At 32.6% G+C, this 51,614-nt stretch overlaps 5 protein-coding genes across 5 annotated transcripts; 1 reads left to right on the plus strand and 4 right to left on the minus strand.

The window, feature by feature from the left end:
* Positions 1-8,960: 8,960 nt before the first annotated feature.
* On the plus strand, positions 8,961-10,101 carry LOC126555137 (uncharacterized). Its single transcript, XM_050210099.1, has 2 exons — positions 8,961-9,858; positions 9,922-10,101. The coding sequence occupies exons 1-2, from the start codon at positions 9,097-9,099 to the stop codon at positions 9,976-9,978; spliced, it is 819 nt and encodes a 272-aa protein (XP_050066056.1). The 5' UTR covers positions 8,961-9,096; the 3' UTR covers positions 9,979-10,101.
* A 3,069-nt stretch (positions 10,102-13,170) lies between these two features.
* On the minus strand, positions 13,171-14,000 carry LOC126555138 (uncharacterized). Its single transcript, XM_050210100.1, has one exon. The coding sequence runs from the start codon at positions 13,984-13,986 to the stop codon at positions 13,171-13,173; it is 816 nt and encodes a 271-aa protein (XP_050066057.1). The 5' UTR covers positions 13,987-14,000.
* Positions 14,001-20,302: 6,302 nt separating this feature from the next.
* On the minus strand, positions 20,303-21,328 carry LOC126555136 (uncharacterized). Its single transcript, XM_050210098.1, has 2 exons — positions 21,127-21,328; positions 20,303-21,062 (listed from the first exon to the last, which is right to left on the minus strand). The coding sequence occupies exons 1-2, from the start codon at positions 21,272-21,274 to the stop codon at positions 20,371-20,373; spliced, it is 840 nt and encodes a 279-aa protein (XP_050066055.1). The 5' UTR covers positions 21,275-21,328; the 3' UTR covers positions 20,303-20,370.
* A 780-nt stretch (positions 21,329-22,108) lies between these two features.
* On the minus strand, positions 22,109-25,254 carry LOC126555139 (uncharacterized). The gene is given in 3 exon segments (XM_050210101.1): positions 22,109-23,523; positions 23,526-24,659; positions 24,755-25,254. Coding segments are annotated over 3 exon segments (2,553 nt in total). The 5' UTR covers positions 24,759-25,254.
* Positions 25,255-35,836: 10,582 nt separating this feature from the next.
* LOC126555140 (uncharacterized) lies at positions 35,837-36,460 on the minus strand (the record flags this gene model as incomplete). The annotated part of the gene is made up of 2 exons (XM_050210102.1): positions 35,837-35,993; positions 36,246-36,460. Coding segments are annotated over 2 exons (372 nt in total), but the record flags the coding sequence as incomplete, so codon positions are not given.
* Positions 36,461-51,614: the final 15,154 nt, after the last annotated feature.

Consider the following 51,614-nt stretch of genomic DNA (forward strand, 5'->3'; position numbering starts at 1 on the left):
TGGTGGTGGATCCAATGGTATCAATTTCACTTTACCATTTGCGCAACACAAACCATTGGCCTCGTTTTTGTATTTTAATGCCTTACAGTGTGAGCAAACCGAGTTCATAGAACCAATAACACACACTGGTAGTCACTGTAGTCAATTGACACATCGTAACTGAAAGCAGCTCGATTCAAACTTGCGCGATTATTAGTTGAATTTCGCGTTCGCGCTTCACGCGTTTGTGATATCCGAATTCTTTCACGTTCATTTCGGTCTTCACGTTCTTGAGGACTTTGGTTAGATCGGTAATTAGCTTGGTTGGTAGCATTTCGGGTTATTCTACCTAGATTGCTCCGTCGTATAGGAGGCATATCAAATATAAATTATTATGTTTTTAAGGTCTTCCCAGGAATTTTTAATTATATTTTATTCAAACAATTAAATTGAATAAATATTGTCTATAATATTTCCATGGCAACACAAAAATATTATAGTTTTAATTTATTTTTTATATTTTGACGGTATCGGGTTCAAATCAAAACCTTGCTATAACATTTTAAATAAATTATTTATTTTATTTAAATGGTTGCCATTGACTACCAAAAATAATTTAGTTTACTATTTGCTGGACAGATGGCGCCTCTGTAATTTCATCACCATCTCGTCATATTTCTCAACCTGATAACTTTTTCAAATTGTTCGTCCGTAAGAACCTTCTCCTGGCAATTCCGAACAGTTGAAGAAAAAAATCAGCCAAATCGGTCCAGGGGTTGTTTAGTTATGCGAATACCAACACATTTTGCGATTCATTTTTATATATAAGATGTTGTTTAAAACTTTCAATTTTGCTAGTACGACATAATACACTAGTGCATTGCAAATAATACTATTTTTACGATAAGAAAACATGTATAAGTGTATTACTCAAAATCGTCATTTTTTGAGTTACTACACTAATGTACTTACAGTGCAATATGTTCCAGCAAATTTTGGAAAAAATATTACTTGATATTTAAAAAATGAAACTTTTTAACAATGATTCTATGCATTTTATTATTTTAGCTAATCCTATTGAAGATGATTCTGATAAAAGTGTTAGTGAAAGTATTGGTAATTTAGTGACAGAATTAATTTTGGATAGTACCGTAGAAAATCCAAACTGTTTCTCAAAATGTTCTTCAGGTAATTGAAATTTATGAACTTTTCACTTAGACATTACACAATGTAACATTTTAACAATTATTTAATACATTTTATTATTTTAGCTAATTCTATTGAATGATGATTCTGATAAAACTGTTAGTGAAATATTGGTAATTTAGTGACAGAATCAATTTTGGATGGTACTGTAGAAAATCCTATTGTTTCTCAAAATGTTCTTCAGGTATTGAAATTATTAACGGTTTTTTTAAATTTACTATTGACAGGTTTTTGATAAATATTTTATAAGATAATACAATCCAGTGAATAAGGTATGAAGTACCATTAAAACTTAATTTAAAAATTATAGTTAATACAAACATTTTGTATTATCAATTTATTTCATAATTATTTATTATGATTATATTTCATAACCATATTTATGTATATATTTTTTTTATATATTTTATCAGAATTTGATTTAACTAAACTATATCCTACCGACCGAGGCCATTTTGAAGAAACCATTACAATGTAGTAATTTGAAACGCGTATCTTACAATATGGTCCATGCAGACCTAAAATTGATTTTCCATACACTGAAGATGGTAATGGTGTTCTTAGAAAATTTTCAAATCAATATTATAACAAGACAACCAAATCAGGACTCAGTATTCCACGCTTATGGTTATGTTTATTCTGTTGTCTTAGATTGTGTTTATTGTGAAACATGTTGGTTGTTTGCAGATAGGTGCCATGGGCATTTTAAAAACAATTGGATTTCAGGAATTAGTGATTGGCATCATATAAATTATAAAATTAACATTCATGAATATCTCAACAGCACATAACCGCAACAATCCTTAGATCACATTGGTGCAAAAATGAAACATTGATAAACATATCGAAGAACAGCTTCTGAACGAAACTAAGTTTTGGAGAAATGTTCTATCTAGAATTATTAAAATAGTATTATTTTTGACAGCAGGAAATACAGGACTCAGAGGGAATGAAGGATGTAAAAAAAAGAGCGGACATATTACTGAAGGAAATTTTATAAGAACTGTGAAATAAATGGCAGATTTTGATCCAGTGTTGAGCAGATTATTAAATGATGTAAATTTGAAAACTAAATATTTAAGCTGGAAAATTCAAAATGAAATTATAGACCTATTAGCATCAGAACTCCGAAGTATACTTAGTACTGAAGTAAGGAGCTCAATTTTTTTTTCTATTATAGCAGATTCTACTCAAGACATCACAAAATTGGATCAACTTAGTTTAATTATTAGGTACATTGTAATAGATTATGAAACGAAAAGTTTTGAAATAAAAGAAACATTTTTTGGATTTTTCGAACTAAAAAAACATGGAGCTGCAGATTATGAAAATTCAATTTATAAATCCTGCATCTCTTAATCTCGATATTCAAAATGTCGTGGTCAGGGGTATGACGGTGCATCTATTATGAGCGGTATTTATAGTGGTGTACATCAGAGAATTTCCTCAACAGTATCTAATGCGCCATATGTACACTGCTGTGCACATAATTTGAATTTAGTGTTATGTGATGCTGCAAAGAGTTCTAATGAAGCTGCCAATTTTTTTGAAAATATACAAGCAATTTATAACTTTTTTAGTTCTAGTGCCCCTAGATGGGCTACTTTGGCTTTCAAAGAACATTATGCAAACAAAATTCGAACAAAAGTGTTAAAGAAAGTTTGTCCAACCCGCTGGGAGGCAAGGCATGAATCATTATCGGCATTAAAACAACGGTTTATTGATGTTTTAAAAACCCTCACAATGATAAGTTTAACAAGTACAAAATCAGAAGAAAAAACCATGAGTCTGTCTTTAATGAAAAGAATTGAATCATTTGATTTTGTTTTAGTTTTATGTGTATGGGAGAAAATACTGCGTCCATTACATGGTGTATCAAAAAATTTGCAGTACCAAGACACAGATTTACAAAAAGCTCGCGATCAACTGGAAAACGCATACCAATCAATTCAAAAATTAAAGAGAATTATGATAGTGTTGTTTGAAGATGCCAAAGTTTTGTGCTTTAAATGGGGAATATCAACCAAACCGAAGTCAACTCGACTACGATTTGCAAAAAAATATTTTGATGATGTTGATGGAGACCGAAGATTGCAATAACTGAAGACAATTTTGGAATAAAAGTGTTCCTTCCTGTTGTTGACACTGTATTAAGCCAATTGAAAACCCGTTTTTTTAGGCCTGCAGAATGTATGTAGTACATTCGATTTTCTCAGGCTCAATCAATTATTGAATCTGAAGAAAAATTGATTATTAAAGAATCTTATGATTTTGTACTTAAATATCAATCAGATATAAGTTCTGAATTCACCAGTCAACTTATTTCTCTTAGGGAAATGATCATGGACAAAAAATTTAAAAACAATTGGTGAACTCGCAATATTTATCCTTCAAAATGATTTTTCTATAAGTTACTCAGAAGTATTAGGGGCCTGCATTTATTTTTAGTATTACCAGTTACAGTTGCCACTGCAGAGAGATCGTTTTCCAAGTTGAAACTTATTAAGAATTTCCTAAGAAATTCAATAGCACAAAATCGTTTAACCGACATAGCTATACTTAATGTTGAACAACACCCTACATCTGAATTAAATTTAGAAAAGATTATAAATGACTTTGCTAATTTAAAAGCGAGAAAAATGAATTTTCGTTCTTAATTTATATAATTATATTTTTATGGCATATATTATTATGAGTACCTATTATGACACGTTGACAATGACTTGAAATAAATTATACAATTGTATTTCATATTTTTTTTTCATATATAATAAGTAATAACCTATATATGTACCTACCATAAATTATATGATTTCTTGAGTGTTTGTCTATTGTTAAGTAATAAGGATTATAAATTGATATTTATTGATTTTTTATTATTAATAAATATGTTTGTGATACATTTTTATCATTTTAAATATAGTAAAGATTTTGTCTATATAATTATGAACAATTATGTTTTTAATATCTAGGGTACACACAATCTTTATGCTATGCAATATTTTTTTTTAGAATCATATATTTTTATAAAAGTTTTAATTAATATTTATAATAAAAATAATAACACTAGAAGTGTAGTTATATTTTAATAACAATACACTGGCCACTGGGTGGTGGGGGCCTTCACATTATATTTTTAGGGTTTTTTAAAAAAAATCACCATCATTATTTATTTTGTATAGATAACCTATAAAAAAATATATACATAGACCTCAGGGCCCCGTACATTGACTGTGCCCGGGGCCCCAAGAATCCCAGTTGCGGCACTGTATGTATGTATGTATGTATATAGTATGTATGTATGTATGTATGTATGTATGTATGTATGTATGTATGTAGTATGTATGTATGTATGTAGTATGTATGTATGTATATAGTATGTATGACGTAACGGGGCTGACGCGGCTTGCCGCGGTAGCGGGGCGGGGTGGAGATAGGGTCATGATACGCGTGGGGCGGGGTGGGATAGGGTCGTGATACGCGCGGGGCGGGGTGGGGACAGGGTCACGATACGCGCGGGGTGGGGATAGGGGCGGGGCGGGGTATATAGCATTGATACGCGCGGGGGGTAGTGATCGTGACGTAGAACCTGCCGCACAGCCTGCCGCGTTTATGGCGGGGGTTGGTGAAGCGGGGGGGATCCAGAACCGGCTATTTTACACTACTCACGTTATTTGATTTGATTTCGCATGCACTTCAATTTTTTTAATATAATCAGTTTAGTATATAACTATACATGCACGATGCACATTGTCAAGTAATATACTTTATAAATATGCGTTGAAACGATCATATCTGTGTAAATAGCATCTGTGTTTCACGTTTATTTAAGTTATTACATTTATTTCTATTCGTGATTAATTTAAAACATTTAGTTTGTTACTAACGGTTGAACAATTAAGTCGTGTTATATATTTTTTTTATTATTTCTCTGGTAAATTAGCTTATTAATTTGTTTTTTTAAAGTATTTATCTTGAGCTTTATTGAAACCATGAATTTACAGAAATTTTCCAACGATTTTCCATCTTTAGTTTAGTATGAAATAATTCATATCCAGTACATTCAGATTATACCACATTTATGTCAATATAAAAACATATAACTCATATCCATCCATCTACTTCATGCCAAAATAAATATTTGTTATCTGAATCTGGTTTAAAATATACCGTATAGGTGATATATTTGAATGTTTTTTCTGTGGACTTGTCTTACAAAAATGGTCAAACGATAATATACCATGGGTCGAACACGCAAATGGAATCCTAAATGTATATTTGTATTACTATGTAAAGGAAATGATTTATAGAAAATGTAAAAAACGAATATGTAAAAGCTAGCCATGTTTGTGATTGTAAGTCTAAATCAAATGATATTACTTGCTATTTACTTTGATGTTTCTTATTACTTGTATAATTTATTTGTATTTCAAAATAAATATTGAATTAATCAACTTAAATGTGTTAATATTTGATTTTATACCTCGTGAACTTGTTGTAAAGTTAGATAACCTCGTTTAATTATAATTAAATATATTAGATTAAAAAAAATTCCAGTTTCGGGTTCGATAGATCAGGTAAGTAATTCCCCTTCCACACGTTATTTGATTTGATTTCACGTTCACTTCAATTTTTTTAATGTAATCAGTTTAGTATATAACCACACATGTACAAGTAATACAATTAGTTTATAATTAATATGTGTTGTAACGATCATATATGTGTAAATAACATCTGTGTTTTACGTTTATTTCAGTTTTTACATTTATTTCTATTCGTTTTTAAAAATTATCATCAGAAATCGTTTATATCAAAAAGATCACGTCGTCATACAATATGATCAAAACAAAAACCCTCCGTCGTCTAACTCCGTGTAAAAATTAGCTAAGTAAAAAAAGAGAAAAAAAATCATTGTATAACCAAAACATTTTTCGATTCATATATAATTTATAAAACCAGTAATTTCAAAGCACTATAAAGATGTGATATCATAAATAAATGCTAAGTAACTGAATTTAAGTATATTTAGTCTGTTTCGATAATTTATTTACTTGGCGAGGAAATTTTTTTACTTCATACGATACAATAAAAGAACCGTGGCGCTGGAGAATAATTAGACAATAATACATTATAAATTAAAAATATTACAGTGAACATTTGTATACTAATCAAAATAATACTCTACAACCAATAATAACACTGTATACTCTATATTAATACTAAAATTTCCTCGCCAAGTAAATAAATTATCGAAACAGACTAAATATACTTAAATTCAGTTTACTTAGCATTTATTTATGATATCACATCTTTATAGTGCTTTGAAATTACTGGTTTTATAAATTATATATGAATCGAAAAATGTTTTGGTTATACAATGATTTTTTTTCTTCTTTTTTTTACTTAGCTAATTTTTACACGGAGTTAGACGACGGAGGGTTTTTGTTTTGATATCACCAATTTTTATCATTTATACCTCAATACATTTTTATTAATTTTGCTTCTCGAGGATTAGCATATAAATGTCTTTGCCACCTCTAGGCCATCTTTCTTTATTAGAAGTGAGATCATTACATCTGAACAAAGATTTGATTTTTTTATTAAACTTGTATAATGACCATGATGTAATGATTCCCCGTGATGACAAATCGCAGAACATATTCTATACATTTTTTCATCAACTTTTAAAGATGTTGTTGACAAAGATATTAATGATACATTATGCATTTTTTCTTGTAACTCATTCCATAATTGTAATTGTATACACAAATATTGTCTTGTACTAGATACGTTCATTACTTTCGAATGGTTTCCTGTGATCCTACAATTACTACAATTTATTTCAAGTATTATTTCTTTGCTAAATTCATTAAATAATGAATTTAATGTACTTTATTCTCAGTAACTGCTAGAGGTAATATATAATTTGGCGTTTTATTGGTTCTAACATCATAGCAATTTAAACATGTTAATATCGATATTAATTCATGTTTTAGACAATTTTTAAGTGAATCACTATAACAAAGAAGGGCATTGATAAATTCAGCTGCATCTTGTTGCTGAACATGATTAAAATGTTGTTCCTAAAGATCGTCTTAAAGGAATACTGTTAAGTGGGTTCTGTTGTGATAAATATGATTTAGCTAATTTAGTCAAAGCAGAATGTTCTCTTCATTTTGTACTAATTGGTTTATTATGTAATGGCAGTTAAAAATCATTTGTAGTGATGCGTTTGCATAACATGATACTCCATCATAATTTGTAAAACCTGGTAATAGTAAAAGTTTATTTGGTAATTGATTTATGAATTGTTTTTGTTGAACATCTTTTATAACATTTTTTAGTTGGATTCACCCAAGGTAAATCCTTAATTTTGTTGTGCTTTTTTAATTAATGTCATTAGTAGTATGAAATAGCCGATTCTGGATCCCCCCCGCTTCATCCCCCCCCCCTCCTCTCTGTGAACCCCCTAAACCCTCCCCCTCCCCCACCTTCCCCATCCTATGTACGCACGTGAATCGGTCGAACCCTCCCCCTCCCCCACCTTCCCATCCTATGTACGTCACGTGAATCGGTCGAACCCTCCCCCTCCCCCACCTTCCCATCCTATGTACGTCACGTGAATCGGTCGAACCCTCCCCCTCCCCCACCTTCCCATCCTATGTACGTCACGTGAATCGGTCGAACCCTCTCCCCCTCCCCCACCTTCCCATCCTATGTACGTCACGTGAATCGGTCGAACCCTCCCCCTCCCCCACCTTCCCATCCTATGTACGTCACGTGAATCGGTCGAACCCTCTCCCCCCCCCCACCTTCCCAGCCTATGTACGTCACAGAACCCAGGCCCCTCCCCCAAGTCCCAGCCTGTGTACGTCACGCGGCCGGCCAACGCGGCCCACTGTACGCCGCCGAACCCCCTAAACCCTCCCCCTCACCCAAATTCCCGGTCTACGTACGTCACGCGGATGGCCCCGGCCGCGGACCGCCGTGGCCGCCGCCGCCGCCGCCCTAACCCGGCCACGCGCGTCACGGGGTCCCGCCGTCCCCCGCATGCGGCTCCCCGCCATGGTATATACTTTTCGTATACTGTGTATATACTCTATACAGTATAGTATATACTTTATATATATTAGTATATACTTTTCATATACTATGTATATACTCTATATAGAGTATATAGTATATACTTTATATATATATAAAGTATATATATTGTATATATATATACATATTATTATATCACATTTGTTTATTTGTATACGCCTACTCATAATATATCTTTATTATCATTGATATGGAATGTGTTTATCAGGCGACGGAACATCCTATATTCCTATACGTATACATATAATATATACTATACAATATATGTATTATATATGTATATATAATAATGTTAACTGGGGGACGGGGGACGAGTGGGTTAAGGCGTCGGTTATAACGCGTGACTTATCATATACTATACTGTATCATGCTATATGATAAGTCACTCGTTATAACCGACGCCTTAACCCACTCGTCCACCCCGTCCCCCAGTTAACATTATTATATATATTATATACGTTTACACATTATAATTATATTTTTATTAATTATATCATCGGAAAGTGTTTTATTATCAGGCTGGGCAACCTATACTCTAGAATATGCTTAATATACAGATTTTATCGGTAGGTAATATTAAATAATATTTATGTTTTAGTAAATACTTTCGCTACATATTAGCGCGTACCGCGGATGATCTATTAACTAAGATAATTATTTAATCGCATCATGACACGCTTACTAAAATATATGCAATCACAGATCATTGCAAGTGTAGCTGTTTAAGATACAGCAAGTGTGTGTGTGTGTGTTTTGTTTCATTTCGTTTTAAAAGTTAAATCCCATTTTATTATTAATTTTATACAAATGACTCAACTCGGCGTGCAACTAGCAGATGTAAATATGCCACGTCCGCACGATACTCAGTCACCGCCCGATTTAATCGATACCGCTAATTTCACCATAGACTTTGCCGGTCGCAAGTCTATCATCATCGGACTCGATCCATCTAATGATTTCAACATATCCGTACAAATAATTACACCATCACGGTTCGTATGCTTGTCAACTGATTTTTTACGACGTATTTACTCGTTGATGGGGAATATTCTATCGATTATATGCGAGCCACCGGTTAAGAGCCGTGAAAGGCTTTTCAAAGATGAAACAATTACACTGTCCAAGACGAGTTATCGCGGTGAAAATATGCTGGTAGTCGAATCTTATCTCCAGCAAGGATGTCGCGTATTATTGAGTAGACAAAATCTACTGAAGCTTCAAGACATGCAATGGATAATCAACGAAACGATCGCATTGAAATCTAACATTTTACGTGACACGGTGGTTAATCAAATCGATCTTGTCGCGACATATTTAAACGCTAATGTACACGTGGAAAAAACCTTGACCGTTGAAGAAATTATAGCGATCGTACAAAATATTCATAACGATTTAGCGATAATGAACATTGTCCCAAAAAATGAATGCAATTTTACAAACCAGATAAAATTGTTTGCATACAAACAACTCGCTCAACGTTGGTTTAAGAAAATGCATGAAAATGGTGAAGACCGTATGACTACTAACGATGTCGGCGTCAGCGGTACCGGTGTTGATGACAGCAATTGGGTAATATATTATTACATTATATATATATTATAAATTATAATACAACATGCATTATTTTTACAGCCGATTACACTCGAGACGATCAATGGATCGACGATGCTCTCTTATACCAACTATTGATGTACAGCTGTTTCCTGAACATTCTATTCACCCATTCACCCATCGATCGAGAATAAGAAAAAAAATAGCTGATTAAACGCATTACAATATATATATATATGTAAACATTAATTATATTGTTACATGACGTAACGTTCGTGTTGTATGTTATATTATCATAAAATACGATTTTTATACATACACATAGTTAATATTACTATATTGTATATATTATTATGTATAATAACATCTATGATATTATATTATATTATAGAAAACAAAACGCATTTTATTTATTATTAGTATTAGTTTATCCATTCAAAAAGTATAATTATAAATATTGTATATCGTATGTATTACATATTCTATATTACATATTATTATTATTATTATAAAATAATAGTATACATTTTAAAGAAAAAACATAAATGCAAACATATTATATATATATATACATGTATTATAGTCTTCTCACTTCCCCCGTAAACGGATTGTATTGAACGATGCGATCGTGTATGATTAAGCAGTAGGCGGCTGTATTGGCTGGGAAATTATTAGCTGCCTCTATTTCAACGCGTAAATCGATGCTTGAAGTTTTAGCGTCATCATTTTGACGCGAACAATCTATGCAGATAAATGGACCCAACTCTTTATATTTTTCTCTCGTCAGGCACGGTTGAGCGTTAAATCGTTCGTAATAATGTTTTTGAAAATCTGCATAATTTTGATAGAACATAGTGAACAGATTTTTATCGAAACTTTCGTTGAAATCTTCGTACGGGTATTCGACCGAATTAATATATGCTTTAACGTTCGTCAACGAGCACGTATCGTAATCAACGTTATAGCCGTCTGATACGGTGCCGGGTGAATTCGTGAGAAAAGCGATTATTATACACCTAGGTCTTTCTACTTGCGAACATGTTTTCACCATCCAAGAGTGTTTGTTCGTCTGCGGCAGATTTGGATACTCGCAAAGCTCCCAATTTCTAAAAGCGCAATTTATATTTTTTTTGCTATCGACGATTTTCAATAATTTTAATCTTTCCCGATCATCGACTTTAATAACAGGTATTTTCCACAGCACTCGCGTTAGTTGTACTTTGACTTTTTTCACCAAGGCCTTAACCGTCTCGGTGTTCATGTCTCCTCCCACGACGCTAGTGAAATGTAACGAACTCAAATCCGACATCGATCTATTCAATATCAACTGTTGGCTACAATTCACAAGTATTCGTTTGTAGTCCTCGCAAAAACCGAAAACATGCTTTAACGGTATACATCCACTGAACGAACCGTCTTTAATGAAATTAGCATTGTGTCCAGTGATATCCCAGGCAGCGTTTTGTAAATATTCGCGTCGGCAGGCGAATACGAACAATATCCTTTCATCGCACTAGTTATCCCAGGTTTTTTAACCCGTTGTACTTCGGTAGAGTTAATCTCGTATTTCATTTCGTTAAACAAATTCGTTAGACCGTTGTGTGCTAAACTTATTTCTGTCTTAAGTTCATCGGGTTTCGTTATTTTACCCTCAATATAGATAAAACTATCGCTCGGTAACGTATGTGCATCTCGGTTTTGAATTGCTATACGGATTTCATCGCCATTATTCAACGCACTCGTCGAAAACGGTAAAAAAGAATGCACAAACATTTCTCGAATAGGCGATTCATTTACATATGCACCACCCACGTCTAAGAACGATTTATCCATAGTAGTGTTTATATTGCAAAATAAAAATTAACAGATAAAAAAATAACTACTTTTCGGCGATTAAGCGTAAAAATTTCCGATTATCGAGTGTTAACGATTTATTTTTATTATTATTATTATTTTTTTTTTTTTTAATATTATTACTATTAACTTTTTTATGAACAGCGGCGGTGATGTATTGTAGTGTGTGTCTGTCGGCAGTCACGGCTTTAATGAGTGCATTACCATTGTCCGTATTATATTTATCGAAATTAAATTTCAAACCCATTTTTTATAAGAAGTCTGATATTCACGGCTTCACCACGGAAATTAATTAACTTCCCGTTTTGATCTGTCAACGAAACTCGAATGAAATCAATCGTATTTGTTTTCAGTTTATATAACACGCTATATTTCGGTATTTCAACTATTTTATAGCCCGGCGGTACGGTCGGATAAAATTCGTGTATCGCATGCGATTGAAGTCCGTTGTCGAATGAGCCTGTAACCAAGTTACATTCGACTTTTATCGTGTTGACGTTCATAATTTTCACCACGCGATCGGACTCATGTCTATGATTTCGGAGTAAAATACGTTTATCGAAACCCAATAACGGCGCAATGCTATCTTCGACGTTCAAATCGATATCATATCACTATTACAATGCATGGTGCATTTCAATGTACTGCTATTAGTTCACAAATTAAAAAAATTCACCCCGATGTCCTTCAAAAGTTCACGTATTTTAGTTTCCAAAACAATTATTTCATAACACCCAGTAGGTATTTTAATTTTAGTGGGCAGCGGATGATTGCTGTGAATAACATGTAGAGTATCACATCCAGTTTCGACGTTAGGAATGGAATTGTATGTCTGCATACTTAGAAGTCCGATTTCCGATTTATCTCCAACTTCTATGGGCGGAAAAAAATGACATTCTAACTCGGAGCTGTTTCCACTCAGCGATAGTGTTTGAGACTGCATGATGTTGATGATGACGATGACAATAATATTATTTTATATTTTAACAATTGTTAAAATAATAATAATAATAATGCAATAATGTAATTATTGTTTTTCGGTTAAAAATTTCAAACATAAATGTCCACAGTTGAAAGTATTGTATGCTTGTTGTCGTTCATAGTTAAAATTCGATAACACAGCCTTTAAAATATTTCACTAATTGCGTCGGCGGGCAGAGATTACCGTAACTATCGTAATAAAAAACTGATTTTCCGATTTTTTTATAACATACCCAATGCGTGCCTTTATTTTTTTCAAAGTCAAGGTTAACGATTGCACATTCTATGCGTATAGGTCCAGCAGCGGGCAACCTGTCTATGCAATATACACCTCTGAAATGACGTATTTTCTTAAATTTAGCGTATTTTACAATTTCAAAATCATAAAGAGCGCGGTTGGGTAAAATTAGTTTTTTGATATCGACGATTTTATATTGGTTTTCGATTTCGTCGATTTACGCGTTCTTGACGGTGGATTTTTATTTTTTATTTTTTTCAATGATATTTTTTTTTCCTTCTTGTCACAGTCTTTTTCATTCCACTACCAGTGCGTTTAGCACCAGATTTCCGAATAATAGTATACGAGCCCCCGCTTTTATGCGGATTTAGATACACGCCTTTACCTAATTGTATAGGCGATCCGCTGTTCGATCTAATACTGCGTATCGTCTTAACTATGTTAGACACCCCGCCGGCCAGCGTACCCAAAGCCGAAAGTCCCGCTAATATAGGGATTAGCGCTAATGAACCACCAGTTTTAGGGACTTTGATCACACGAGGCAGTTTATTTTTATTTTTTTTTTTCGATCGAGCGCCCCTGCTTACTTTCACGTGTTTTCGCGCCACGCATACCATCGATTTAATTAATTTACCCATATTCTGTGTCACCGGACTTGTTTCGATCGATTTTTTTAACGCTTTCTTACATACGCCAACAATATTACCGAACCCGCATCCGCTACCGATTTTACGTTTAGCCTTCATACCAGTAGTTACAAGCCACGCGGCGGCCTTTTCTTTGTAGTCAGCGTCTTTCGCGTGCACTCTGTTCCAAGCACGTTCTTCCAATATACTATCGGCCGCACTGCGTACAGTTAAAGAATTACTTTTATCGTACGCAATATCGTGGTCTCTGCACGCCGAATCTAGACCGTTTATTCCGGTCTGTCCGAGAGCAAGTCTTTTCTCTAAGTTAGTTCCCGGTCCGCAGTACTGATAACCCGGCAGATGTAATTCAACTGGTAAACTATTTATTATAGTGTTCAACAGCCCCGTACCGCTATTGGACTTGACCTTTTGACGTGGTAACATTATATGAGCGCTTCGTACGGTCGACGCACGTATTTATATGCATAAAATGCGATTCATCAAGCAAGACGTAAAACTCGAAGTGGATAATATCGACCCGTTATCGTTATGTAATAGTGATGTCGAGAAGCTGCCGCCTAAGCACGGACCGTTGTTTCCAAATTCTATTAGGGCGTTGATTGTAGGACCATCGGGATGCGGGAAAACAAATCTTATTTTCACGTTATTGGTTCACGAGAATGGAATTAAATTTGAAAATGTATACATTTATTCGAAAACACTACATCAGGCTAAATATATCATGTTAGACAAGATTTTATGCGATGTGCCGGGTATTAATTTATTTAAATTCAATGACAACGACACGGTGATACCACCCGAAAAAGCTCTACCAAGCTCAGTCTTTCTATTCGACGATATCGCAACAGAGAATCATGGAATTATTCGCTCATATTTTACGAGATGTAGGCATAATCTAATAGACGTGTGTTATTTGGCTCAATCGTATTCGCGCGTACCGAAACAATTGATTCGTGACAATGCCAATTTTATAGTGTTGTTTAAACAAGACGAAATTAATTTAAAACACGTTTACGATGAACATTGCTCGGGTGATATAAAATACAGCGAGTTTAAAGATTTTTGTATGACGTGTTGGCGTGGAGGCAGATTTGAATTCGTCGTTATAAGCAGTGAACACGAACGTGATAACGGCCGATATAGACACGGATTTGATACATATGTTATTATATAATAAGCCGGTATGTCGAAATTTATTGCATTACCCGGAAATCATGGGAAAGGTAAACAACTTGCCATCGGCGACACCATCACCGACATTATTGGCAGATATTATTCAAGCAAGAATAAATATTAAAAAAAAATATGACGCGTTGAAAACTGGACGATTTGAAACGGAATCACTAATAAATAATACATTCAGTTCTATTATCGATCCACTTAATAAAATACGCAGTAATATCGATACCCCCCGCACACATTCATCACAACACCAGTTCAAACCACCGCCACCACCGCCTTCTACTCAACCACCATCAAGGTCGACATCGTCGCCCTGCACGACGTCGCTGCTGCCGTCTTCGCCGCCATCGCTATCGGATGTTGACAAAAGACATTCTATCGCCCTGACGTATCCGCCCACGTCGTATAATTTGGATGAACTGTACCGCGATTGGACTAACCGTGAATTAGATAAAATATACGGACCTCGAAAATTAACCGATGGCACATTTGTTCTGGGTAACAAAGAAATTCAGTTTATCGATAACAGAATTCATATCAAAGATGATGACTACACATATTCTATAACATCGGGACTTATTGACTTATTATTTTCCAAGTCCCCAGCGTCGGATAAATACACGAATACAGATTTAAAAACATATAAACATATTTTAAATCAAACATCTGCGCACAAAACGATAGACGGTACCCGTATTCGCAGCTCTATAGGAGTAAAATATATGAATATAATCTCAAGACTGTTTAAGACCGGCGACGGCGGCGATAAGTCTGGAAGTGGTATAAATATGCGATTGCAGAAACATAATATTGTTTATTGGAACGATCCCAACGAGCTGGTCGACAGATTGCGTCTATTGTATTCGTCTCTCGCGGCGGGTAATACAGGGGTACGCAACGAGATAATTTCGATTTGCGAAGAGTTGGTCGAGACTAAAATATTGAAAAATATTCCCAATGTCTAAGCACGCGATCGCAGCTGAACTTCATGGGGCAGCCAGGAGAACATACCCACGACGTCGTGTCATTGTTTACGGAAAAAACGATTTATTTCAAGCAGATCTCGTGGACATGCAACAATATTCTAACGTGAATAAAGGGTATAAATATATACTATGTGTTATCGATTGTTTTACTAAATACGCGTGGGCAGTCGCGTTAAAGTCTAAAAAAGGCGAAGAAGTCTCGACGGCTGCTAATAAGATTTTCGCACAAAATAGCCCCAATCTATTGCACGTCGATCGTGGACGCGAGTTTTACAATAAACATTTCGAAACTTTAGTGAAAAAATACAATATAAAAATGTACAGTACGTTCAGCGTGCTCAAGGCGTCTATTGTAGAACGATTCAACCGCACGCTTAAAGAACGAATGTATAAACAATTTACCGGTAGAGGTTCACGCGTTTGGACGACTATTTTACCGTCATTAATCGACGACTATAATAAGTCGGTTCATCGTACGATCGGGATGACACCGGTACAGGCTGACACGGATCCGACTCGGGTAAAATTGATTCGAGTTATGGAAAATAATAAAAAAATAAAATTTAGCGTAGGCGATAAAGTTCGCATTAGCGTGTACAAAGGAGTTTTCACCAAAGGATATTTACCCAATTGGTCTACGGAAATATTTACAATTATCAAAGTGAATAGAACAACGCCGAGCACATTTATCCTACAAGACTATACGGGTTGTCCGATAGCCGGCGGATTTTATGCCGAAGAAATACGTAAAACAAAACTACCCGACGATTATCTGGTGGAAAAAGTAATCCGCACCAAGGGACGGCGTGCATTTGTTCGTTGGCTTGGTTTTACAGACGAACACAATAGTTGGATAAATAAGGACGATCTTAAAATATAAATATAGTTAACGCGATACCATGGATGTGTTCGGTGGTTCGCCGACTAGCCGGTTGGATAAAAGAATCGCTGACATTAGCGAAAAGTTTACTGAAGAAATCGATTCACATGTTATTTTAATCGAGATTAATAATACAAAAATCACCGCACTCGACGAGAAATGTACGAAAGAACTGAGTTTACATGTTAATTTAATAGAGACAAATTATAAAAAAATCGCCGATTCTATAAACTCCGTAGAGATTATAAACAAAAATATTGTAGAATTAAAAGCCGCTTTAGTCCAGACAAATGCCAGAATACTTATTCTCGAAAAAAGAATCACAGATGTATTGATCGCTAATTGATCAGTTATAATTTAGCGTTCTCCCTAGTAAGACGTTAATAATAATAATATATATATTATATAAACGTGCGCAGTAACTTGAACGATGGCGTCAGCTATTCTAGACATTCAATGCATAATGGGCGCGAATTTTAAATATTTGATAAAAGAAATGTCTATAGTGGACGTACACAGTCGCGCTAGCCAACATTGGATTTTCAAGCACACCCAAACACCGCATACGGCTAAAAGCAAAGCCGTAAACATATGGCTGTTTCGTAACTACCATCAACTGTCTATGGATTGTGGAGACGTACAGTATTCTGAAATCGATAGGATTTTAAAATCACTACATTTTGAATGCATTTACGTGAAAGGCGAAGAAAAAGGCAAATAATTCAAGATTTCATTCCTCAAGTCGATGTAATCGATATGGGTGCAGATTTAGACTGCCCGCGACTCAACCAACTTCATCAGCAATTGGACTATGTTAATATTAATAATAATATAATTATAATAAAAATAATGTTAATCGTGTGAAAAATTGTAAACTATCATTTCCGTGCTGTATATACCATATGGACTTAGATCACTCACAATGTACATACAACAGAATTTTCGCATTACAGAGGTGGTTTATAAATAATGTATAAAATAATATTATATCGTGTTTAATTATTATGTACATATTATAATATTGTATGTATAAAATATTTGTATCATGCTTAATTTTTTCATATAATAATATTATATTTTCAAAATAAAATACTTACATATTATATTATTTTCTTGCGACGTTTTTATTTAAAATATATGAATGTTTATGTTTACTATATATATATATACATATAATGATCGGATATTTGGAAGTCACGTATACCATATTATTATTCTCACGCCATGAGTGATGAATGCATTTAGCATTAGAGACTGCGTATATACATAAGGAATGTAAAATCGATAAACGAATCTCACAGACATAATCAATAATACACAATGATTTTTTCGATATAAACAGCATTTTCTTGCAACGTTTTTATTTAAATTATAGGAATGTTTATCATGTTTACTATATAATATATAAACAGCAATAATAATAATAAAAAAATTTTCGTGAAATATTTACACACAGGGGTCGTTGCGGGTGACTATAGTATTATATGGTGCTATACCAAATAGTGGGAGATATTGATTTTGTTAATAATGAGTTAATTGTATATCACTCCAGTGGATCAGTATTCAGTTGCTTCCAACAATCTTCTAAGGCAGTCCATCTGAATATTTTAATTATAACCAGTGATAAATTAATATATATTAAATTATATTCGCTCCAGTTATACTTATAAAAAGTAAGTTTTATTTTATTTATGTTCTCTATAATAATTATTAATAAAACCAAACAAAGTTTAGCCTACTTATTAGTTTTCAACATACAATTATTTTCGAATGAAATAATAATATTATATAGTTATAATCAATTAAAATAAAATTTCAAAAACTAAATTTTAATATTAAAGTTTATAACACTTATTTATTATCTAGATCCGAATTGTCATCGTAGCATCAGCGACAACAATAACAACAACAACAACAACGACGACGACGACGACGACGACGACGACGACAACGACGATAACAAGAACAATATTCAATTCAATTATTCAATTTATACAAAACGTAAGTTTTCTTAAATCTTATTTTAGTATTATATTTTGTACATAAAAATTGCATGTGTTGTGTGCGAAACGTGAGTGTGTGTGTGTGTGTGTGTGTGTGTGTGTGTGTGTGTGTGTGTGTGTGTGTGTGTGTGTGTGTGTGTGTGTGTGTGTGTGTGTGTGTGTGTGTGTGTGTGTGGTGTGTGTGTGTGTGTGTGTGTGTGTTGTCTTCTTAATAATAATAATAAACGGTTATTATATAATGGGTTATAAGTGATTTGATGATTAATTAATTAATTAATTTTTATTTTACAGTTATTCAAAAAATGAATTTACTCAAGTCCCTGAAGGAACAGTCGGAAGTCCGTAACCTTTCAATCGACGATTTGGTCGTCGATGTTTCATACCCAATAAAGGCAATGAAGAAATTGGAAACTGCATTTGGGATGGCAGTATCCTGCGCACTAGAAGATTCAGTAATGGGGGGTACTATAAATGTATTCTTACCTAAATCTGTGAACGTCACCTCTGAAGAGGTGACGAGTTATAATTTGGGGGAAGTGCCACCAATTAATTTAATTTTTAAAGGAAAAAATAAGAACAAATTCGTTATCAAATTCGAATAATGGATTTATTCTTATTTATTTTTTTATATTCAATATAATAACAGTTTTTTGTTTTTTAAATATTATATTCATAACAATTTTTTTTTTTTTTTTTTTTTAATATTGTATTCATAATAATATAATAATGCTATTTTAAATATTTTTGTCATTTTTTTTTTTATGTTCAATATGCTTATAGGTTTAATTATAATTATAATTTAATACTGTTTGGAATAATAAAAAAAACATTTTATTTAGTATCTATAAAGAGTATGATTTATTATTATTATTATAATATTGAATATTTTTAAAAAAGAGTACAATATTGTTATAGAAATCTCTGTAACATTTTTTTCTTCCAATGCACTTTGTCATCACGATATGGATCATACGACCAATGGAACGACTGTGCATCATCTAGAAAATACAAAAAATAATAATAATTTTCAAATTTAAAAACCGTAGTATTTTTAATTTTATAATATAGGTATCAAGTGACTTACTCAAATAAGGACTTTGTATCTCATTATCCGGGACATATGTTCTATCTGCAGAAAGAGGTGATCGCCACGGAAAAGGTTGATTTGGATCGAAATCTAATGCCCTGTCTCCATCATCGGTAACATTAAGTGTATAGTGTTCGAAATCATATGTATTGGGGAATAATGGTGGTGAAATCTAATATAAAATTAAGCTTAATTATAATAAGGAAAAAATATATTAAAATAGTATAGACTTACTGATGGCGAGTGTAATCTCGTAGGACTACTAAAAAATGAACACTCCGATGAATCTGACATATTTATAGGTACGTTAAATGTCTGTGAATACAAGTACTGGATAGTGGATACGGGTGACTATAGAGACTGCAGTGAAAGGGATGACTACGTTCGCTCACGAGTCGATTTTTAATAAATATTTTTTAGAGCATTATGAAGAGTGGGAGATTTTTAGTAAATATTATCGTTTAACGTATCAACACTATATAAAAGATATAGAATAATGATAGCATTTTAAAATCTATAACAAATCTTATCAATTATAAAAAAGTATAAAAATATGATACTATCATACGATTATTAAATATTATATTTTAATAAACCATGTACATGCACATCAATAATAATTATAATAATAATAACAATAACAATAACAATAACAATAACAATAACAATTTATACAATTTTATAATGACCGTGTGCAAGTGTGTGCACACGATCGGGTAGAACGTGTCGTTTGTCATCCGATCTGTTCAATGTTAATTTCATTGTTTTAATTGTTTTCATTTGATGTTTAAACGATCGGATCGACACGTTCTCTCTATACGGGGTATACAATTCGTAAGACTGTTGTGTTAGTGGTTGAGGTGGTGGTGGTGGGAGCGGATAAGATGTTGACGGCGTTGTCGATGCTGCTGCTGCTGCTGCTGCTGCTGCATGTAAGCACGCGATGACTTGTCGCGCGCAAGACGATGCTATCAGCTTACCCATATGTGCGTCGAACTCGTCATCGCGTTCATCGGATTCGACGTCATCGTCGTCATCGTCGTTGTCGGCGGCAAACAGACACCGCTTGTGATCGTCGAACGTTAGGTGATTTCGGATCACATGACCTCTAATCCCCTTTGCTCGTATGGTGGTCGAGTGCTCAATATCATACGCGTAAGATTTAGCACGTAACGCCACAAACTCATACATGGTGCGCCCCCCGGTTTCGTCTTTGAACAACCCGGGGATTCTCTTACGCGCCGACGTGTAACACGCATGATCCGGCGGCAGATTAGAGGTATCCGTACGGTTCATTAAGTTCGGGTTGCCCTCCAAGTCGCTGTAAAAGTCGTCCGTCAACACTCGATACAGGAGGGAATCTATGAAGTGTAATAAAAATTATAATAACAATAAAACATTTTTTATATTAAGTGGTATACGTACCGGTGTCGGTGTACAGCAGAGTTATCTTATCACCATAATGACGTTTCATGACGTTATAGTGATAATCATACATGAGTGTCTTGCTCCGCTCAAGGACTGCAAACCCGATGTAAATTGGTTTACAGAAATCGATCTCTTTTTTATGCATAGACACTGCTGCAAGATTTTCACTATAAGTGGTACACTGTTTAAACGTTGGGCGGTTAATGAGCTTTCGCATTTTCTGAGGGCATGAAACGAGCTTCATATCAAAACGATTTCGGACATTCTCCATCGTTTTACCTTTGTAATAGTATTAATCTTTAAATCATATCACGCAATTAATAATAATAATAAAAGTTACCGAAAACGCTGTTATTTTGTGCTTTAAAAAATTTTCTTCAAACTCATTCGTCGCCCGTTTACGCATCTCGGTGTTTAACGCGATGTATGGTGCCAACCAAGGAGATTTTTAAACTCCAATACTCTGTGCACCTGAAACGTATGAATAATTTGTTTGTAAAAATAAAGAGTAATGTATAGTATATATATATTTCTGTGTGTTTATATTTTATATATAGTATAATAATATTACCTTATCGACAACCACACCGTTGGCGATGGCCTGTTTTAAATTCGAGTAATGCACGACGTAGTGCACCTTCCGCTCGAACGTAGCCATCAACTTTCGGACTGCAGACCCACGCGGAATGCTGGCGTGCGGTAGGAACGGCATATCGTTGTGTTTGTCGTGCAGATGACGCGGATACGAAATGTCGACTTCGTAGACTCGTCCCACGTCATCCGTATCCGACATCCACTCCAGCTGAGCCAACGCGACGTCTGGATTTCCCGCGTACCACGAGAAACCACCGTATGGCATATATTCGCTCATGGCCCATCCGTAAAGATTGTTGCCTTTGGAAAAAATTAATACACGTACATAATATATTATTATGTATTGTTATTATTATTATTATTATTATTATTATTATTATATATATCAATCTTGATATACGAGCCACGTATTCGGCTCTTCGGCTTTGTATCCGGGCGTCTTCGGGTTATTGGCCTTGGCGTGACGTCCGCTCGCCTGTACCAGGCCCCCTCGAATTCCAAGCTCGAAAAAAATTACCTGTTCGTAATCAGTGAGGAGTTCTAATTTGACCGACGTGAATTTCAGCATACAGTCGAAACTGAACCCGGGTGCCGTGTAATAATACGCCGGGTCCAGCTGGTACGTCGATATACATATGTCACGGAAATTTTCAAACACGTCGGCGCTGAGCAGTACGTCGATTTTGAGGTATAAATCGCTATAATCGCCAAGAGTCTGACACTCAAAACGATTCCATACCAGGGTCGCATGTTTATAATCGGCGTCGCTCACGTGCGTCTCGGTCAACGCACTATAGAACTCCCTCCTTGCTGGCAGCTCCGTCTCGCGTAATTTCGAGTAGGAATCCGTGTATTCATACGGAAAAACGCCTTTGCGCGTCACCAGTGGCATCTGCGTCGGAGTGAACACTTTTGCGACTTCGCGAAACTTGCAAAAGTCCGCGGTCGTAAGGTTCCGCGCCAAGTCAGCCAAACTCGACGCCATGAACCGACACGTATCGATAAATCTAACAGAGAACTCGTTGTTGATATATTTCGAAAACGAAATATACTTTTCCTCGCTGTTAGGTATCACCGATATCGTATCGGTATCATACCCCAACTCAGTGACGATAAAATGAGCGTCATAATTCGACAGATTATGTAAATAGCACGGAACGAACTTCGGCGTTTGTAATTTAAGATTGCACGTATTACACAACGTTTTAAGAAAACGACCGGACAGGTGATCGTGATGTGCGACCTTGTGGTTACTCGCGATAAACGTTTTCGCGCACAAGTCGCACGCAGCCTTAACTCCGTGAGCGCGAGCATCCTCAACAGACATCGCAATCGGTACGTTGGTCGTCTTGAGCAATTTACATATTCTGTCTACCACATCGGTGACGGCCAGGACAAATCGTTTGGCTACATCGTCGACGGACTCGGAGCCACGAAAAACGGTGGGGGTTCGCGGGATATCGAATTGCTCGAGCAGCTCCGCTGGTACACCGTCCGCAGCTACTACCAAAAACCCGTAACTCATCGGGTGATGCGAGTGCAACGCGGAGGTATTTACCCCGTAGCGCTGCGTCGTTTTCGGGAGAAGAGCTTCGAAGTCGGCGTACAAAACGAACGGTAATCGTTGCGTTTTGCACAGCGCGTTGAATTCGAGCGTTTTGCCCTCCGCCGGCATTAAGGGTAAGATTGGTTTGTGCGTACCGCATACCAGACGATGTCGCGCGAGCGCCTCCTCACCGTGTAATTTATACCTCAAAGGTTGGTCGTCGAAACTGGTGAAACACTTTTTACAAAAAATAAACGGTGACCGTGATTATTTTTTTGTAAACTAACTAGACGCGAAAAATTCGAAATATACGTGTAATGGTTATTTTTCTCCGAACCGGCGATCAACAACAAGTCGAAATGATTCGGCTGCTCGTTGTCGACCACCCGCAGCGGGTACGCCGCCGATTGTGTCGAAGATTTGTTTTTTTTATTTTTTTTACAATTTTTCACGCCGTATACGTTAACCGACGTACCGGGATTAGCTCGCTCGAATAATTTTATCTCCGACACGGGCGTTGGGACTGATAGCGCGGAAAAGTCATAACGGTACTCCTCGTTCGAATAATTCACGCCTACATGTACACGATTGTCGTGTGATACGTGTTTTGCCAGAATCGCCCACTTGAAACACTGACGATCAATGTTTTGTGGGTTTACGACGGCCTTGCGATTTAGAATACTTTCCGGTAACGGCAAGTACGACGAGCCGCCCATCGGTGTGAACTCGTACACGCCCAAGAGCAACCCGTCGATACACGATAAGGTGAACCCACTACCCTTGCCCGCGTAAGCGTCTTCTTCGGCGAGAAGAGCGGTTAAATCGCGATCGATGGAACCCGCAACGTCGCTATACGCAAACAATTCCCTCGCGCACGTTTTAAATGCACGATTTTGGGCAGATTCGTCTTGGTTAGGTACGACATAAGTGGCCTCCAATTTTAGGTTGTATTTAATCGGTTGAATACGCACGCATTCGCGTAATTTGTCAATCAATTCCGGCTCCAGAAAGTGGAGAAAAGCGCGATAACTGGCGATGTTATCGACGTTTTTTCTGAAGTACCACACGGTCGTACGTTTAAGCGACGACTCGATTTCAACAAAGCCGGGCGTATTCACCAATTGCATACGCGCCTTTTTTCTTTTGATATTTTTTCGAGTATTTTCCGTATAAGGAGCACAGTGCTGTACCGGCGGTGGCGAAGTCGGTCTCGATGGAGTCGCAGTGGTAGTGGGAGGTGTTACGGCGGCGGGTTGGTTAGAGATGACTGATGGGCGGGCGGATGACGAGACCTGAGGCGGGGTAGATGTGGCTGAGATGGTCATCGGAACAGCTGACCGAACGTGCGACTCTGTAGTAGGGGGTGCCCATTTTATAACTGAAGCGCGACCTATCACGAATTATTAAGATTACGATTTATTAATTAATATTGTAGTTATTATTATTATTATTATTATTTATAATAGAAAATAATTTATTATTTACCCATTGTACCGCCTATCCGCACAGCATTATGGAATTCAGGACTATTTTTAGCAATCTCTATTTTAAAAATAATTTTATTAATAACGTTATAGTAAATAATATTCAATGTAGGTACTTACTGTGGTAATTTTGTATGTGAGCGATAAGTTTATCCATCCGACTTAATACCTTGCGACATATCCCGCACGAATTCACCGGACCGTCATGGGTTTTAGCGTGTCTGACCAGCACGTTCTTACGAGCGTACACTTTACCACACGTAATGCAGTTGAACATTTTTTAAATTTAACGAAAATAGAGTTTAAAAAATAAACGTAAGAAAATACGACATGGACGTCGAACACTATAGAGCTCTGAAAACCGTCTGATTCGGAAAAATGTACACATGTAGCGGATAACCGATTTCTGTATATTGTAGCATAATTAATATTATCGATAATATATATATTATGTGAGTGGGGGATGCAATAAATATAGAATATAAAAAGTATATACCATGTATTACCAATAAAATCTGCCCACCCTGATAAACACATTCCATATCAATGATAATAAAGATATATTATGAGTAGGCGTATACAAATAAACAAATGTGATATAATAATATGTATGTATATATATACAATATATATACTTTATATATATATAAAGTATATACTATATACTCTATATAGAGTATATACATAGTATATGAAAAGTATATACTAATATATATAAAGTATATACTATATACTCTATATAGAGTATATACATAGTATATGAAAAGTATATACTATACTGTATAGAGTATATACACAGTATACGAAAAGTATATACCATGGCGGGGAGCCGCATGCGGGGGACGGCGGGACCCCGTGACGCGCGTGGGCCGGGTTAGGGCGGCGGCGGCGGCCGGCCACCGGCGGTCCGCGGCCGGGGCCATCCGCGTGACGTACGTAGACCGGGAATTTGGGTGAGGGGGAGGGTTTAGGGGGTTCGGCGGCGTACAGTGGGCCGCGTTGGCCGGCCGCGTGACGTACACAGGCTGGGACTTGGGGGAGGGGCCTGGGTTCTGTGACGTACATAGGCTGGGAAGGTGGGGGGAGAGGGTTCGACCGATTCACGTGACGTACATAGGATGGGAAGGTGGGGGAGGGGGAGGGTTCGACCGATTCACGTGACGTACATAGGATGGGAAGGTGGGGAGGGGGAGAGGGTTCGACCGATTCACGTGACGTACATAGGATGGGAAGGTGGGGGAGGGGGAGGGTTCGACCGATTCACGTGACGTACATAGGATGGGAAGGTGGGGGAGGGGGAGGGTTCGACCGATTCACGTGACGTACATAGGATGGGAAGGTGGGGGAGGGGGAGGGTTTCGACCGATTCACGTGACGTACTAGGATGGGAAAAGGTGGGGGAGGGGGAGGTTTTAGGGGGTTCACAGAGGAGGGCGGGGGGATGAAGCGGGGGGGATCCAGAATCGGCTATTTCATACTACTTCTATTAACTTCAAATCAGGACGATATTGTTTTTTCAGACGTTATACTCATTAATTGCTGATGTTTGAGCTTTAATATTTACAGGATCAAAGTTAATTAAATGTAACCGTTTAAACTAGTGCCCTAGATAGGGCTACATAAGTTTGACCACACGAAAATATAGTATTACCTACATCAGCAATGCAACATTCTAATGACATACCTTGACTTTATGTATAGTTATACCATATGCTAGAGTTATTGGAAATTGATTTCTATAAATAAATGCACCGGGGAAAACCTCAAATTTACTTTAACTCTGTCAATGTCAAATTCTTTGTCTTTTACTGTTATTTTTATTTTTATTGGAATTCCACTGAACCCATCATATATCACCTGTTTTACCATCCCAATAGCTCCATTGACTAATCCAAGTGTGACATCTATATTTCTTATAATCATAACTTTACAATTTAATTTAATTTTAATATTTTTTTCTAATCCTGCAGTACGTGAACTATCTGAATTTAATAATGCAAGTTTTTTTATAGCTTTACATTTTGATGCTGGTTTAGCATCTACAGAATCTTGTGCTTCAAGATTTATGATTTCTGTAGGTAATAAATTTAAAAAGCCTTTATTAAGTTCTTTACAATGATTTCTAGTTGGTAAAAGTACTAATGTTGATTCAGGCAAACTTGATATCAAATTATACAACTCTACAATTACAGAAATGTTTTTATTATTATTATTATTGATTTTGAACTTATTTTTCTTTTGTTAATTAATTCAATATCATCAGATGTTACTGCATTAATTCTTACCCTTTCTAAAATAGATGCATAAACGGAATCATTTTTTTGACGCATATTTTCGATTAATTCGTTGTAACTAAATAAATTTTGCCATATGTTTAACGTACCAAGTGAATGCGTGTACTTATCAATTTGATTTTTTTTCAAAGAAATAAAAAGAGATTCTTCATTCACTGGTGGAAGTTGTAGTAAGTCTCCAAACATTAATAAATGCATGCGTCCAAACCACCCATCATTTATATCTCCGGTATCAAATATTTCACATAATCTTAAATTAATATAAGTTAGTGTTATATTTGAAATCATGCTAATCTCATCTATTATAATTAATATCACATTTTCCATGGCTTGCCTAATTATTTTTAGAACATTATTTGATAATGGCCGATATGGTGGAGTATTTCCATGCTCTACTGGTAATTGTAATAACCTATGAACAGTCATACCTTGAATATTGAATGCAGAAATGCCAGTAGGTGCAGTTACAGCAACATCTTTTTTAATTTTAGTTTCTATGAAAGCTTTCACAGTTTTTATTAATATGATTTCCCTGTTCCACCAACTCCAGACACAAAATGTCGCATTGGAGAATTATCGTGAGAAGTTAATTTACTTTTTACAAAGTTAAAGACCCTTTGTTGATCGGAATTCATGTTTGAGATTAATTTCTCGAGGTCTTCATTTGTACTTTTAATCCTTAATTCTTCCATAACTTCTTGAACTTCTGATATTTGAAACCTATCATCAACGCTATCATCAATATGTGTTTTTTTGTTCTTTTCTAATAAATCCTCAATAATCGTGTTCATATCATCTTTTGATTTTCTTAGGTACTCTAATCGTTCATGATAGTGTAATGCAGATTCAATTTTTTCTCTACAACTAATAAAAGCCTCGAAATATGACTTATGACACCCAATAATCTCAACTTCTTGGCGCCAAGGTTGAAATAGCATTAATAAACAATGAAAATAGTTTTCTGGTTCTGATTGAATATTGTAAATTTTATGTTTTATAAGATAAGGTCGAGTTCTTTCTTTAATATAACCATAATTAGAATATTCATAATATTTTACATTTTTACTAACCGGTTTAGTTTTAACTATGTCATATAGTCGTACAAAGTCAAATAAACAAATTGATTCCATATCAGATGGCCGATTAGGGTAATGCGTGTCGACTATTGAAGGGTAAAATATATCAATCTCATCATTGCCTAGTTTTTCGATATCAGCTTTAGATTTTAATCTTCTGTTTCTAATCATATTTATATCTAACCATTTAATAGTAGTTGATGGATCTGTACCAAACAATGGTATGCCAAGTAGAGTGTCACTTGCCTCTAGAGAACCACATTCTCGATTATTAAGTGATCTAAGAGCCACATTCCATAATTTACTAGCAAGTGACTTAGTATTATTAATAACTTCAAACGATTGCGCTGAATTTGACTTTTCTGGTTTGGTTTGATATTTGGTTACGTATGAACTTAAAGCACATGATTTTTCACCAATAAATTGTAAATCCATGTTACCATTCCAAGCTAAAAGTATAGCAGGGTTATAATCATTAATATAAATTTCATTTTTAGAACGAGGTAAATCATATAATCTACTTTTCGATTTAAGACTCCTTCGGCCAGCAATTGACGTTGCCACATCTTTCATTATAAAATGATCGGTTTCAGTTCGGGGGAAACCAAATCTACAAGAACTAACAGTTTGGGTTCCTGTTTTTTTACTCCTCATACAATAACTATTATGTTTGTGCGTTTGGTACATTTCAATTCTTTCTGAAATAGTTGGGAAATCATGTTTATTTGGTTTGTGACAAGTAATTGTATTCGAAATAAATTTGACGACTTCATCGGTTGTGTTTTCACCTATAATAGGAGCCCCTTCAATCCACAAAAGTATATGAAAGTGTTGTAAGCCTCTCGTTTGATACTCTCTTCTCCAAGCGTAATGTGATACTTTTCCTAAAGGCGCGTCTTCGGAAGTTATAAAATCCAACATAGCTTTAAACTCATTATCTACAATACGTGAAGTTGACACAGGGTCTAAAGAAATTAAATTAGATGTAGATTTTCCATTTTCTACATCGCTATTCATTTCTCTCAAGTAAAAGTCTAGTCTTTGCCAATTATACTCACCGGGACTTAAAGTGAGGAAAAATGTTACTGGTCCATACCATGTTATCATTGTTTCTATATCAGATCTTGGATTCAACCAATATTGACTTGTATTTCTTAACTTTGCGAAAATAGTCGTAAGATTTCCTTCTAGTTCATTGTTATTAAGTAACTCCAAGCATTTAGAAGCCGTAAGTTTAGTTCTCATATTAATGGTATTTAATTTATGATAAATACCAGCTTTTAATGCTCGTAAATTAGATTCATGTAATAAAAAGAATAAATACTGAGAGTCTTTGCGAAATGACGAATTCATAGACATTAATTGAGATTTTACAAATTCTGAAGATGTTAATTTGATTTGTCTTTCGCTGTACTGACCATTCTTAGCGTATGGGAAAAGATGAGGAAAACATTTTAAATCTAACTGTAAGTCTTCAAAATTATTTATTGGATCATTTTCTATTCGGAGCATCTGATACAGTTCTGTATCTTTAGCATTTTTTCTTGGCTCATTTAAACAGTGTATTGTGAACTGCTGATAATATTCATCACTGGGAGATCTCTGGGAAAGCATAGCTTTATTGTGTGTTGATTTTTCAACACTATCATTATCAAAATCTTCGTCATCATCTATTTCTTCAATGACAACACCTTCATTTCCCATGTTGGTGATCAAATTTCGTAGACCATTGTAATCGGGTAAATTTATATCTTTGTATAGTAAATTATTTAATTTCAACCACGTTAGAGCATCATATATTTTTTTTACATTAACTAATGTCTCCCAAATTTTTTTTTGTCTTGTTGGCAAGCTGCGCACTAGAATAAACAAATCATTAGCCATTATGACTTCATTAGGGCTTGGTAATTTTTTTAGGGTCTGTTCCAGAGGAAGAGGCAAATGGAAAACACTACCAATGGCTTTTGTTAACATCGAGTTGTTGGGTTGTTTTCGTCCTGATACCGTCCCCATACGCACAACAACTTGAAATGCTTTAGCTCTCTGAATCAATTGTCTTTCAAATTCATTAAGTGAAGAAATCACTTCTGGCGTTTTACGAGTAAACAAATCATTTAAAATGCAAGTTGAGACTGGTATGTTGGAGCGAAATTTTTTCAAACACATATTACAGATAAATTCACATGGTAAATTATTGGAATTGACAAAGTTAAGAAGAATATCCCATTGGTTATTAATTATGGGTTTTCTTAAATTATTATTTTCAACTACATCTCTTCGAAAGCATAATTTGTGACATGACATGCATACATTAATAGGTTTATCTATTACTCGAATGTTAAACTTAATAAACGACTGGGAATGAGTAGCAATTATATTATTTTCATTGGTATACATAAAAGTACCTACATTGAAAACTGACCCTGTTAATTTTAGTCGATCCCTAATCTCTATCAATTTATTGAAATCTGAAGTATATATTGCATGATCAATGTGTGTAACTAAGTTTTGAGCTCTCTGCATTTTATACAATATGTTAGTTATACTTCTTATACTTGGGAAATGGGCACCTAGACTTTTTAGAAATAATAGATTTGATGTACATGTATAGTTGTAATGACATGCTAAATTATGACCAAGTTTCAAACTATTACGCGTTTCACTTATACACGTATCAATTTTTGAAATTTTGTTTTTGAAAACTTTTATTTTCGAGGATAAAATATCATTTATTATTTTTAATGCCCGATGAATAACATAATTATAGTTTAAATTACATACATCAACATTACACCGCCATGAAATATTAGAAGCTTTATGATTAATAGGCTCGAAAAGATTCATAATTTGACCAACTTCATTTATTTCTAAATTTATTTTATAATTGTTCGGCAACGGATTATAAACAGGGTCAGCAAAGAATGGTTCTGTATGTTTAGTATGTTGCGATGGTCCTAGTATTAAACACAAGAAACTGAAATCTATATCCTCGTTTTTAGGAATAAGAATATTATGTTTAATATTTTTATTTATAACTTTCTTTAAATATGAGAAAGAATTAATGTATAATTGTACGTTATTTTTTCTGGCCATCATGGAAAATTTGAGAATGTCGTCACATTGTATTCTTGCAATACCTAAAGGCAATTTTACAGTGTTCATAAGTCGATTTGTCCATTTTTCAATGTGTCCATGAAATGGAAACACTACCTTTGCCTTAACTTTTTTAGGTCGTCGAAACAGTAGTTTTTTAGGTGACTTTATTTTATCACAAGTTTTGTTAATAATAGGAAGTTTCTTTTTTTTATTCAATAAGTACATTTCTTTATTTTGAATTCTCTTTTTGTATATTTTAGTAGGCATATTTATAAATTACTATAAGTTTAAGCACAATGTTTTGCAACAATATATATAATTTGCAAGTCCAGTGTGTCGCACGCGAGGTACGAAAATAATTTAATACGGACTATTTTACAAGCAATGATTGCCAATTATAATGCGTAGTACGTAGTAATAGGTACTAAACGGTTTATAAATTATTGGTTGAGGTGCGAACACAGTTTAAAACGGAAATACGGAATATACCGGACAAGTCCAGCGTGATCCGTACGCGCAGTGCGAATACTGCGAACACTAATTACGAACTATATAATTACGTAACTTTATAGCTTGTATCTTTACGAACACTATTTACTTTAATGCGTAATTAATTAATTAACAATAACGACACGAAAATAAAAAGCATGTACAGACTAGACAATACGCTATGAGCAGCAATGCAAAGAACTTTATGTGCAAGTCTACTGCAGGCTGACGACGATAACGAAATGAAACGTAAAATATTAACATGAAGTAGTAATAATGAAATGCGACGTAGCCATAGATAATACACGTAATAGTGTGAGACCGTAGTGGGAGACCGGGAGTGGGGGAGCGTGAGTGGGGGCCGGTCGGCACGACAACGCGAGAAGCGGCCGCCGTGATTCCAGATTTCAATATAATTTTTCATTAAAAATGTTTCACGTTTCCTTTAATAACTTAACTTCTAACTGTACGATTTTTATGATTTTTACAAAAGGATCATCTGCATGATTTTCCTCGTGTTTTGCAATTTACTAGGTATAAATTGATTCAGTAGATAATTAATTATCTCATCTGACAAAAAACACCGAAATTTACACAGTTTTAATGGGAAACTCCTGCTTCGAGATAATATACACTGTCGTGCCGCCGCTTTTATTTTTTTTACTTAGCTCGCGCCACGACTGTGGCGCTGGATTCCATCAATTGTTGTCGCAAAATCAATATTCAGTATTAGACCTTTTAACAAGAAAAGTGTAACGGTTGGATTTTTGGTTAATAAAACGATTTCTGTTATTGTAATACTAGAAAGTAATGTTACTAAAAAATTGTTAACCTTCGATTTACTTCAATGGTGTACACTAATGTATGATAGCAATTATAGTTCAATAACTAATAATCTACATACTAATTGTAAACGTGTGAAAATAACTGATAACATATATTATTCAGTCAATTTAAATCAGTTAACTATAGGGTTGCCATAATTTCAATAAGTAAAACCGGGACAGATAGAAAAATAGTAAATAAATTTAGAATTAATTATTATTGAACTATATTCGCCATTGGGTATGTATTAAAAAAACGACACAATAGGTTATAGTGTTATAACTTATACACTTTATTACTATAACAAATTGACAATGTAAACTTTTTTTTTAAATTTATTTTTTTATAATATTTAACAATATTAAATTAATATACTATAATTATAAAATAACAACACTTTTTATTTATTTGCTTGTACTTGGGCCGGGGTGGTTGGGCTCTTCTGTCTCCTTTTCTTTGTACCATTCATATTTCTTAGATGATTTAACCGATGCTAGTAAAGATGGCTGTGTTTTAACATACTCGTAAAATTCGGAACAAGTCTTTTTGTAATTGTACTTGCACATTATAATACTTTCCACAGTATCAAGCTGAAGACGATTTCGTTCGTCAGTCCATTGTATTTCCATTAAAGAAAATACACGTTCGACGTTAGCATTGTGGGCCGGTATTGCAAAAACATACTGAGCAATTTTTAAAAGTTCTGAGTGTTGTTCATCGTGTATTGACACACTAAAAAAACATTGCCATTTTTCACTAGCAATTTTATTATCCCAATCTAATATACTGTTTTTGAATTCTTCGATTTTTTTTTTTTTAAGTATGTTAGCTGATCAAACAATAAAGAATCATCTAACTGTATGTTTTTATCAGATAAATAAATTATTGTTTCTTCTACGTCACGCTATGCTATCGGCTCCAACAAAGACATCCAGTCAAAAACATGAAAGTGATTTGTTGAGACCGACCATTTGGTTAAATATGTAATTGCTGTATTGTAAAACTCACCAACTTCTTCATAAAATGTATGTTTTACTTGATCAGATATTTCTTCTTTTCTCAACATTTCTAGAACTTTTAAACCAACAAATTTATTAATTTGTCTATTTTTTAAGTTATCTGAAATGGTGCTTAATATTTTTCTTAGTTCAATTATACTCGTTTTAGATTTTTCAATCAATAAAATGTTCCTGTTAAAAATAACGAGTTGTGCATGTAAAAACCACATATATGTTTCACTCATCGGACTATTAAATGTGTCGAATAGTATTTTTGGAGGTTTCTCTTCGGACTGAAAAAATGATTTTAGTGCAGGCCACATAGATAGCGTTCTTTCCACTACTGGTAGCAATGATACCCACCGAGTTTTGGAATGATTTAAAATAGTTCTGTAGTTGATATCCACAAATTCACAGAAATCTTTTAATTTTTCTGTTCTTACAGTGTAAATAGAAAAGTACCCAAATATTTTAAATATGATCATTTCAGCATCAAAACTAAACGTATTTGCAGCTGTAGAAATAGTATTGTGCAATATGTGAGCAGAGCAGCCAACACCTTCCAGTTCATTTTGAATGGCTTCTTTTAGTTTAAAAAAAATGTTATTTTGTCCTTTTCTATGAATTCCTCCGAAGTTGGTGTTTGCATTATCTGCACAAAATGCAATGCATTTTTTTAATGGTATTTTCAAATTATTTAATGTATCAATACAATATTGCAAAATTGTTTCTGAAGTTTCGTTTTTAAGAGAACTCATTTTTATTAATTGACTTTTTATACCATCTGACTTTGTAAAATATTGAATTATAATTGGAAATATTTTTTCTGATTTATGATTACTAGCATCCGTCGCCAAACTAAACAAAATTGTATTTTCTAAATCTGATTTAAATATATCAACTGCATGTGGAGCTAAAATGTATTTTACTATTGAAGTGCCTTTAGTTCGTGCAGTTGACATTTTACAAGCAATTTTTGAGTCGGGAAATAATTTTGAAAAAAGCGGTGTAGTACAGTCCAGTGAATTAAATGAATTATGGTGAAAAATTACCTTATAAACATTAACCAACTATGCAGCAGCTACCAATTGTTCTTCTTTTGTATCAGGAGTTACAAAAAACTTGGTCACTTTTTCACTAATATTTACACTTTGAGAATTTTTTTTATGTTTGTTACATTTAATATGATCGACTATGTCAGATTTTCCACCGTGGGCAACTTGAAAATAGCTTTTGCAAAAAGTGCAATATGCTTCAAATTCATTTCTACCTTTTTTTTATAAAACTCCAAGTAACGGAAAACTCGTCACGAAAGTGACATTTTCTTTTTGGTGCCATAATAACGAAAAAATAATAAAAACGAACAATCTAGGCTACGGTCTACGAGTGACTACGACCTACGTTCAATTGATGTAAAAGTCATTAGTCTGTCTCTGTATCACCAGTATGGCCGTATCGATTATCGATAAAATATAAAAATAAAACATGTAAACTGCATAGTGCACAGCGCACATGACTTGTTTGTTGTTCTCGAATATTACGGTATTATTATTTTATATTTAGCCTATGAATTTATCAATTATTCGTTATCTTTAACATTAACATGTTGACTCTCGATTTCAATTATTATTTGAAAAAATAAAATTGTAGAAATTAAACAATTTTAATTTTTTCCTAAGACCGGGACATATAGGCGTCCCGAAAAATGTTTTCGGGACACCGGGACACAAATTCGAAAACCGGTGACAGTCCCGGTTTTCCGGGACGTAGGGTAACCCTAGTTAACTATTAAATTGCATGTTAATGATCATTTTATTACCTTATCATATACTGATTTACATCGTTTAAAACAATTACAACAATGTATCGATTCACATATTGTAGAAAAGCAGAAAAAGTTGGTTTCATATCAGTCAACTTTTGATACCGTATATTCATTAATTAGAGCAGACATCAATATTCTACCATCATCTTGTCAGTGAAATGATTTTACTAATCAGTATATTCAAAATTTTGACTTTAGCATGTGTTGTATACAGAACGATGATTCATGTTTTATATATGAAATACTTCAATTCCACAATAATTCACTATCAGATATGATATTATATGATTTAATGACGATTTAAAATAAAATTTGTGTTGAACTTTATACCATTATAATTGTTATAATTACTCTAAGAATTGATTTCAATATTATAGTAAAAAAATAAGATTAATTAATTTTATCAATTTTAATAATTTTATTAAATGTTATAATTTATATTATCAATAAATAGTTTTCACATTATAATATATTTGCATTTTATTTTTTGCTGTTTTTTACAATCTTTCGTTTTGGATCCGATGAACATCGATTCAAAATTGAACGAATAAATTCGTTTATTTTATTTGATATTTCATTATCAGCAGGATAGGTATTGCAAGTATACAACTTCACGCTAGCTTCAGAATGTTTCCATCTATTATAAAAAATCATTATTTAATAATATTCGTAATACGTTTTATTATTTAATCATGTTATAGTTAAATATCAACGATAAGATCCTCAATCTCATTATTTTAATTAGAATTTAATAATTTATTTGTGTTGAATAATAATAGGTAACGGTCAAATTAAAAAAAATAATCTGGCGATCAATAAATGATTGTATCGCTGTTGCTTAACTATAGTTCATCATTTAATCATTGGTTTTTTTTATTATGGTTTTTACCTTTCAAGTGACGGAATGTCTTTAATAGCACTAGTTTTATAATGTTGGATGACGTAGTAGTCATCGCATTTTGGCGCTACTGGACACCGAATCGTATACGTGTAATTTCCTTCCGTCAATGTTATTGAGTTTGAAACGTTATCTTCAATATTTCCTTTCGAAATTACCCTAGCTAAGGCATCCTTGTACGTCTTTATTGATTCTGTTCGTGCTATACAAATTATTACCTATCTTGTATACATACAATCAAGTATGAGGTATGCTAAAGCTAATAATGAAAAGACCCCAGATTATGATCCAACAAAGCCCAAATCATGGTTAATTTATCAAGATTGTAAGTATACATATACATATATTTTAATTATTTTTTAATATTAATTTATTTTTTTAGGTAATAATCTGTACGGTTGGGCAATGTCACAACACATGCCCTATGGTGGTTTTAAGTATGTTGAACCTAAGCTAGAAGGGCTGAATGATTTGAACGATACATCACCCATCGGACGGATATATGAAGTTGACATTACTTATCCGAAAGAACTCCATGATAAACACAACGGCTTACCTTTCCTACCACAAAACGGTATCCCAGCTGTTTCAAAAGTTAAAAAACTCATGGCAACACTTCAGTCGAAAAAAAACTATATTATTCATTACCGAAACCTCCAACAAGCTATAGCCAATGGACTCATAGTTGAAAAAGTAAATGTATAAATGTTTTTATTTTACATTTATAATATAATTATTTTTTATTATAGGTTCATAGAGTAGTTCAGTTTAATCCATCGCCATGGCTGGCTCCATACATAGCACTAAACACAAAGATGCGAAAAAAAGCAGCAAATGACTTTGAGAAAGACTTTTTCAAAATTTTAAATAATGCGGTTTTTGGGAAAACCATGGAGTCTATGCGGAAAAGAATAAAAATGGAACTGGTGTCTAGTGATCGTCGTTTACAAAACCTGATAAATCAGTCAACATTCAAACACTGTATTACTTACAATGAAACTCTAAATGCAGTTGCATTAGAAAACAAAATCATTGATTTTTGTAAACCTATGTATATAAGTAAATATAAACATTTAAATTTTTTATTGTCATATTTATAATATTTTAAATTTTTTATCAGGTTTTACAGTGCTGGAAATTTCCAAGTATTTAATGTATGACTATCACTATAACGTAATGCAGAAACATTATGATGATAAAATTGAGCTCATGTATACAGATACAGGTAAATTATTATTATTAATACTTTTATTAATTTATTATTTTAGTTTCATTGGTATACTTTTATTAATTTAATTTATTATTTTAGATTCATTGGTATACTATATCAAACTGATGATTTTTACAATGATCTGTTGAACAATCCCAACTTGTTGAATCGAATGGACACTGCAAATCTACCCCTTGACCACCCGTGTTACATTGCTGAGAGAAAGAAGATTCCTGGGCTATTTTCTGATGAAACCGATAGACGTATTTTGAGAGAGTTTTGTGCTCTCCGTGCAAAGTCCTACGCTTACATTTAGAAACATTTAGAAGATAAGGAGAAAATCAAAGCAAAAGGAATCCGTGGACATGTTGTTTAAAACCACATGACTTTTCAAGATCATAAACGGTGTTTGTTTGGTGATCCCAGTTTGGAAATAACAGCATCAAACGTCTCTATCCGTTCATTCAAACACAAATTAAAGACCATTAAATCCAATAAATTAACTTATAACAGTAGTATGTTTTGGTCGGTTCTGTGCCCCCCGCAAATCCAGGAGATCCAGGTACTCCGCCCTCCCTATCGTGCGCGTGCCATAACCAGCCATGCCTATGGCTGCCGTACCCGGCCATCCCCCTCCATGCCGTGCCCGACCATGCCCCCTCCCATCCATTCCTATCCACTACATGACCCCCCCCCCCCGAAAATTATAAGTTGTCGAATTCAATATACTCAATACGATTTAGTTAAAAATTACGGATATTAAAATCATGTGCAGAATACATTCATTTTGAAAACAGTGTATTTAGTTAATTTTAGTTTATTGAGAGTTAGTATCCGATTAATAATATAATATATAACAATAATAAGTAATTATTGATGAGTCTCATTATCTTTTATAGATGTGAAAAATGAAAGTGTCACGTATACTTTCATATTTCATCTATAACATTTCAATACAGCTATTAACTCTACAACGATTTAAAAGTTATGGTAAACAAAACGATTAAGATACCTAATCACATATCTATGTTATATTATCACCTACAGTATTATTATTATACAACGACATTTCTATAGCACCTTGTTGTTATTAGTTATATATTAATATATAAATAATAATATAACGATGGTGCATCTTCGCAAACTATTATTATAATAAATTATTCATTATATTTTCGTATTTTCATTTACCTATATCAGAAATCAATAATCTTACTACACAGTACATAAATGAATATAGTTAAGTCTTTTATTAGGAATATCAAACACATTTCCTTGTTATATTTTTCTTTATTTCGTTTTAAATTATATTAGGCGGCATAGTGATCAAAATCATTATCATACTTGTAGTAGATAAATAAAAAAAAAATAACGTTCTATTTTACCCCCCCCCCCCCCCCGCCTTATACATGTAATCGCAGCAAGCATAACAAACACAGGTCTACTTGATATATACTATGTATATAGTAAAAAAATTAAAACATTATATATTTAACTACTTAAATAAATGGAAATATTTTTAAAGTAAATGGTTAAATTTCATCTCTTAGTTTAAAATATTATCATATACTATCCCATACCTAATATTATAAGCTATTATTATAATAGATGATATTATATATTTTAATTTATTGAAATAATATTAAGTATAGTATTAATAGTATTATATTACACGATATGCTCAAAATTGCTCTACTTTATAAATTAAAATAAATATACCTACAATAATATATCATTGTTTGAACAGCCCAGCTAGTTGTTTTAACTGGATTGATCTTATTTTAACGTGATAAGTAGATATGAAATATTTTAGCAATTCAAAATGTTATTATTACTTAAATACATATCGCCATACACCATACACCTTGTACCGTAAAACGGGGTCACTCGGGTCAATTTTAGAGGTTTTTTTGCTATAAGTTCGCGAATTTTGTAAATATAAAATAAAAACCAAGTTGTAACGTTAGTTTACACATTGCTCGATATGTGTGTGCTATTTATGTTTTATTATCGATGCTAAATTTTTTTAAATTTTTTTTTAAAGTTGTGACCCTATTCACCCCTTGATGGGGTGAATACAATCAGTACATTAATATTAATGTAAAATCCATTTAACCCCTCGTTTAGGTGAATAGGGTCAAAATGTTATTTTAAAAAAAATTAACTTCTAAAAAACATGTGTTTTATAATATTTCATATATTTATGAATATATAAATAAAATTTTATCCAAACAATACAATAGAAAAAAAAAAACAAATCTTAGATAGGTACTCAGTCTTTTGAGTTAACAATAGGAAAAAAGAAAAACCTTTTTTAAATATTTTTAGTTTATAACAATAAAAATAAACTTATCATAGTACTCAGTCTTTTGAGTTAACAATAAAAAAAAAGAAAAAATATTTTAAACATTTTTAGTTTATAATAATAAAAATAAACTTATCAGAAGTACTCAGTCTTTGAGTTTACAGTAAAAATGTGAAATGCGAATATATAAAAAAATTAGTGTATGCAGTGTTCATTTTTTTTCTCAAACTCCTCTTGTACACTTTTTAAGTTTTCGTCAAATTCCCATCTACCTCTTCTTAAGGGTTTTGGATTTTTTAGAATTCTAATTACTTGTATGATGCTAAACTCACAAAAATCTATTACTCATGAATGCATGTGATAGATTTAATAATACATGGTACATTTTTCAGATTTTTAATATTTAAACTAGGTCTTGTAAAGATCCTTCATACATTTCTCTTTTTAATAACAGATACAACTTTCCCAAAAATATTTTGGGCTTATTTTTACCAAAATTGACTGCAACCCATGTTCCTTCTTCAATATTTGTTTGCAAAACATTTATTGGCATATTTATTACTCCACGATTCCCTGAACTTGTTGACTGCGTTGGTTCTATTATAGTATCATTGCCCGATGGTTGATCGATTTCATTGTCATTTTCATCATTAAATGTTTGGTTTAATAGATTATTATCTTCACTTATCTCTGATTCTGAAGATTCAAGGTCATGAGCACGAACACTTTTCCCCGCTGGAACTTTTAAACGTGATTTTCTAGTTTTTTGTGAGCACTCTCTCCAAATCTAGACTCTTTTAAAAACATCGTTAAGTTATTTTCTACAATTTCACTGCTTGTATCAATGTGATCATCTTCGGTAGCATATTTAAAACTCGATCTCTATTTAAAGGCCAAATTCCAGATTTTTCAAATCCAGCTCTAATAACATCTCCATCTCTTCCATTTAAGTTATCAATCGTAGATTTTAGAAGAGAAGGAAAAGTACTTTTGTCAACTGACGGTGATTTTTTTATTACTTTTCCAGTCATCTAGAACTTTTCTCCAAGATCCTTTTAATGGTCGAAAAAATGCTATGTCCAATGGCTGGGTTATATGGGTTGAGTTTGGTGGAAGAAAAATAAAATCAATTTGATACTTATTACACAGTTTAATAACTTCGGGGGAATATGCGAGCTCAAGTTATCACCTATTAATATTTTGCGACCTTCTTTACATTTACAATATGGAACTATTATTTTTATAAACCATTCTAAAAAGCATCGACCGTCCATCCAACCAGAAGGAGTTCTATTATATCTAGCACCTCTTGGACCGCCCTCAGTCCATTTATCATACAAATGCATTGACTTATAAATTATATAAGGTGGGAGAAGTGTACCGTCAGCCGCAGGTTAGCAAACATAACTGAGGTAGCTGATTTTGTAAAATTCATAATTCTTTCTGGGTATTTAGTACCTCTCTTGCATATTATGCGTTTACGTCCCGGATCATCTGATAAATTGGTTTCATCATAATTTATGACTAAATCTGGGGAAATTTCTCTTAAATATGGCGTCAAATTGTCAAAATAATCATTAATTATTTTATTAGTGACAGCAGCACGACTACGTTTAATATTTTGGCACATTCTTTGAGATATATCTTGCTTATGTCTTTTAAGGAATAATTTAGTCCAATCGTATCCAGGTCGATTATCTTTAAACTTGGCTATTTTCGTTCCTACTCTATCAAGATGGTATTTTACAAACATTCTGAGTTCGAATTCCGTAATTGGAAACCCCAATTTGAACATTTTAAAATATTTTCTACCAAAGCTTTTTCCACGCCTTCTGGTAAACTAATCTGACCTCCTAATTTTTTCGGAAGAAAATGTGGGTTTTGTTGGCGATTTTTATGAAACCTTTGTAAAACGCTAAAAGGGATATTTAAGTCGCGGCTCACAGATCTTATAGATTTTCCACTTGCTATTATCGTTAACGCATTTTCCAATTCCTCAACACTGTGCTGTTGATGCCTGACCCCACGAGGATTCGGGACATATGTTCGCGGCATTTTTCCTAAAATAATTGTATGTATTATGATATTTATACCTACCACTTAAAACAGTGCGTATTAAAATTATGCGAATACGAATCGAAACAATAATAATGTAAATAAAAATACTACAGTACTTATTAATAAGTAACAAGTACCTACTATAATGTTCTATTATAAAATAAGGTAGGTAAGTAGGTAGGTATGTTTTATTGATATTATATGTACTTCAAAAAGTTAAACATGTTTATTGTGCATTTAAAGTAAAGCACCAAAAAAAATGTTTGAATAGGTATAAAGAATGATAAAATAACGTAAAAACATTATTATACGTTTAATACCTCCAAATACATTAACAATCTACTACACCATATAAAATCATTCTGACCGTTATCACCCCAAAAAAAACACGAATAAAATATTTTTTTGGAAAAATTACTTCCATACTTGCAATTTTTAACGTATAATCTTAAAAACTATATAAAGTGACAGTGTATAAGTTGCTTAAAAATATTAAGCGAAATTTAAAGTGTTAAATACTTACCGACTTGTAATCCAAAAGTAGTTTGAACGAGATGAAAAAAAACACGTTTTATGATAACAATATTGATGTTATCTGGTTGATAATAAATTCGGGAGAGCTACATTTGATCGATTTAACCATAGTATTAGACACGTTCTTATATTGATACAACTGTTCCAACACCGAAAACATCAATATTTTACCTCCACAGCAACTGATAACGAAAAAAGATAATTTTTGATTCTAATCACCTCAGCGACCCGAGCATGAACTAAGATGATATGGACTGGTCACGTATACCCAAATACCGGTCAGGAAATGTTATGGATACAAAACTATGCGATAGTAACGCACTCTAGCGGACATATTTAATATTTTGTTTAAAAATAGTTACTTTTTGCATTGAGCATTACTCCAGTCTCCAAACTTCCAGAATAAACGTTATTGTTACTTTTCTGTACAACTGTGTTTATTTATTTCATAAAAATGGTAAGAAAATGTGCAATTAAATTGTGCACAAGCGCAGATGATATTAGTAAATGTACCTTTTTTAAAGTTCCTAAGACCTCGGTAAATATTTGGACTGATATCATTTCAAAGGTAAATGGTTTTGCTACTAAAGTTAATTTTGTATGCGAAAAACACTTTAAGCCAGATGACTTTTTAAACAATTATTCAGGATGGTCTGGTTATAACACTAATGATGAAGTATGTTGATTTTATTCATAAATATTTAATACAATTGTACATAAACATATTATTTACAATATTATAGTTGACTCCTTTTACTAAGACTCAAGCCTGGTCTAAAAAAGGTTCTTTTCCCTCGGTTTTTAATTACGAAACAATAAATAGTACATCAAGTTTATTATGTAAACAGGTAATTATTATTAAATGAAAGTTACAAATAAAGTTACATGTGGAAATAAAACATTTAGGTTTCAAACAAAAGATCGACAGAAGACAATCTTGATAATGGTAGTCTTAAATGCAAGCGACAATTGTTGTGGCCCATTGAGAGTACTGAAACAGAGCTTATACTACATAACAATAATTCACAGCAGGTTAAAAAATAATTATATAAAAATGATACAGGTATCCAATATTTTAAATTTTTTTATGAAACAGATTCAGTGTTTTGAAACCTCTGATCATTTGATATCTGATTTGAAACAAATTCCAAATAGTATAAAATTACCTAATGGCTGGTACTTTCATTATGATGAGGTAGCTCTGAGTTATTTCTGTATAAAAAATGAAAAAACAGATATAATTAAAGCAACAGTAGAAAAGCAAGTAATTATAAATTTTGAAGAGAGTCAAATAACATCCTATATAAAAGATAAGTTGATTACAGAGGATGTTTTGGGGATTAATAAAATAGCATTTTCACATAATATATCACAGATACAACATTTGGTAGATGTTATGAACTCTACATATGTTTGTATAGGGGGCCCAAGTGTTACTAACTATCCAGGTTCGTACTAAGATATACTTATATTTAATAAAGGTATTAATGATATTTTTATATTTTTATAAGGCATTTCAATTAAAGGGGTGAATAATATTTGGAGACACAAAAAGTGTACATTAATACTGCAAAATGCTACACCAAAGAGATGTTTGTGGTGTGAAAAAATTGTACAAATATTTAGGGTGTATAAGCAAAGGAGTAAAATAACAAACGGTAAAAAAAATATTGGGCCAACACTCACACCAAATAGACTTAAGACTCTACAAACATTACAAAGAAATAAGCATAAAACACAAAAATGTAACTACAGGTTAGAAATAAAATATAGAATAACAAAAAATATCTTTACAACATTATGATAATAAAAATTTTGTTATTAGATTAAACAACAAAATTGATAAAATGAATTGTACATTATCTACTTTACAAAACAAAATGAATCATTTATGTGATGATTCGTTTAAAAAGATATGTGACATTAATAAATTAAGTGAACCTCAACAAATATTGATTAAAGAAATGCTTAATACCAGCAAAGTTAAACCAGTAAACAAAAGATACTCAGAAAATTGGCTACTTTTATGTATTCTGTTTCATATTAGGTAAAATTTTCATTACATTAATATTATAAATTATAGGTATAATTAACATTATATTACGATAGGTGATAATGATTATCATTAATTTATTTATATAGATCATCTTCAACTTACAATTTCTTAAGAAACCAGGGTATATTGCCATTACCTTCATCTCGAACTATTCGAAGATATTTATCAATGACGAAAACAAATTGTGGTTTTGATGACAATTTTTTCAAGATATTTAAAAAAAAAAATATCTTTATTAAATGAAAATGAAAAACACGGAATGCTCTTATTTGATGAAATTTTCTTACGTCAGAGTATTAGTGTCAACTCAAAGACCCTAACATATTCTGGATTAGAAAATTTTGGTAATGATGACCCTTCTTTGAACACAGGTGAAAAGGCAGATCACGGACTCGTAATGATGTTTCAAAGTCTTGGGTCAAACATTACTCAGCCTATTGCAGTATTTTGTTCAAAAGGACCGGTGAATGGTAATTAAAACATAATTATATTAAATTAATAATATGTATATTATTATGTTTTTCAGGTATTGTACTCACACAATTAGTTATAAAGGCAATATCATTGCTTGAAAATGCTGGTGTTATGATTGATGGTATTGTTTCTGATGCTGGTTCTTCCAATAGAAAATTATGGAAAGAATTTGGTATAAATGGAACAAAAGAAAATCTTAAAAATAGTATTATACATCCAATGGATAGGAAACGTAGAATCTATTTTTTTTCAGATGCTCCACATTTGCTAAAAACACTACGAAATAGATTATACAATAAAAAAACATTAAGAGTAAGTTTATAACACATGTACAATAACTCACTATAGTATTCAGTAGTTAAATTGGTTATACAATTTAATTTAAGGTATCTCCTGAAAATGAATCTATTAGTTGGTCTCATTATGAATCATTACACAATTATGACCTAAAACAAATTTCAAAAAGAATTTGTCCAAAATTAACCAAACGACATTTGTACTTGGACAGTTTTTCAAAGATGAACGTAAAACTAGCGGCTCAGGTTAGATTATTAAAGAAAATATTATTTTTTTAACTACCTATACCTATAACTATATTTTATGTTCCATTATTTTCACAGATCTTTAGTAATTCAGTTGCAGCAGGCTTAAAATATTATAGAGAGTATCAAAAAGTACCAGAATTAGAAAATAGTTTAGAGACTGAAAATTTTTCAAATTTATTTAATAATATTTTTGATGCATTAAATAGAAAATTCCCAGCCGAGGGTATAAGACAAAATTCTAAGGATTTTAAAGTATTAAAATTATATTTATAAATATTTCACAATAGAATATTTTTTCAAAAAATGTTATTATATAAGGTTTTAGAAGATGGAATAACATTTATTAATTCATGGGAACAGAATTTATTGGATCAAAAGATTATGGAATCCGAGTTTTTAACAAAACAAACTGCTGATGGCCTACGAGTGACAATGAAATCAACCATTGAACTAGCAAAATATTTACTACAGTCTGGATTTCGATATGTATTATCGAATAAAATGAACCAAGATAGATTAGAAGTAATATACCTATTGATACCATGAACTAAGTCTAAATTCAAGATTGATACAAAATATTCCTGAATAAACATTTTCTTACTTTTTTTTATTTTAGCAATTTTTTGGAATGGTTCGTCAGGCATCAGGTCCAAACGATCATCCTAGTACTCCAACATTTATACATATCTATAAGATATTATCGTCATATTCCATTTTGAAGCCACCAAAATCTGGAAACTGTACTATTTTGGAAACATCAGCACCTAAAATTACATTATCTGATATTAAACAAATTGTTGATACAGATTCATCTGAAAGGGCAGATAAAATAAGAAATTTATCAATAAAATTAGATACCTTAATAGATGAAGGAGTATGGGAAGCAGATGATATTTTTGATCACGATTACACAAAATCATCAGTGAAGGATTGTGTGTGCTATTATATTTGTGGTTATGTTAGTAAACAAATTATAAAACATACAAAATGTAAAGAATGTACTTCAGCGATTGTAGCAGGCAAGTTTGCTTGATATTACTCCATTAATTCATTGGAATTAGAAATAATAAAATATAGTCCTTAAAATAAAAAAACCGTTAGAAATTAATATAAAATATAAATTCTATGAACTTAGAACTATGATCTTAGTTCATGAAGAATACTAATGTCAAATAATTTACAGGTAATTCTTCAACCACACAAGAAGCAACTTTCACAAATATGAAGTCCAGGGGAAGATTAACACATCCCCAAATCAAGGATTTTTAATTTAATTTTGTCGATAGAAAATTCATTTGAAAAGTTTTCTAATAATGAAAATGTTTTGATTGCTGCGTTGAAGATATTATGCAAAACAGTTCTAATCTTTTATGTTTTCCTGTTCTCAACATAAAAATGAAATACTAACTCATATTATCACATATTACCTAACAATGAGGATGCGCCAACATGCAGTTCTACAAAATCGTAACGAAAAAAAACAAAATAAACAGTTAAAAAAACATTCAAAATTTGTCAAAACTTAGATGTCGGATATAGGTACATAAAATATAATAATCTATTCAACAGTAATAAAATTAACAATTAATGTTTTTAAATTAAAATTAAAAATTGTACTTTTTTTTTATTTTTCATATGCAGTAATTTTATACTTCTGTACCTACTAAGTAGAAAACTTGACTTTTTTAAAACAAATGAATAATAACTATAAATTATAATATAATATAATAAATTTTAAATATAATAAAACCACGAATTAAAATCATAATTCATAATAAATTAATAAATCATAACAGTTCTAGCGTTTACGAAGAATACCGCTAGGCACCGACACTATCGCATGATTCCGGTACCATAACAATTACTGACTTTACCTCTACCGCCCGCCTACCAGTTCGTGACCAGTCCATATCATCTTAGTTCATGGACCCGAGTGACCCCGTTTTACGGTAGTGAATAAATAATATGAATAATTTTACTGTGAAATTTATTTCATATGTTTTCAATAGGTAGCAATATTAGACTATCATTTCTAATGTATCATATAATTAATGCACATAGGTAGTTTACTAAATATATCAGTTAATCGTTTCTCAAGCTCGTTATTATACCATGGGTAGATAATTGTTTTTTTATATTCGTTCTAGCTCATAACGTATAGGTAATTATCAATAGAGTTGTATGATATTTATTCCAAGGTGTATTTTAAATAAAACACATACATCGTGGATCATATATTAATTAATAAATATTATAGTCAAATCCAATGTATGATTTAATATAGTATTATTTATACAGTTAAATTCTGATATACTTAAATATGATATTTTAGTTAAAAATATAATAATATGTTGGTATTGAAAATCGGGTGTATAGAATAGTTAATTTACTTCATGGAAGGTTAGCAACTGATTAATAATATATATATAATATATGAAAGATATAGTATATATAAATATATAAAATATATACTTAAATGAAATAATATAACGTAAACTGAAGTGGAAAAATATATTTATTGTAGGCATTATCGAAGTGTACAACAATAATACTTTATTAAAGAAATGTGTAAAAATTTATTACAACTATTTTATTTATAACAACGTCTATAAAACTTATTATATAATCGTAAAATCTCATGGTATAGGTATTCTATTACACTAAAAATATTGACAATGTTTAAAATTATTATATATTTTTCTACTATCATCGAAATACAATTTATCTTATATACTAGAGAAATATTTTTTAATTAAACAGACAACAGTTATTTATAATTTGTTCACATTGTTGAATAGTTAACAATGGATAACACCATTTGAAATCTTTTACAGAGTTTTCAGTATAAATGATATCATGATAAAATGAACAACATGTACATCGATTAATATCCCCATTTATACGACCTTTTTCTTGAAAATTATTATCAATCAAATTTTCAATTAAATTAATATCACATAACGTAGTTAATGATGATGTCACTAACGTTTTGCAAAATTTGAATGCCATACTTTTATTTAGATGTAATAATCTTTGAATTTCGATTAACATATTGGAATTATATAAATGTAATAATCGATAATTTTGATTAGGTTTAGTTTCTTTAATATGCTCAGTTGATAATTTTAATTGTGTTAAAGGATGTATATAATTTAAATATTGAACCCCGTAATTAATAAACTGTTTTCGTAAGTATAGTAGTTTCATTTTTAAGACATCTCGATAAAAGATTATATCGATTACACCATAGTCGTATATTATATTATTCTGCAAAGTTACCTACCATGTCGAACTCCTCCCCTGATTGCCTCTTCGATCTTTTATCAGCACTATGTTCAGTTCTCATCTTGTTTTCTGCTCGCCTCTTCACCATTTGTAATATCTATATTATATTAACTGCAAGTCTGCCTTGGTAGGTCTTACTAGTGTAATATATTAGTGAAGTATACTGAGGAATATACAACAACTGAACTTTCATATTATAGCCAAATTTTCAACATTAAATATGTTTCTGGTTAAACCTATTAAATCGCAATTATCTATGTATTCTAAAATAAAATATAATATAGAGCGGTGTTTAAATGACACGACCATTAGCAATAATATAATGAGCAATGACGGAAATAAGTTTTCTAATATTTAAATTATATATATATAATAATAAGTCGCGATGTATTATGAAAGATATAGTATATATAAATATATAAATATATTATAGAGTTAATAAATAATATTATATAAAATATATACTTAAATGAAATAATATAACGTAAACTGAAGTGGAAAAATATATTTATTGTATTATCGAAGTGTGCAGCAATAATATACTTTATTAAAGAAATGTGTATACATTTATTACAACTATTTTATTTATAACAATTTCTATAAAACTTATAATATAATCGTAAAATCTTATGGTATATTCTATTACACTGAAAATATTGACAATGTTTAAAATTATTATATATTTTTCTACTATCATCGAAATCCGATTTATCTTATATATTAGTCTTACTAGTGTAATATATTAGTGAAGTATACTGAGGAATATACAACAAATGAACTGACATTTTATAACCAAATTTTCAACATTAAATATGTTTCCAGTTAAACATTTATCTCATTTATAAGACATGTAGATATATTTAATAACTGCTGGGGTCTCGCAAAAATTATCGGCGGTGATCAAGCCACACATAATTGTCATCGTTATCCCTAGCATTATCATAGAATAGAGTGCCTTGAAGGTCTAACACCCCCGCCTCGACACCGCCCCTCGTCATTCCTAAAAACGTGTGTGATTTCTACAACTCATATTGTTTCGATATGCTGTTAAAACGTATGTATAAGGAATAAATTGGAGATATAATGGACATTATATATTATATACTATGTTATATATTTCGAATTTATGTGTGGTATGAAATATTATAGAAAACAGATTGTTAGCGCTAATTGAGTGATTTGTTCGGGCATTTCGCACCTTATGGTGACAAAGTCATTGGTTGTTGTTCTTGTCGTTGTCATCGTCATAGTATTTTAAATATAGAAAGTTAGCGATCACCTGCAAATGGTGGAAAGTGTCTTGTATATATAGGGGCATCAGCTATTTCTGAGGAAGGGAATTTTGAATCACTTAAATATAGCCGATAACGAAGCATTTAGTATCAGTCGTCCACCGTCTACCGAGCAATTGAGAAGAATCAGCTATAAAAACGGAAACCTCCAACACGACTTCGACGACTACGAAAGCTGAATACTGATCGTTATAGCAAAAGCATATTACAGCAAATCACCTACAACTCGATAACTTGAGTGAGTATTCATTAGATATTTACATAATATTACGTATTATATAACTTGGTTATTTGTTATAACTCAAAATTTGATACTTCTATGTTTGATATATCATCAGAACCGGAAAATTTTTCATTAGGTACTAAATATATGCAATCACAAATGATATCATAATTAAATTAGCCGTCACAGATTTCTACCAGTATAATGTTTTCTGTTTTGTTAACTTAAAAAGCACGTTCTCAGTTAAAAATAGAAACTTAAAAATGATTTTTCTCGAAACTAGAAATCTAAATATTAATAATAATTATTATTATAATATTATAAACGAGTTATAGACAAACCTAGTAGAGTACTTAGTCGTCATACACTTTGCCTGTAATGATTATAAAATCTGTTTATAGGCTATACGTCATGGATTCGTTGAAGAAAATTTTAACAACGCAGTGCAATGTAAAGTTTATCTCGGTCGGAGATTTAATCGTCGACATGCCTTATCCTATTACCAAGATGCAGAACAAAGACACGCAGTATGGGAGGACGGTACTGTGCACGTTAACCGGCGAAAAGGGGGAGTCGCTCGAGGTATATCTCCCTCGGTCCATTGAGCTCACTGATGAAGAAATTTTAGAGTTCAATCATAGGGATCTGAAAGATCTCAATTTATTGTTCAAGGACCGGCGAGGGAGGGCATTTAATATAACTTTCGAATAGTTGTTACGTCATGTTCGGTGATTTGATGTGTATATATGAAATAAATTAAATATTATTACTTAAAAATATTTTTTCATATTATTATTATTTTCTAATAAGTATAACCATCTCAACTCACTTGCTACGTTGTTTTTAATATGATGAATATACATATACACAGTATAGCTAATAGAATTTTAGTTGCACTAAATTACCTAAACAATTATAATATCGGGAGATGGTAAACTGCGGTAAAATTTATCTTTTTCTAAAAGTCGATATGTAAACTGCGGCAAAAAAAAAATTAAGATTATACAAACTGCAACAAAACCGATAAGATACATCATACAAACTGCGGCAATTTATTTTATATACTTTCTATACATACTATATATACCTATGTATGTATATCGTTAAATTAATTATGTGAAGTTTCGTCTTGCGTAAAAATTGGTAAATCCAAATGTATTTTTAAGTTTTAACGAAACATATCGGTATTATCGATTCTTTTACTTTTTATAACCCTAGTTAGTACCTACTTACAAGTGATAGATGTCACCTAATAAAAGTAGTTAAGAGTTTTATATATTTTATTCAACGTCATGGAATTTTCAACAATGTTTAGCCCGAATGGCAAGGTATTAACAGTGTTAAACGATTTTAAATTCAAATTTAAATATGAATCCAA

Source organism: Aphis gossypii, unplaced genomic scaffold (assembly GCF_020184175.1).
Source record: "Aphis gossypii isolate Hap1 unplaced genomic scaffold, ASM2018417v2 Contig00720, whole genome shotgun sequence".
Lineage (NCBI taxonomy): Eukaryota > Metazoa > Arthropoda > Insecta > Hemiptera > Aphididae > Aphis > Aphis gossypii.

Coding starts and splice junctions, on each gene's coding strand:
- LOC126555137 (XM_050210099.1), top strand. CDS start 9,097: ATGACTCAACTCGGCGTGCAACTAGCAGATGTAAATATGCCACGTCCG. Junction 9,859..9,921: donor GTGTTGATGACAGCAATTGG/GTAATATATTAT, acceptor TTATTTTTACAG/CCGATTACACTCGAGACGAT.
- LOC126555138 (XM_050210100.1), bottom strand. CDS start 13,986: ATGTTACCACGTCAAAAGGTCAAGTCCAATAGCGGTACGGGGCTGTTG.
- LOC126555136 (XM_050210098.1), bottom strand. CDS start 21,274: ATGCATAAAAAAGAGATCGATTTCTGTAAACCAATTTACATCGGGTTT. Junction 21,063..21,126: donor TCTGCTGTACACCGACACCG/GTACGTATACCA, acceptor TACACTTCATAG/ATTCCCTCCTGTATCGAGTG.